Here is a 69,521-nt window from a genome sequence, read left to right as displayed (position 1 = left end):
GGGAGAGGAACCTTGTAAGAGACAGCTTGGTGTTGTGAGACCTGAACCCTTGCGAGAACAAGGCGCAGGGAGTTCGGCAGGCGGCGTGGCAGCGTGCTTGCCTGTCACCTCTGCACTGCGAGGTGCAGGGATCGGCGCTTGAGCCCAACCAACCCCCCTACATAATGAAACTGTGTCTGAAAATAAATAAGCAAAACTTTTAAAGGTACAGATGGGCTGAGGGTATCCGCTCAGAGGGTCTGCCTACGACACGCAAAGCCCTGGGTTCAGTCCCCAGCACGGTAGGTGTCTAGGGGGGTCTCAGGAGTTCAAGGCCATCTTGAGCTTGAGGCCAGACCGGGTTGAATTGATTGCTCAAGGGTTAACAACAGCATTCACCGCTCTTCTAGAGGACCTGAGTCTGGTTCCCGGTACCTGTGTCTGGCATTGCACAACCTGTAATCCAGCCACAGAAGTTCTATTGCCCTCTTCTGGCTTCCTCAGGCGTCTGCACACATGTAGCATACAATCACACAGCACATAGCCGGGCAGTGGTGGCGCACGCCTTTAATCCCAGCACTCGGGAGGCAGAGGCAGGCGGATCTCTGTGAGTTCGAGGCCAGCCTGGTCTACAGAGCCAGTGCCAGGACAGGCTCCAAAGCTACACAGAGAAACCCTGTCTCGGAAAAAAATTTTTTTTAAATCACACAACGCACACAGAATATTTTCTTTTAATGTGCAAGCCCAGGGCAGAGCTCAGAAAGCAGCCCCATTAAGGTCTAGATCAAGGAAAGAGCTTGCGAAGGGGTCTGAGAACAGCAGAGGGGAAGAGTCTCCTGGAGGCCAAGAAGGAGCATGTTTCATGATGCCCGGGAGGAAGAATTTGGAGAGATTTCCTCCTGACTCTAATCAAGCCTCAAGCTTTCCTTCCCACCACAGGATCGTGGGAACTAGAGGAAGGTGTGAAATGACACCATATCATATCCAAAATACGGGAAATTCTTTGGGACAAATGTCTCTGTTCCTTCAGTACACGGCACTTTAAAAGACGGGCCTGGGAAGACGGTCTCAGTGTCAAAGCCTTGCAAACCTGGTGCCGTGGAACCGTCTTTGTACACTCTAAATATGTGTTGCTCTCCTTGTCAATAAAAAGCTGATTGACTGATTGCTAGGCAGGATTTGAGGGGCAAAGGGAATGCTGGGTGTCGGAAGAAGCAACATGGGAAGTTCATAGATGAGGTAAACGAGCCTCCAGGCAGCGCACAGATTAATAGAAATGAGTTAATCTAAGTTGTAAGAGCTGGCTAGAGAGAAGAAGCCTAAGCTATCAGCCAAGCCTTTATAATTAATAATAAGCCTCTGTCTGGTTACTTGGGAGTGGCTGCCAAGACACAGAGAAACTCCACCTACAGCCTGGGACCTGAGTTTGGATTCCTAGCACCCAGGTGATGGGGGGGGGATCCTTCTGTGTATATGTTGATAAACAAAGCACGCTCGTTACACCCAGGTAAAAAGCCAGCCTGGTGTCGTGGACATGTTCTCGTCACTGAGAACGAGAGGATCCCTGCAGACTGCCGGCCGGCCCACCTCGCCAGTCAGTGAGCTCCAGATTTAGTGAGAGACCCTGTCTCAAAACAGTGTGTGCAAAGCAACGGAGGAAGACACTGAAAATCAGCCTCTGGCCTCCACATGTGCGTTCACACATACATACAGATGTCATGCATGCACCACAGGGTGGGGGGAGATGAAAAAGAGAGAAAAGCAGCTGGTTGTATATTAAATGCCATTTGTGAAAAAGAATCATACTCTTGCCCTATGTTGAACACACCATTTTTTGGGGGGGGTGGGGTGGGGTGGTATGGAGGATTGAACCCAGGGCCTCATGCATATAAGGCAAGTACTCTATGCTGAGCTACAGCCAAGCCCTATTTTTATATCTTATATATTTCTGACAAGAGTCACTCTGTAGCCCAGGCAGGCCTTAAGCTTGCGACCCTCCTGCCTCAAGCTCCCCCCCCCAGTAGCTGGGATAACAAGCTTGCCCCCACCAGGCCTGACCAGATCAATGCTTTTGAGAGAACCAGAGAAAATGAAACACAACAAATGTTGGAGATGAGAAAATTTTGTTAACTGTCATAAGGTAATTATATTAAAGTTTTTCATATAGCCTAAGCACTTGTGAGTCAAATGATAGCGTGTACCAATATGCTATCCCCCGTACAAACCGGGGGAGAAGTTGTGGGACAACAGAGGAATGAATAACGGAACAACATCAGAGCTGAGAGCAGGGTGTGACAATACACACCTACACACCTATAATCCCAGCATTTTCGAGGTTGAGGCAGAGGAATTTGGTGACCAGCCTGGGTTGCATAGTGAGACCCCCAGAACCCTCTGAAGTTGCATAATGGACATATGAAAAGTTTGGTGTGTTGTTTATCTGTTTTGCGTATTCTCAAAAGGTTCATAATAAAAAAAACCTGAAATAGAAACAAGGGCTGGAGAGATGGTTCAGAGGTTAAGAGCACTGGCTGCTCTTCCAGAGGTCCTGAGTTCAATTCCCAGCAACCACATGGCAGCTCACAACCATCTCATAATGAGATCTGGTGCCCTCTGCTGGCATGCAGACATACATGGAGGCAGGATGTTGTGTTCATAATAAATAAATAAATCTAAAAAAAAAAAAAAGAAACAAGTGGTCCAGCTGTGTAGATACTGCTGAAGGTGGCATGGGGTAGCAGTGGCCTGCTTCCAATACCCTAAGGCCCTTGGCGCTTGGAAAAAGGGAAGTTTCGGAAGAGGGCACGGAATGGCAAGAACCCATCTGGGTGGGGCTAAGAAAAGAAAGGAAGGGGATAGAATCTACCTAGGGCAAAAGACATGAGAGCTAGAGATGAGGGGTTGGAAAGTCATGTCATTGTTATGTTTCCCCCCTCCCCGCCCTTTTTCAGATGGGAGGGGCGAGTTGCAGAAATTGCTGGAGGAGCCTGAAGAGGGCGCCATGGAAAGAATTGGTTCTCCCAAGTATGGAGATGCTCAGCCTGCCAGAGAAGTGTGTGAGTTGTGATTTTTTTCAGGAAGGGCTCCCGGGAACCCACTGCCCAAGGTACAAAAAAAAAGATTCAGAGGGTACAAAAAGGCCTCCTAAGACTTAAACCCCTCATCTAAGCCTGACCGAGCTCTGAAGATTTATCTGCCTTAGCCTTGTGAGTGGCACAGAAGGCTGGCCAGCTCTCCCCACCTCCAAGCCTTCCTGGGGTGATGGAGTTCCTGTGAATAGAGGGGCCAAGGCAAGGGTCACACTATGTTCATACATACTCAGACTATGTCAGCACACACACACACACACACACACACACACACACCAGGTCCCCAATCCTCACAACGTCTACCTCCCTAGTGTCCTTGGCACACAGTCTGAAGGTTATGCCCTGTGACTTTTGTGTGACCAGACCCTACAGGTGGTCCCAATAGACGGGTTGGTTTAATGAAGACGGACGCCATTATCTCCGGTTCCCCGGCATTTACCCCAGATCCCTCACAGGTTCTCCACTCCACCTGGCCCCGCTGGGCCTGTCAGGTTATCCTGTCCTCTCTACTGCCCTTCATGGCGCCATAACCGCATCTCCCATCCCGCCCCAGCCCTGAGGGAGCTGCCTGTCACCACCCACCCACCCCCCTTCCCTGACAGCAGCCACCTTCTCCCAAGAAGCCCAGAAAGGAAACAAGATTTAGGGCGAGGTCAAGAATGAGGACAGTGACAGGAGGAGGTATCCTCGAAGGCCTGGTGAGAGCTTGTGGCACCATCCACCACCCCTCCCGCCCCGCCCTGCCCCCCCCCATCGGAAAGAAGTCACCGATGCCCTTTTCTGCCCTTTCCCGGCTGGGGAAGACAGTGCGTTTGCTCTTCCTGGGACAGGCGCTGGGGAGACGCACTCACTTCTTGCCCAGCTGCCGGGCCACATCACAGCGCTGGAAGCCCTCGAGGTGGTAGAGGCGGCGGGCCAGTCGGCGAGCGGCCTCACTGACCCCCTGGCACCCATTGGCCAGTGGATCTGGGCCACCAGGCTCCAGCCCCTCGGAGCTGCTCAGCTCTGAGTCCGAGTCCGACAGGCCATCCTTGAGGCTGGTGTCACTGCAGATAGGAAGGGGGGGAATCAGAAGTCCTGTGGCTGGGAGGGATCCCAGGTCTCTGAAAACCCATGGTTGGGGGGGTTGGGAGGGTAAGAGGTCTCAGTGCAGCAGAAAAGCATCGAGGCAGACTCCCAGAGTGACTCAAGTGGAATCAGATGTGGCTGTGCCCCCAGCATAGCAACATGACCCGCTCTGAGCTATTAGAACGGAAGAACAGAGCGCACCCTTGAGACTGGGCGGGCTGTCTGCATGCAGAGGACAGACACGGTGACCTTGTGAGGGCTGTGGGCGGTGGACACTGTCACCCCAGAATGCTTTGCCTCCTCTGGGTCTCAGTCCCCCCCTTATCTGCTCAGTGGCTTCCCAGCTCCCAAGCTAGGCCCCCTCCTCACCTGGCAGAGTTCAGCAACTTGTCTGTGTCCTCCTCATCCTCATCGTCCCCTCCTGAGCCCCCAGGTCCGTCTTCATGGAAGCCGTTGGGCACCGACGTGACAGACAAGTGGCTCAGGACGTTCTCTGAGCGGCTGCTGGAGATGGACCGCCGCAGGGGGCTGCCCAGCTCCCCATCACCACCACCAGCTGCCCCCAGGTCCCCTTCGGGCCCTACGTCCCCAATGCCCAGTCCAGCCCCAGGCTCAGGGCTGTCTCGAGCCCGCTGCTGGATGAGAGGCGTGAGGGGGGCCTCGAAACTGACGCAGCTGTCGCTCTCATCAGTGAGACTCAGCACATCTAGGGAGTCCAGGCTGCTGTACTGGGTGCCCCGCAACAGCTCCGACTCCAGGATCTTCTCAAAAGTGGCACTGAAGCCATCCCGCACATCTGGCTCCCCAGGGCAATCCAGCCTATAGAACGCAAGAGTATAGTCACCATCCATCCTAGATGTCTCCCCATACCAAGGCTAGCTACCATACGTGTTCCAGGAGCTGAACACACACACACACGAACACACACACACACACACACACACACACACGTCCGGTGCATACTCACACACCTCTGTGCGTATACTAATTAACGTACAGACTGGACACACACAAACACACATGCACAAGCCCTCGTGCATATTCACACACACTCCCTGTACAAATGCCAATGTGCAGGCTAGACACACATACATGAGTGCAAACACACATATACATACACATGTGCCCCCCATGCATACTCACACACCCCTGTGCGTGTACCGTGTAAAAGACTGGAGGTACACATACGTACCCTCACGCATATTTACACACCCCTGTGCACTTGCCCAGACAGGCCTACAGCTACGCTCTACAAAGACTATGTTCTTCCCATCCCCTCCTCCCTGTCCAGTGGTACCCCAAGTCCAGTAGTCTCTCCAACTCCTGCTGACAGACTGTTAACTCCATTAACTAGGACAGGCACAAGGTTTCTGGTACAAGCTTATCCAAAATCCCAGGAAACCTCCCTGGGAGGGACAAGCACATAAAGCCTGCATACCTGGGGCCATCTTGAGGTAGGAGAAGGGACCAGAGAGCCTGCCTTCCACATTGAGATGTTTGAGTGGACTTGAAGCTCCACTGTCAGCTGGAGAGACAGGACAGCCCCTCGCAGAAACTGCTCATTATGGCTTGTGGGGGCCAAGCACCGGGGGGCGGCGGGAGGAGACAGCAAGCCTGCTTGCCTCTGAAACACCCGTGGAGTCTTTTCAAAACACTCAGAAGCCGAAAATGGGGACAGGAAATCCCAGACTCCCAGAGAGAGACTAAGGGGCTAGCCCCAGGCACTATCACAGAGTTAGAAATGTGAGTACCTGGCCCGGGTACCTACTTACCCCAGCTGGGGGTCCTCAGCATCTGGACAGAGACTCCTGGAGACCTCCTCCTCCTCCTCCTCCTCTGCGAGTAAACTAGCCCTCCAGGGCCTGGATTCTATAGAATCTTCCAGAATGCTCCCATCTTGTCCCAGGGCCAGGCCATTGGTGAGAGAGAGGCTAAGGCCAGGCAGGGCCACATCTGGGTCTCCCGTGGGCTCCATGGCGCCCTCTAGGGTGTCTCTCTCCTCACGGCCTGGACCGATGATGTGGATGCCTGGGTCTTCACCGGCTTCCATTTCATTCTGGACCCCAGGCTCCCCTTCAGGTTCCAGGCTGGGGTCCTGGATAGCACCTCCTTCCTCGCGCGGTCCACATGGGAACTTTTCTTCATCCATGACAGCCACTGCTTCCTGACCCAGCCAGCCCTAGGGCTCCAAAGGAAAAAAAAAAACCTGACAGAAGATGGAGACAGAGCTGGGGCAGAAGTCAGAGTGTCCAAAGTCCTGTGAAGCCAGTGCTGGGGCAGCCCGTCAGGGGCTAGGGGGCTGGCCATGGTGATGTCCTTAGTAACGTTCAGCTGGGGAACGAGCTCAGGTTGTGACATCCTCACTTCCATGGCCGTGTCACACACACACACACACACACACACACACACACACACACACACACACACACACGGCACAGCTCTCCTCTAGCCCGTGGCTGGGCCCGTGCACCCAAGCCCCTGCTTTCTCTATTACTTCTTAGAGTCTCTGTTGTGTCCTTCAGAATTCACCAAAGTCCCTTAAGGAAGACCCAGGCAGTGAGGAGCTGGGCAAGTGCTCCCCCGCCCCCTCTAGTACTGCCAGTGAGAGGAGACAAAGCTCCTCCAGGTTGGTCTCGGCCGGTCATGAGCCTCTCCCTCTCCCCATGTCCCAATTTGTGACTAGTGGAGGAAGCTGACCCAGGGGTTGCCTTTATTGGGGAGGGGGCACTAAGGGAAGTCACGGCGATGACCAGAATAAGTACAGCCTGATGCTGACAGAAAGCGTCCCAGCGAGGCCAGAACAGAGCCCTGAGACAGCCGTCAGCCACAGGGGGCCCCCCCAACCATGCGCCGCTGTCCAGGGTGCTGGGCGGGTGCAGCCCAGCACGGAGGCCCCTTCAGCACCAGCGTCTGGTGATGGCAGAAGAAAGGAAAAAAGGTCCAGGACTCCCTTCTTGGTGAGAACTTGAGGAAGATGTCTGAGAAGCTCTCGGCCCAACCTCCAGAGGCTTCCTGTCCAACGTCACCCTGGCTAGGAAGGCAGAAGCCGCATACTCATACTCGCCAGCCAATTCTCTCCTCTCTGCCCCAGCCCCCTGTAGTCTAGGCTATGCTCCCACGTGACCTAATCCAGAGACACAAGCCAGTCGTGTCCCAGCACCCTGGAAAGCTGCAGAGGCCGGGACCTTTCCTCTGTCTCTGGTTTGGGTTGCTCCCTCGCTCCACTATGTGGGCCCCAACACCCTGTTTTCTTCTGGAGAGGCTTATCTGGGTTCAGGAAGAGACTGGAGGAGGAGAGGGAGAGTCCAGCTCCCTGGGCTGCAGCAAAAGAAGCTGCGGTGTGAAGATAAGGATGTGAATCCGGAGTCTGCCTACTCCTGAGTCTCACCTGGGGACTCAGCCCGCTGGGCCTGCCTCAGGCCACCAGCTCGGGCCTGCAGGAAACAGAGGTCAATTCCAGGAAGACTTTTGCACCTATGTGAGCCCAGAGAGGAAAGTGAGTTCTGCTCTCTGGGGACTCCCTGGGCCTCTGAGGGGAGTTCAGCTACTATAGACCAACTAAAACCATGTAACCCTGGGTTTTCAAATACTACTGAGGGGGAGAGAGAGAGAGAGAGAGAGAGAGAGAGAGAGAGAGAGAGAGAGAGAGAGAGAGAGAGAGAGAGAGAGAGAGAGATCTGTTGCCTAAGCCCAACTCATTGTCACCACCTAGAGTTTGGATGTTTTGTGAGTTCTCTGAGACAGGGTCTCTCTATATAAACTACCTAGAACAACTGCACTAAATTTCAGATTTTTACACACACACACACACAAACACACACACACGCAGGCACACACACACCTTCAACAGAAGCTCTAAGCTATCTGACCTGATGCTACGACACCAGGGACCCTCGGGGCTTAGTGCTGAGTAAGGGAGTCCTGGTCTGCCCTACATCCCTGCTGCCCTTGTTGCTATTTCTATTGGCTCCCTCCGGTGGCACACGCAGAGGAGGGGAGGAGGTCACCTCCTCAACTGAGATTCCAGGGGAACACAGGAAGGAAGAGAGGGTGTGAGGGCTTGCGGCCCGCTGTCTGAGTTCTAGTCCTTTACGACCTCTCTCCAACCCTGGGCAGCAGGGCGTTGACTCTGGGCTTGAGCCCTCTATCCTGCCAGATACCTCAAGCTCCTGCGCCCAGCCGCAGAGTTGGGTCTGGCAGGCCGGGGAGACCCTCTGGTTAAGGTTCTGCCTGATCTCCCTGAAGCCGCTTGAGGGTGTGAGTGGCGCCATCTGATATCCGAGCCACAGAAGACCAAAGCTAGGACCGTGGACAAATCAAGGACTTCCTGTGTGACCTCTCTAGTGCTCTGTAAGTTCTAGAAACTGATCCGGACTGTCCACCTACCATGCCTTGCCACGGCCCCTTGTAGGATGGAGTTTCTGCCAGGTACTGGGCACTGGCCCCTGCCCTCAGTTCCAAGGCTGAACAGACAAGGGGCAGCATTGAGCTCCACTCCAGGCGAGGGGCCCAAAGTCCTTGCCTGGGCTGAGGGCCAGAGTACTCGCGCCTTGGGAGGGACACAAGGAGGGGATATAAAAGGTGTGAAACGGTGTTCCAGGTCCTCATTCTGAACCGTGATGTGACCAGGAGACTTACTCTTGCCTCTCTTGCCTGTGTGAAGCCAGAGCGGGTAAGTGACCCTAAGGTCATGTGTGGATGCTGAGGGGGTGGTTACCCAAGGAGCAGCAAACTCCCCACCCCACCTCCGGTGAGCAGCAGCTGATCTCGACTCTCCGGTGCAAGAGAGACTGAGGCACACATGGGGAAAGGCTTTGTCTGAAATCCCCCTGCTCGAGATCAGGGGCGGGAGCAGTCTCCCTCGGCAGCTAGAAAGACTAGAGGCGCAGGCAGGCTGAACCCTCCCATGGAATCAAGGCCCCAAAGCCTCAACCAAAGGAGTCAGCCCGAAGGAGTGACTTTCCCTGCTTCCAGCCCTGCTGGCCAGAGCAGAGGAGTAGAGCTGGGCCACCAAGCATCTGTCTCAGGGAGACACTTGCAAATGACAAGCTGGCAGCACTCAAGACCCCCTCTTGTGACCCCGCCTCCCAGCCTGATCCAAGTCCCTCTCCAGGAGCCTTTCACTACCCCCAGCCCTTGGGATGACCTTGGGCTCAGTGGCCTCCTTTGAGCGCCAGTTAAGACCGGAGACCATAATGACAGCAGAAGCCGGCTGGGCGGCAAGTGGCTGAAGAACCACACATGTTCTGGATCTCAACGGCTCCTCGGATAACCCTGTCCCCTTCCCCATTTCCCCGATGGCAGCTGGGAATACTGTAAAAATAAATAATGCCACGTGCCTCCCTCCTCCTTCCTAACCCTACAGCAAATTCCTGTCTCCCTTAAATGAAAATCCAGGCTCCCCAGCACGGCCTAAAAAGGCCTGCCTGGACTCACTCTGCTGTCTCCTCCCCAGCCACACTGGCCTCTTTCTGCTCCCCCAAGCTCACTCCCACCCCAGGGCCTTTGCACTGGCTGTACCCTTGACCTAGAATGTTACTTCCCTGGGCCATTCAGTGACTGCCTTTCCTGCCACTCAAGGCTCGACTCCAGAGCTCTTCCACCCACCCAACAGAGGCCCTGTCTGACCACCCAGTCACACTCCTCTGAGCTTTAGAGTGCCAAGGAAAAATGGAAACTCTCCTTTATTAACCAGTTAAGTGTTTGGTCTATGTCTGAGTGCATATGTAAGTGCATGTCTGTGTATGTACATGTATGTGTAGAAGCCAGAGGTCACCATGGGTATCTGCCTCAATTGTTCTCCGTCTAATTTTTTTTGAGGCAGAGTCTCTCACTGAACCTGAAGTGCACCAATTTGGCAGGAATCACTGACCAGTGAGCCCAAGGGTCTCCCTGTCTCTGCCTCCCTGGCACTGGGGGTAGTGGAACATACCACTGCACCCAGCTTTTATTTTTTATTTTTTGGTGGGGGTAATTTCGCTTTGTGGTTGTTGTATGGTTTTCATTTGGGTTTTTTGAGACGTGGTTTCTCTGCATAGACCTGACTGTCCTGGAACTCACTCTGCAGACCAGACTGTCCTCAAACTCAGAATTCTGCCTGCCTCTGCCGCCTCCCAAGTGCTGTGGTTAAAGGTGTGCACCATGACCACCAGGCTGCACCCAGCTTTTTATATCAATGCTGGGGATCCAAGCTGGGGTCCTCAGCCTTGCTCATCAAGCACTTGACTGACAGCCATCTCTGCAACTACCCAAACCCCCTATCTGTCTATTTCCTGACCACCTTCCTGACACTAGGATGTAAACTCAGTCAGGGCAGGAACCTGTCGTGGACACAGCTGTCAAGAGCCCATGCCATGCCAGGTATGTAGGGACGCTTTATAAATATTTGCTGGCTGAGTCATTTGGATAATTATCATCTCCATTTGGACAGAGGGCTAGGCAACACTGAGGGACATGCTCCCAGAGCAAGGCTGTTGCAGGGCTGGACAATTCTATAGCCTTTTCCATGCTGGGGTTCAAGCCAGGTGCTGTGGGAAACACCAGCACAGGGCCAGAGGTGTTTCCAGCAGGCACACACCCCAGGTTGGCTTGCTCTGTGAGACCCCTGTGTGCTTAGCTGTGCATAGCATGCATTTGTGGGCTCATGCATGTGTGCATACATACTCAGGCCCACACAACCACACAGAGGGAAGGAGACAGTTCCTCTGGGTGTCACGGTGGAGTGAAAAACCTTCAAGCCTAAGGACAAAGTCAAGGGCAGCTAGACGTGCGTTTGGACACCCACGGCAGAAATCTTTCCATCCACCTCTAGAGAATTTGGAGACAGGAGAAGGGACAACCCAGAACTTCAGACTGGAGTGATAATGGGGAAGACAGGCACCTTCACCAACTGTAGCTACACAGACGGCTTGGTGGAGAGTGGGTAGGCCATCTGGTAGAAACCGGGCATAAGGCAGAGCCATGATGGGTGCCGGGATGCTGAGAACCACCAAGGACAGGTGGAGTCTAGGCCTCGGGGGTGTTGAGCTCAGGCCGGGAATGCGGAAGGTCTGAGGATGTCACATAGAGATGTTGAGGCCATCGCTGTCCCAAGGATCAGAGCTGGAAGCCAAGACGGTCTGGATTTGCCTCCAGTGTGCTGGTGAGCTCTGGTAGATGAACCATTGGCCTCACCTCCCCACATGCATCAGCTTCCGAGCATTTCCAAGCTGAGGGTCTTGCTCGGCGCCTGATGGGGGTTGGAAGCCCTCCCCAGATGGACTCTCACGTGTGCAAGACACTCAGTCTGTTTGTCTGTCGCAGATGCTCCAGGGCATGATCGGATGGTTAGCTGCGGTACTTACACAACAGTCTGTTTGGGGAGGTTAACAGACTCCTAGAGCCCACACACAGACCACCCAGAGTTCTCCCCTTCACATTTGCCTGCTGCCCTAGCTGTTGGGAGCATGGTAGATCTCTGTGCAGCCCTGTAAGTGTGCAGGGTCTGGGCAAGCTTGGACCCCCAACTTATCCAGTCTCCCAGAACCTTCTACCTGCCCACAGAGCTCCACCAGGGTTCCCTGGCAAAGAAAGAGGGAATTCTCTCAACTGTAGACCTACTATCTGCCCCTGGGACCCACCCTGAGCCCTCCCATTGGCCCCACTGCCCTCCCCCTCACAAATCCTACTGTGCTAACGAGCTTTCTAGCTCATAAAATTGCTAGCACACGACTGGGTTCTTACAGACACACACACACACACACACATACAAGGACAGCAAGAATGACAATCGGTGTGAAATGCTGCCTGGAATACAGCAAATGCTGAGAACAGACACTGGCCAGCTCTGCTCCTCGCCAGCCTGGGGCCCAAACTGGCCCGGACCCGAGCACTTCCAGGGCTCCACAAGGATCTACCATGCCCCCTGACAGCACGAACAGCAGGCAACTACGAGCGGGGACTTCTGGGGGGTATCCCTAGACCACACATCCCATTCTCCTTGGCTCTGCCTCTGCCAGCCACAAGATCCAAAGGTCAGGCTCTTCCTGTCATCCAAAAGGTCCAGGAGCCTTTCCAAGTCGGGTCACCCAAGGACTTCAATATCCCACTCTCTGGGGCAGGAGGAACCCAGGAAAATATGGGGAACATGACTACCCAGAAACCTTGGGGACATCTCTGCTCCCCCACCAGACATGTGACCTCAGGAAGGTCTCTCATCTTCCTAAGCCTCCACAAAATAAAGCAAGCTAGCAGCCCCTGTAAAACCACATTTCATAGGGCATTGAAGGAAATGGGGTGGGTGCTGCACCCCCCACTTGTCTACTCCCTTCCAGAAGCTTCTCAGGTCTGCAGAGGAACCAGCTGGCTGCCCATGCCCCCAGGTAGGGTGCTCGCATGAGCATCACTTAGCACAGGCCATTTAGCCTTGGAGACCGTTGTCCTTGGCAACTGTCAGAGCAGGTTCCAAGGCAGGGGCTTCAGAGGCCCAGCATAAGGGAGGACACAATGAATGAGTCCTGTGGGACCAGTGGGGTGAACAGAGAAGGAACCCCCTACCCTCAGGCAAACACTTGAGACAGCCACACTGCTGGGTGTCGGTGTGCACGCCTTTAATCCCGGAACTTGGGAGGCAGAGGCAGGTGGATCTCAGTGAGTTTGAAGCCTGCAGCCCGGTCTACAAATGAGTTCCAGGACAGCCAGGATTGTTACACAGAGAAACCCTGTCTCCAGAAACCAAAGCCAATACCAAAACCAAAAGGCAGCCACACCAACACCCCCACCTCAAGGCCAGGCTCGTAACTTCCTCCATTCCAAGGCACATGAGCCACGCAAGGGATTAAGAGCCAAAAATCTGTGTTCTGAGTGACTGTCCCCTTTTGGGTGGTAAAGCTTGAAGCTGTTAGCAAGCCCTGCCCATTCTGTCTGCTAGGTCAGCCTCCTGTGGGCTATGGAGGTCCAGGAGGCCTCTTAGTAGTCTCATTTGAACAGGAAGAGGCCCCAGGGATGAGTGCACATTTGCATGCGTCTGTGTGTGCCACTGGGACTTTCAGGGCCACTCCACAAAGGTCATTCTCTTGACACCCCCCAGCTTTCTCTCCCTACAACCCCCAGACAATTGGCAGCCTCATTTGCTTAACATTTGCATGCATCCGCATGCCTCTTCGGAGAAACCTTAACATTAATGAGATCCACAGCGTCTTGCCTTCAAATCCCAAGCCATGTAGAACAGGGAACTCCACCCCACAGCTGGCCTCCCTGCTGGGTAAGACCTTCACCACCTAGAATCACAAAGAACCAGGCTGCCCAGGTTCTGGGAGTCCACTGCCATCTGACCACTGCTCTGCCTCCCTCCAGCTTCGGAAGGTACGCGGACTCACCCTGCTTCTAGTCGCCCAAACCTAACCCCCGGCCTATGCACTTGCAGGGGACGCAGAGGAAGCCTGTCCCATTGGGGGTAGCACCATGCCTGGGCATCTCTTTCCATCTCCTTCAGCAGCCAAGAAGATGACGTTCTGACCCTGAGCAGTCGGAAGGATGGCGGTGCCACCCCTGAAGTGGAGGAATGGATGGGACAGGTCTAGGAGAAAGACGGGAGTCCCACGTTGGAGAAAATTGAGTCAGGGGCATCCAGTTGGCATCAACGTTTGAAGTGCAGAGCAACCCACTTGGAGCTTCCAGGGGAACGGTAAGGCTGGCAGCACACGGAGGAGAGGGATGGATGGGATGGGCATGTGGCCGGCAAGGCACAGATGGCACTAAAGGCTGCAGCGGTAAGTGAACTCAGGGCGAGTGCTGGCCAGGCAGGGACTGAGTCCTGGAGAGCTCCCATTTCAAGCCAGCAACCAAAGTTGAGGGACAGCACACAAAACGGGACGCAAACAGGAGAGTGAGTGACCTAGGAGCCAAGAAAGTGGCACTCTCAAGGAAGGAGACAGGGCGTAGGGCGTTACAGAGGCAGGGACGACGGGAAGCTGGCTGCTGTACCAACGTGGGGGTCACTGGTGACCTTGAGAAATGCAGTCAGGGGACGCAGAGGGGAGCTCGCGACTGAGTAGTCAGAACGTGTGAGTAGAGGATGCGGGAGTCTGGACAGGCTTTGCTAGAAAGAGGAGTGATGCAGAGGCCCTGGCTGGAGGGGAACAAAAGAAGAGTCTGGAAAGAAGTAACCGCAGGGCGCTTCCTGATGAAATGGCTTACAGAGAAGGGAACCATATGGCTCAGGAGGAGACACTTGCTGAACAGTGTCTTCAAGCAGGCGAGAGAAGCCTTGTACCCAGGCCGGGGGGTAACCTTAGGCAGGAGGAGGGCAGGGCAGAGGTGCAGAAACAGGAGGATGGGTGAGCTTGGTCCAGGCGACCAAGAGAGCAGAGACTACTGCTTTCTCCAAGGCTTTGGCTGAAAGGGATGTGGGCAAGTAGAATCCAAGTGTGCTGGACAGTCTACACCAACCTGGCACGAGCTACAGTTATCTGAAGAGGCAGCCTCAACTGAGAAAAATCCGTCCGTAAGATCTAGATGTAGAGGCTAGGTGTTGGTGGCACACACCTTTAATCCCAGCACTCGGGAGGCAGAGGCAGGCAGATCTCTGTGAGTTTGAGGCCAGCCTGGTCTACAGAGCAAGCTCCAGGACAGCCTCCAAAACAACTCTGTCTCGGAAAAAGAAATCCAGCTGTAGGACATTTTCTTAATTATGGGTGGTGCCATCCCTGGGTTCTATAAGAAAGCAGGCTGAGCAAGCCATGAGGAGCAAGCCAGTAAGCAGCACTCCTCCACGGCCTCTGCATCAGCTCCTGCCTCCAGGTTCCTGCCCTGTTTGAGTTCCTGTCCTGACTTCCTTCGGTGACAAACAGTGGACGTGTAAGCCAAATAAAGTCTTTCCTCCCCAACTTTCTTTTCAGTCACGGTGTTTCATCACAGCAATAGAAACCGTAACCGACACACCGGGTGAGGGTCAACGAGGAAATCTTGAACAGAACAGGGGGCAGTGGGCTCTGGACCGTGACCTGAGTGCTGGCCAGCTGCAGAGTCAGCTGAAGTTGTGGGTTGGACCTACTGGGAGAGCCGTGGGGGCAGGCTGGGTTCTCCTCAGACTGGAGGGAACCAAACACTGGGTTCTACTAGGGAGAGCGCTCATGGAGTCTGATAGAGCGGCATGAGGTGAGGAACTGGACTCTGGGAAGGAAAGAGTCTCCTGATCCCAGCAGGGACACACTGGCCCCTTGCCCGCTCAAGAGCCCCGGCTGGTGCCTGGAAGCTCACCAGCCACTCCTGCTGCAGGCCGTGTGTGGGCTTCCTTTGCCCTCCCTACAGACAGCTTCAGCAACTTGAGAAGTGGTGTCTTCCACCCGCTTCCTCCCCACACCCAGACCCCACCCACCGTCACCCTTCCCAAGCCACAGGCGGCAGCTCCCTGGCCACCCTCTGCTTCTGATGCTGACCCTCTGCTGCTGGGCTCTCCTCACATCCCTTCCCCAGACCCCTGTCCCAGTGGCTCAACCAGCCACACAACCCACGAGAAGAGCTACACGGAAGCGCATCGCAGTTTCCAAGCATCTTGTACTGGGCCACGTCACAACTTCCTAAATGAGCGTTCACCCAACACGCTACCCAACCGACCCTATTCCTCCTCAGAGAACCTTCCAGTGCGCCCAACACGACCCCCTCACTCACCTCTGTAAAATCCCTCAGGGGTTCCCAATACCCCGGGGGAACAGCCAACTTCAGTCCTTATGATGCACAGGCTGTGTTCTGCATCCTTCTTGCCGCACACACCCCCCACACACACACCCCCCACACACCCCACACACACACACCCCACACACCCTTCACTCCTTTCTCGGGCCTCCTTTCTTCCCTCCTGAGCAGCATCTGCCTCCATCAAGAGGCGGTACACTCTGAGAGCGGCCCAGTCAGAACGGGGTTTGAGCTGTTTTGATGGTACAAAGCTGCACGCCCCTGATGCAGGGATACCCCAGTGGATGAAGCTGTGGGTGTAGGCAAAAGCACAAAGAAAGGATGGAAGCCAATGGACCTTCAGCCCAGTGGCCTCAGGTAACACTGTCTATTGTAAGGTCTGCCCTCTGAGGACGGGACATCGCTTATGGGATATGTCCACAAAGGTTTAATTTGAACCTGATCAGGAACAAGCAAGAAGACAAGGCAGACCATGGAAGATTCTACACAATTCCAAAGAGAGTATAAGGGGAAAAAAAACTTTCTAAGTCAGGTGATTAGCTGAGCATAGTGGAGCTTGCTTGTAATCCCAGCAGATTAAATGTGGAATCACCGGGTGATGGTTTAAAGGCAGTGGTGGCCCACGCCTTTAACCCCAGCACTCAAGAAGCAGAAGTAGGTGGATCTCTGCGAGTCTGAGGCCAGATTGGACTATAGAGCTAGTGAGCTAGTTCCAGAATAGCCAAGGGTACACAGAGAAACCCTGTCTCAAAAAAAAAATGTAGCATCAAGGGGATCAGGAGTTCAAGGCCATCCTTGTGCTACACAATGAGTTTGAGACCAGCATGGGCAGCTTAAGACCCTCCCCATTTCAAAAATGGAAGGGAGAAAAAGTGAGATTAATCAAGAACTAAAACATAACTAAGTATAGTGTACCAAAACTAAATATAGTGTATGTTCCTTGACCAAAAAAAAAATTATAGTCAGATATAGTGTTACACCTTTAATACCAGCACTCATAAGACAGAAGCAAGCAGATCTCTGCGAATTCGAAGCCAGTCTGGTCTACGTAGCAAGATCCAGGACAGCCAGGGCTACACAGAGAGACCCTGTCTCAAAAACCAAATCAAACAAACAAGAAAGAACCATAACAGATACTTACAAAAGATGTTACTAGAGCCACTAGAGAACCTGAATGCAGGCTAAGTGTAAGGGCAAACTAAATCATTACTAAATTTTCAGGTACGATAATAGTGCAACTGTTCTGCAGGGGAAAATAACCCTGACTCGGGGAAACCTGTGTTGAAATAGTTTAAGGGGATGTGTTATAAAGCCTTCAACTTTCAAAAGAGGGGGAGAAAGGGAGGAAGAAGCAGGGCCAGATGTTGGCCCTAGCAAATCTGGGTCTCTGGGCGAAGGGGGTGCAGGTGTATGTGGAGTGACAAGATGGAGAGAGGCAGGAGGGTGAAAGTGTCTGGGAAAGAGGCCCCAGAGAGCACTGCCACAAACTGGGCTTCTCCTGCTTTCCGCAACCCACAAGCCTTGAAGCAAGCTGGGCCGTGGGCTTGCCTTAACCTGAATATACTAGTCACCCAAACATTCGGGCACGACTCGGGAGGACTCACAACCGACAGTGAGCCCGACTCAACTGCGGGTCAAGCTCAGTAAAGAACAGGGCTCCCGGGGCACGACCAGATCCCAGAGAGACCAGCAGGACATACCACAGCCAGGGCAGGATCGCCCCATCATGTCTAGGCAGGAAGCCGGGTGTAGCCCTGAACCCACCCCACCCCCAAACATCCCTTGAGGGGTGACAGTCTGAGTATATCCTCCCATAGAAGGAGCCAGGCTAAATATGGAACCCCAGACACAAGACGCTTCTCAAAACAGATTTTCCTGGAAAAGACCATCTGGCAGAGCAGGTCCACAGCATCATCTGCTGAGAGAGGTAGCTTCAGTCTGAAGGCTGCCCAGAGAAAAATGCCTTCACCTCACCTCCCTGGGAGACCCCAGCGCAGTGCTTCAGTCCCCCCAAAGGTCACTCCATGAAGATGGGGAGGTGCTCGGGCCCACCGCTACCCTGAGCTGTAGTTCCAGAGCAGAAGAGAAGGTGGCTGGGACATACCTCTGGGGACAACGGGTCTGAGCCTCAGAAAGTCCTGCGCAGGTGTGAGTCCCACATCCACAAGATGCTTGAAGAAGACAACTGCTCCCTGGGCCCAGAGGCCTCCTCATCAGAATGGGGCGATAGTGGGCGTCTCCCTCCAAAAACCCACAGGTGTCTGGGGAAGCGGGGCAGTGTGACATTGCCAGGCCTCACGGGGAGCAGGAAGTCATCCCAGCTAGCTACTCTCTCTCCCTTGAGGAATGACCCTAGATCTGCTTGGGACATGTGTCCCCTCCCTGGTGATGAGCAGACGGGGCAAGCCCTCTTAGTCTGGAGCAAGGCGCTGCAGAGCTCCAGGGACAACCCGCCTGAGCATTGAGACCTCAACCCTGCAGGAGGCACCGGCTGAAGAGGCCTTCCAAGAACACCTGTCATGCCTCTGCCTTCAGCTGGGCCACACCTTTACCTACTCACCCCAATGTGTGGGAACCCCCTGAGGGCTCTGGCGATGCCTAAGGGCCTGCTCCTTCTGCCAGGATCAAACACTGTAGAAGCCCTACTCAAAACCCACTGCCTAGCACGGTGCAGCAGGAGAAAGGGCTTTGGGGGGAGGGACGACGACAATGTTCTCCTCCAGACCCCTGAGTGGACAAGGAGAGTGGCTGGCCCATTGTCTTGATTCATAGATCCCAGGCCACAGAACTTCTAGCTTCCTTAGGAGGAAGGCATCTGTCTGGGAATGGAAATGACCCCCCATGCTCCATGCCTCGTCTGGAGGGCACTAGAAAAACCCTAATATTACCCCCAGGCCCACTCTCCTACACCAGCAAACCCAGGGCAGGCTGCTTGGTCTCAGTCACCTCTGCCAGGCTTGTCCTGATCTGACAGGAGGAGTCTTGAGCCCTCTTGCATTTATAACTGTTGCATCTGCCCCCCAGATCTCTTTCTGGTCCCGGCAAGACGGACCTAAGACAAAGGGGTAGACAGTGGGGCAGTGGGCCCAAGGTCTTGTGTAGAAACAATGCCTGGTTCTTATTTCAGAGAGTCCCAGATCCTCCAGGGACTGGAGTCTAGAAGAGAGCCAGATGGATAGGGTGGTCCCCACATCTGGATTCCCTGCCCCACCCGGACCCAGCACCCGGTTCCAAGGACCCCCTGCTCTCAACGCTGCTGGGTAACCGGTCTGTGAGGCCTGCCTGGCCTTGCCTACCGCCTGCCACGCCCCCAAGCGAACCCCTGCTCTTGCAGAGATGGAGAGGCCTGGGCTCCAGGCCTGCCTGTCAAAGTTGGGAAACTGGAAAGAGAAATAAATCCTCAAAGATGTTCCGTTGTGGAGGTAGCTGTGGCAGGCCCCAGCACACAACACCCCAAGCACGGACCACCAAGCTGACACTGGCACCCCACCAATGCACACACTGACACTGATTATTACAAAAGGGGGAGGGGACCGGGAGGCAGAGCCCGGGAGACAATTGGGCCGGCGGCCCCGTCCTCCCTGCAGGCGGGAACCGGGGGTCTCTTGGCGGCACCCCTACTCCCTGGCCCAGTCCTGACCATCTTGGGCTTCCTCTCACTGCCCCATCTCCATGACAACAGCATCCTTTGGATGCTCCGGCCACCACGGAATTGATCTCGAAATGTAGCTTTGTTAGCAGACCCTAGCGGGCAAACAGGGCGGAGGGCGGCTCCCACCACCCAGCCTGCCTTCCTCTCCCCACCCTGGACCCCTTTGCTAGCGTCTAGCTGGCCTCCTGAGGAGAGGGGCGGGGTCCCGGAGCGCGCAGGCCTTGGGGACACAGTTGGCCCGCAGCCCCACTCACCTCTCGGGTCCCAGCCACTGGGGCCCCCTTCTCACGGCGGGGCCATGCGGAAGCCACCCCCGGACCCGCGCGGGTCCCTGCTGCCCGCCTGTTGGAGCTCCCAGCGTCCGCTTCTGTCCCCTCAGGTGTTGGAGCCTCGGCTGTAGAGAGGCTGGGCAGAGAAGGAGGGGACCGACCGCAGGGGGGGAGGGAACAGAGCAGCGAAGCAGGGAGGGAGGGAAGGAGGGAGGGAGGAGCGGGAAGGACGGGAAGGGCGGGTGGGGGGTGGAGGGGCTGCCGGCGCGCGCAGCCCGGAGAGGACGGTGGCCACCGGGAGGGCTCACCCGCGGCGCCGGGCCACGAGCGCGCGACCTTTGTGCGGGGCGCCCACCCCACAGGACGCCACCGCCACCACCCCCCCATCCCGTACCGCCCGCGCTGGACCCTTTAAGAAAGTGGGGGAGGGGGACTTCCACGAGGGCTCCGCCCCCCCTCCTCGCCCGGCCCAGCCTGTGTCCTCGAACCTCCGGTGAACCCAACCACGGGCCCCCAACTGTCCCAGTCCCTTGATTGGAGGCACGGGCCTTGCCCCCACTCCAGAATCCCCGTGCTCATCCTGGGAACTCTTCACCCTGGAGTCTAGCGAGCAAAAGTAGAGAGAGTCACAGAGGGAGATAGGCACCCGGAGGTACAGACAGACCTGGGAATTGAGGCAGAAAGGGGGAGAAGAGGGGGTCCTGCTGCAGATGGAAGTAATGATACGGCCACCTAGGCAAGGGGTGATGAGAGAGCACTAGGATTCATGGATCCCAGGCCACACAACTTCTGGCTTCCTTAGGAGGAAGGCGGCTGTCTGGGAATGGAGGTGACCCCACCCCCCCCCCGCCATGCTCCATGCCTCGTCTGGAGGGCGCTAGGAAAACCCTACTGTTACCCCCAGGCAAACCCAGGGCTTGGTCTTGGTCCTCATCCACCCCAGGACTGTCCGGAGGAGTTTGACCAGACTGTGCCTGGACTCCACACTAAGGGCTTCTTGGCTGTAAACCTCCTGTAAAGCAAGATCTACCTCTCAGAGTGACATAGGGTATTCCAAACCCTAGGGGAGGGGCTGGAGAAGGGAAGGGTGAGAAGGCCCAGGCCTTGGGGGACGGGGACACAGGGACTACCTAACACAGGAGGTCACTTTGCAACTCTCTCTACTTCCGTTTCCAGGTTCTGGTCACCAAACCCACATTCCCCTCCCTCAGGCTTTCCCTGTGTCCTATTTGACTCAAAAAACGATCCTACCACCCAATTCACATGTTAAAAAAATGCTGATGCTCCAAGAGCGGACCTCATTTGCCCCAGGTTTCAGGGGGAATCTAAGGAGCCAGGTGGGCAGCTGAGAGATGGCTTTGAACACAGCTCTCAGACACCCTCTGCAGGCAGGAACCTCAGGTCTTCTCCAGAAGCAGGGACCTGACTCGGCCACTGTCCTGCTGTTTTGAGGAGGTGGCCGCGGCTGGGGCTCAGGAGGAGGTAAGAGGCACCAGCCATTCCTTACTGCACACACACACACACACACACACACACACACACACACACACACACAGGTCACAGCCGGACCGCCTCTCTGGGCTCCCACTCCGTCTCTCCCCATTCCGATGGTGCTAGTCAAGACTGATGGGGCTGGGTAGGGACAAAAGGAGCTGATTGGCTGGGTGCTTGTCCCCGCAGAGCCTGGCACATGGGTACCTTCAGTGGCCACGGCTCTCCTACTGGCAGGGACCAGCTGGCTGGGGCTGGAGATGTGGCTCAGTGGTTAGAGGGCCTTGCCCAGCATCCGAGCATGCCTGAGGCTCTTGTGGAAGAGACTCTTTCACAGAGACCTGTAAGATCAGGGTTAGCTTGCCACAAGTGTCCCCAGTACCCACAGACAGGGCAGGGAGGAATGGCAGGGAGGGAGAGGAGCACGCTGTCCCCCACCTTCCCACGGCCAGGTCCTCCCAGGCCTCCAGCCACGGAGCTGGTTCCCTGGCTCCTCTCCACGGGACGTGGGAGCTCCTTGAACGTTGTCCCTGACAGCCGTCTCCTCTCTCTCTCTCCCTCCCTCTCTCTCTCTCTCTCTCTCTCTCTCTCTCTCTCTCTCTCTCTCTCTCTCTCTCTCTCTCTCTCTCTCTCTCTCAAAAAGACTGTCTATTAGTTACTTCTTCCAAATACCTGACTAAAGCAGCTTGGGGGAAGGGAGGGCTGGTTTGGGCCCTCGAAGTCGATAGGGGAGGACATGCTGCCAGGGGCTTGAGAGTGCTGCCAGGGGCTTGAGGGCTCCGCAGGCCTCAGGAAGGGGAAAGGTGAATGTGGGTGCATTGCTCTCTACCCCTTCCTCCTTCCCAGTTCAGGGTGGCAGCCCGTGGGATGGCATCTTCCACACTTAAGGCGGGCCCTCCACCCCCGCAAACCCAGTCTAGAAATTCCCTCACCAACATACCCAGGGATTTGTCTCCTAGGAGAGTCCAGATCCTGTCCAGATGGATGGCCATCGATATTAACTGACTCCAAGCCAGCTCTTGGCTCCTTCGGCCCTCACGCAATCCACGATGTCTCTCATGAGAACCACCGCTCATGAGACTCGATCACCACCGGTGAGAGTCACCAGCACAGCTCCCAAGTGCAGGCCGGGTGTTGCCCGAGGATACCTGAGCTTGCAGACACCTCAAGGAGCTGGGATTCACCCGCTGTCTTCCCACCATGCTGCTAACCAGGCACAAGGCTACAGATGCCAAGGAAAGACAACATTTCTTGCAGCCCTCGCATGTAGACGCGGTAGGCATGCCTTCTTAACCAGGCCCCCCGCCCGAATCATATTTAAAGACACTAGAGTCTGACTGTAGCCTGGGCCTTGTGGCATTGCCAAGCCCACGTCCAGTGTGCAGACTTCATTCTCTGTAGTGTTTGACACTGCCCTCTGCCTTGGGACTCCGTGCTTTCCTTCCCGGGACTTCCCTAGTCACGCCGCCTAGCCCTCGGCTTTCTCTGGCTCTGTGCTTGGCCCTCCCCATTCTCTACTCCCGGATGATACGACGCGCTTCAAAACCACGCTGAATGCAACGAGAGGCAGCATGTGACTCCCAGGTCAGGCCTAGATGCCGTTGCTGGCTGAGGTTCCTGACTTAACTCAGCCCAGGGGAGTCCCCAGCCCTCTCCATGTTCGTCCACCCATCCAGGTCAAACCAAAGCCATCTTTCACCTTCCTGTGCACGACATCCAATCCCCAGGACAGTCTGGGCCATTCCCACCTATGTCCCAAGCCGACCACTTTGGCCAGGCCCCCGGCCACCACACTAGTTCATCCACCTTCTCTTCCCTGACTGCTGCTGTGGCCCTCATAACTGGTTCCACTCCACGCCCCCCTCAAGCGTTCAAGCACAGCCGCTATGGGAGGGTGGTTATGGGATGGAAGGGCCCCACACTCCTGCTCAAATCCAAGCATCATCTCTGCGGCTCAACCCCACCATCACATGACCTCCAGAGCCCTCCACGCCTCCTTTCCCAGCCTCTTGACCTCTCCTCCCCGGCCACACCCATCCTCTCTTGTCCCAGACGCATTTGACCTCAGGGCCCTTGTATGGGATGTGCCCCCCCCCCGTTACTAAAACACTCCTCCCCCAGAGATCTGCACAGCCCCAGATCTCCTTTCAGCCCCCCATTCCCCCCCACTGCCCCTTCCTCACCACCACCTTCCACCCCCCACTCCTCCCCCACCCACCCCACCCCATCCCCGCTTTCCCTCCGTCCACAACACGGTGTGCACACATTCCGTTCACTAACTCATTCTGGCCGGTCTGTCTCTCCCAGCCGCCGCCTCCTAGACCCCTAGGCTCCATGACAGTTTGAACTGTGTTCTTCTCCTACTTGTATATCCCGGGGAGCTGCTGGATTGGCACCTGACGCCTCACAGGCATTCCGAGGAACGCAGCCGCAGACGAAGATCATCTGGGAATACTAAAGAGGGGTTTTTGGAACAAAACCAGGCATGCAAAAACAAAAAAAAAGGTGTGTGTGTGTGTGTGTGTGTGTGTGTGTGTGTGTGTGTGTGTGTGCGATGGCCCCTGACCTTTGGGTGGGAGCTACTTCAGCAGCTTTGGGGTAACCCTCTCCGGAGATTTCCCTAGACCTGGGAGACACCCCCTCCAGGCTCCAGGGGCTTCCCAGTCACAACTTGCACCTCCATGCTGTTTTGGACAGCTGCTCCTTGGAGCTAGGTCCCTTCTCTCTCTCTCTCCTGAGTCCCCAGATCTACCATGAGCCAAGAACGTACACAACAGAAACCAAACAGTGCTGAACCAAAGAATGAATACTGAGGCCAGGGAGGGACCAGTCCCGTGCATGGGCCAGACAGCGGAGCCCGCAGGTCAGAGGCCTGGGGAGGGAGACACAGAGTCTGGGCTGAGTCCTTGGAACCTCAGAATGTCACCTGGGGATGAGAATACTACCTAAACCATGTGTGGGGAAGAGGAGAGACCCTTCCCTCCAGACAGGCCGTGTCTGGGTGGACAGGCAGCGAGAGGTTGGGGAACGAAATGGGGCGACTAGGGAGGTTGCAGAGCTTCCGTATTTACCCCTCCCCTCCCATAGCAAGCAGTTGCTGCCAGCCCAGAGCCAGGACAGTGGACAAAGCCCTATCGGGGAGGGCCAGGGACTTGCAGTGCCTAGAGCCAGCAGGCCGCGGTCCCAGGGCACAGCGGTGCGTGGCCCAGAACTCCATCTGAGAGCCTTTGTGGGCCTCTGGGAGCCTGCCCAAGAGAGTGCGGGAACTGGCGACGGTGGGATGGGGTGGGAACCCCCTGTTTCCTGGGGGCCATCCAGGGATGAGTAATAAGGGGTTCGAGGAGCAATACCCGGTCCCAGAGCTGCTGGGACTTAGAGTGACCAGAGCCACTCATTCCTGAGTTCAGGGGAAAAGGGTTCCGCTAAGTCAGGCAACGTCTGGCTTAAGGCTGAACCCCCCTATCCCCCCACCTCCAGCTCACTCAAGTAGGACAAGCTGAGGGACACATGACAAGTCGGATCCTGCCCAGGCTGGCTAGGTCCAGACCCGGAGGTTCCCGAGAGAGAGCTAGTTGGCCCTGGAGTGAGTGGGCAGGAGAGGATGGCTCCCTGCTGCCCTCTGCTGGTAGCATCTTGATTTACAGCGCAGCACGTCACTAGGCAGGCTCCTCCAGCCGGCAGCCCGGCATTCTTGAACTAGGAGAGCAGATAGCTGCGCCCAACCTGCAGCCACAGCTGTCTATCGCCAGGTCCCAATTGCTGCTCCTTCGAGAAGTCCTTTATCTAGTTCAACCTGAGTGTTTCCTCAGCTTCGTCCAGGATGTCTCCAAAGATGTCTCTCTTTCACAATACAGATGGAAACGGAAACTCCTAAGTCGTGATGGCTGAAGCCACCTTTTCCGTCTGCCAGCGACCGCCGAGAACAGAGGGAAGTGCAGGCACTTCTCCCCAAGTCCTGATGCATCAGGGAAAGTGTGAATGTCAGTGCCCAGATCTGTCCTGATCAATCCTCCTTGCGCCCAGGAAAAAAGGATTCTTTTGGGGTTGGGCTGCCACCTGCTGGTGCACACAGAAACTGCAACTGCGCCACCAAGCAGAAGCCCTACCCCAGAGAGCACATAAGATAACAAATGTTAACTTTTATTTTGTCCTTGCACAGGGCTCCTGCCAAATTATTTTGAGAGACGAGAATGCAAAGCAGGCTTCCATTTAACCCAGGCTAGCTTCCAACCCGACACTATCCTTAAAGTCTAAGTGCTGAGATTATAGGCATGTGCCACCATGGCCCAGCACTCCTGTCAAGTCATCCAAACTGGTCAACCCATTCCACTTTCTCCGAATGAGGTGAACATTATTCACGTCACCCCCACCTTTAAGGACACTGTTGCTTACTGACAGTTCTGTTTCATTTGGTTTTCTATTGGGGGCTCTAGGTAACATCTCATGATACATGCTAACTGGTAGTGCCACAACCTTGATCGTATTGCTGACCGTTAAGTGACTTGCACAGCCTCTCTTCCCGGACACTAGCACCTGAGCTGAAGTTGGGGATCTCCCAGTCTGACCCGCTTACCATGCTGACGTAAGTGCTGACATCCAGGATGTATCTGGCGTGATGCTTAGTTAAGCCCGCAAAAATGCTGAGCTCTCTGGTGGTTGGCCGCCACACCTTTAATCCCAGCACTAGAGAGGATTATAAGGCAGGAGCTAAGAGTGCAGTCTGAGTTTTGGTGGGGAGCATTGCAATCTGCAGTCACGCTGAGAACAGGATCACCCTCCTCTCCTTTGGTTTTAGCCTTGGCAGAAGTAAGAACTCTTTAGTGGCGTGGATGCTTTGCTCTTCTGATCTTCAGTTTGAACCCCAATATCTGTCTCTAGGTTTGTGTTATCCATGCTACACAAATGACCATTGTCTTAGTTAGGGTTTTTGTTGTTGTTGTTGTTGGATTTTGTTATTGGTGTTGTGTTTTTATTTTTATGGTTCATTGGGGGTTTACAAGACAAGGTTTCTCTGTATAACAGTCCTGCCTGTCCTGAACTGTCCTGGACAGTCCTGGCTGTCCTGTTTTGGTATACCACGCCAGCCTCGAACTCACTGAGAGCCACCTGCCTCTGCCTCCCAAGTGCTGGGATTAAAGGTGTGTGCCACCACCTCCTGGCATGAGTTAGGGTTTTTATTACCATGAAGAGACACCAGGACCACAGCTATTCTCATAAATGAAAACACTTAATTGGGGTAGCTCACTTACAGTTTCAAAGGTTCAGTACATTATCATTATGGTGGGGACCATAGTGGTGTCCAGGTAGACATGGTGCCGGAGTAATAGCTGAAAGTCCCACATCTTGCGGGCAACAGGAAGTTGACTGAGATACTGGGCAGTATCTTGGGCATACGAAACCTCAAAGCCCACCGCCACAGTGACACACTTCCTCTAACAAGACCACACCAACTCCAGCAAATTCTCACCTCTTAATGTTTCCTCCACTCCCTATGAGATTATGGGGGTCAATTACATTCAAACTTCCACAGCCATCAAACTGCCATATTAGACATTGAACTCAAACTCATTTTTAGATTAAAGAATCCTAAACTATCATATAGTCTCCATTCCATTATCTGTTTAATAAACATATATTGATCCCAATTGTAGATGCCCCATATCAGGACACAAGGCAGACATTAACCTTCACCCTTCTTGAGGCTGAGGATTTACTAATTCACGGGGGATGTTCTTCTGTAGGCTGTGAATATATGTTTCTCTTGTTGGTTGATGAATAAAGCTATTTTGGGCAATGGACAGACAGGATGCAGCCAGGCAGGAAGTATAGGCGGGGCTTCCAGACTAGGAGAATGCTGGGAAGAGGAATGTGGAGAGTGAGTCTTGATCCCTTGTAGCTGCCAAGGGATCAAGAAGTCTGGGCATCACTGGTGCCCAGACCACATGGAGATGGAGATACACAGATTGATAGAAATGGGTTAATAATTAAGAGAGAGTCGGCCAATAAGAAACCTGAGCCATGGACCAAACAGTGTATAATTAATATAAGCCTTTGTGTGTTTATTTGGGAATAAATGGCAGTTGGTCAGGATAGGACAGAAACTTCTGTCCACAGTTAGTAGCTCAGTTGGTAGTAGAGTTGGGTCCAGAACTCCAACACTGCATAAGACCAAGCATCCCAGCACTCTGGAGGTGCAGGCAACAGGATCAGAAGTTAAGGTCATTCCCAGCCACACAGACAGTTAGAGACAGCCTGTACTACTCGAGATCCTGAAGAAAAGGGACAGGGATGGGCACAAAGAAACAAAGGTCGTGCTGCACACCTTTAATCCCAGCACTGGGGAGGCAGAGGCAGGCGGATCTCTGAGCTCAAGGCCAGAGTGGTCTACAGAGTGAGTTCCAGGACAGCCAGGGCTGTTACACAGAGAAACCCTGTCTCGAAAAAAGAAAAGAAGGAAAAGTAACTCCCTTTAGGTCCAACCTTGGTGATAGGTGCCTTTATCCAATCTGTGATGGACACTTGGGAGGCAGAGACAGGCAGGTCTCTGTGGGTTCGAGGCCAGCCTAGTTTGCATAGTGAGTTCCACGTCAGCCAGGTTTACCAAGTGACACCCTGCCTCAATAAATTAATGAATAAATAAATAATCAATTACTTCCGGCTCTCTTCCCAATAGGAGGCGGAGAGGGAAGAAGCAATAGACATGATAGGCTATGGATAACTATAATATTGTCAACAGTGGTAACAGGGAGGAAGAGAGGAAATCAGAAGGCCTGGGGTATGGCTCAGTGGAAGGATGGGGGATAAGGACGGCCAAGGATGGGGAATGGGGATAGCCTGCAAGGTAAGGGGGGGGTGACTCTAGGGGCTGGACTCAGGTGAGAGGAGCTAAGGCATGGTGGACACTCCATCACCAGGGCCCAAGGGAGGCAGCCATGGGCACAGACCTTCCCCAGGTGTACCCTGGGGGATCTCTCAGGCCATCAAACTAGACCACAGGCAGAAGTGGGAGCATCCCAGAATGAAAGACCCTGTGCGAAATAAAGCGCAAGTCGAGCCAAGACACATTCTGTCCAAGCCAGCATGTGAGGAGGGATCAGACTGGGAGCTCCCCACCCTAGTTCAGGTGCCAGTACCCAGCTAAAGCATGCAGGAAGCAGAGTCTGCACAAGTCGCTTAACTGCACGGTGCCACTGAGTAGGGGCAAAAGTTGGGGCTAGCTACCACTTAACAGGATGCTATTGGGTCCTGGCGGCAGGGACACACGTCTTTAGTCCCAGCACTTGGGAGACAGGCTGCAGGTGGATTTCTGCAAGTTCGAGGCCAGCCTGGTCTACAGAGCGAGTTCCAGGACGGCCAGGGCTACACAGTGAAAACATGTCTTAAAAAAAGAAAAAGTGTTATTGGGATACTCTGAAGTTGTCTCTTAATACAAAATAGGAGAGAGAGGTAAAAGACTCGCTTCAAACTCAAAGAGATCCACTTGCTTCTGCCTCCCCAGGGCTGGGATGAAAGGAGTGCACCCTTGGGGCTGGAGAGATGGCTCAGAGGTTAAGAGCACTGACTGCTCTTCCAGAGGACCTGAGTTCGATTCCCAGCAACCACATGTTGGCTCACAACCATCTATAATTGAATCTGGTGCCCTCTTCTGGCATGTAGGCAGAACACTGTATATGTAATAAATAAATAAATCTTAAAAAGAAAAAGAAAAGGAGCTGGGCAGTGGTGGCGCACGCCTTTAATCCCAGCACTCGGGAGGCAGAGGCAGGCGGATCTCTGTGAGTTCGAGTCCAGGCTGGACCGACAGCCTCGAAAACAATACAGAGAAACCCTGTCTCGTAAAAACCAAAAAAAAAAAAAAAAAAAAAAAAGGAATGCACCCCACAATGGCTCTGCAGTTCTTTCTTGAGTACTGCCGCCTCTGTTGGTGGGTGTTCCCGTTGCTCCCCGTCGTGGCTGTGGTCGGTGGGGTCTCCCCTTCTTGGCTGTTCCAGGCGATGCGGTCACGGGGCTTATTAATTAGGACTTCATAACTTCTCTTACCAGGCTTTCCTCAGCCTTCCCCACCCACAGCTCCCCTCGTGGCTAAATCCAGTCCTGCTTTGTCTTGAATACCTGCTGAGACTTAGCTATCTGCTTCCCCATGACTTTGTTTCCTCTTTTTGTGCATAGGACCCCTGCGGTGTTTTGAAAGAAAATGTCCCCACACACACAAAAGGGAGTGGCACCATTAGGAGGTGTGGCCTTGTTAGAGGAAGTGCAGTCACTGCGGGGGCGGGCTTTGCGGGCTCTTCCCAAGCTTCCCTCAGTGTGACAGTCAGTCGACTTCCTGTCCTCTGCAAGATGTGGCGCTCTCAGCTCCGGCACCACATCTGCCTGCACGCCCCATGATCATAATGGACTGAACCTCTAGAACTGTAAGCGAGCCATCCCAATTAAATGTTTTCTTTATAAGAGTGAGTTCCAGGCCGGGCGTTAGTGGCGCAAGCCTTTAATCCCAGCACTTGGGAGGCAGGGGTAGGAGGATCTCAGTGAGTTTGAGGCCAGCCTGGTCTAAAGAGCGAGTTCCAGGACAGGCTCCAAAGCCACAGAGAAACCCTGTCTCAAAAAAACAAACAAACAAACAAAAAACCAAAGTGAGTTCTGGAACAGAGGAGGAGCAGCAAAGAAAGAAATCTGGCCCCTGCTGCACAGGGGTGGACTTGCATCATGTTCAGTGAGAAGTAAACCCAAGGATAAACCTGCATGATACTGTTCACAGACCTAGTCTCTGCAGTACACAAGGTCATGGAGGCAGATGTTGGGTTGGTGCCACCAGGGAGGGGCCCAAGTGAAGATCAAAGAGCTGGGGTTTTGTTTAGAAAGAAAAAGCAGCCCAATCGGTGGTGGTGCACACTGTTAATCCTGCACTCAGGAGGCAGAGGCAGGCAGACCTCTGAGTCTGAGGTCAACCTGGTCTACAAAGTGAGTCCCAGAACAGCCAGGGCTACACAGAGAAACCCTGTCTCTAAATAAATAAATAAATAAAATCTTAAAAATAAAAGTTCTGGCTGGGTGGTGGTGGCTCACACCTTTAATCCCAGTGTTTGGGAGACAGAGACAGACAGATCTCTGTGAGTTCAAGGCCAGCCTGGTCACAAACCAGAGTGAGTTCCAGAGCAACCAGGGTTACACAGAGAAACCCTGTCTCAAAAATAACAACAAACATTTATTATCATACTCCAGGCTGGAAACTGGACCGATACCTAGAGGCTATGAAGGCCCCAGTGGACTCGGGCATCTTAACCCCGCCCTCTGTCCCCTTGGTTTTAGGGACCCCTCTGTGGGTAAGTCAGCAACAACTCTGACGAGACACACCATCTTCATGGAGATCTTTAGATGTCTGCTGGTGGATGCTGTGCTGAAACCACAGACAGAGCCTACAACTGTCTTGCAGCTCTCGGGGGACATGTGACAAAGATTACACACACTAGAGCAAAGCTGTAGGAACATGCCACCACGCTCAGGCATCTTACCTGTGTTTTGCTTTGTTCCATCTTGTTTTTGAGGCAGGGTTGTACCATGTACCCCAGGCTAACCTGTCAATCACTACCCCCCCCCCCCCAGTGCTGGGATCACAAAAGGGGGTCAGTGGCACTCGGCATCATGCTTGTCTTCTTTTATGTCAGTTCTGGGACTCAAACAACCACTTTTCTAACAGCTCTCTTCCAAGCCAACCCAAGCTTCCTGGGTTCTAATCCTTGCTCTGCCATTTCCCGGTTAACTTGGGCAAGTTACTTAACCTCTCTGTGCTTCAGTTTCCTTTCCTCAGAAGTGGAAGTGGTATCAGCTCCTTAGCCAGGGTCATTCTGAAGTGGGACTGCAATAGTTCAGAGGCTGGTATATGCAATGAGTTTTGGCCATGCTGCTCTGCTGGCCGTCGGGACAATGGAGGGTTAGCTCTATGCCCGCAAGATGGGATTGAATGAAGACCAACAGAAAAGTTGACATCCGGGTTCCCGCAAAGTGATTATACAACTTTGGGGTCAAGGAGAGCCAGTTGGGAATCTGCCCACGAGAAGCAGCCTGAGGGTCTTTTCAATTGCCAGGGCAGCTGCAGACAAACCAGTTACTGTGACCTTCTGGTCACACAGGGTTATCCACTAAGGGTGGCACTGGGAATTGGTGGGGATGACCCCAGCCTTGAGCTGGGAGTGGCATGTGGGGGCTGCCCTTTGTTGGTGAGAGTATGAACTGTACAACCAGGGCCAGGGAGATGATTCAGCAGTTACAAGGGCCTGCCACCCCACGATGCAGGCCTGACAGCTAAGTCTGATTCCAAGAGCCCACATAAAGGTGGAAGGAAAGAGCCGATTCTATAACCTTGTCCTCTGATGTCCAGATACTCACCGTGGCAGGTACCCCCACACAAAACACCATGCACCCATTCACAATAGTAATAAATAAAACTTGAAAATGAGGTGCATGCCTTTAACCCCAGCACTCGGGAGGCAGAGGCAGGCGGATCTCTGTGAGTTGGAAACCAGCATGGTCTACAAGAGTGAGTTCCAGGACAGCCTCCAAGCCACAGACAAACCCTGTCTCAAAAAACAAACAAAAAAAACAAAAAAAAAAAAAACAAAGAAAAAGGAAAGAAAGAAAAGAAAATGAGTAAGATAAAATGTGCAAATACAGCTAGGTGGTATCAGTGCAAGCCTTTAATCCCAGCACTCTGGAGACAGACAAAGGAAGGTGGATCTGAGTCTGAGGCCAGCCTGGTCTATAGAGTGAGTTCCAGGACAGCCAGAGCAACATAGTGAAAACAAGTCTCTCTCTCAAAAAAAGCTGGGCTATAAGGGCTGGAGAGATGGATCCACAGCTAAGAGTGATTCCTGCTCTTCCAGAGGCACCCACGTTAGGCGGCTCAAACCACCCATAACTCAACTCCAGGGAATCAGCCACCTTCTCCTGACTTCTATAGGCACCTGAAAGCAAATGTCACACACACACACACACACACACACACACACACACACACACACACACACACTTAAATAAGTCTCTTTTTGGGTTTTTTTGGGGGTTTTTTTTCTTTTTTTTTTTTCTTTTTTTTTAGTTTTACAAGACAGGGTTTCCCCGTGGCTTTGGAGGCTGTCCTGGAACTCACTACGGAGACCAGGCTGGCCTCGAACTCGCGGAGATCTGCCTGCCTCTGCCTCCCGAGTGCTGGGATTAAAGGCGTGCGCCACCAACGCCCGGAATCTCTTTTTGTTTTTAAGTCAAAAAGTGAGATGGCTTAGGAGATAAAGGCACTTGCTGTCAAGCCTGAGGACCTGAGTTCAATCCCCAGGACCTCCATGGTAGAAAACGGGCTTCCTGAAGTTGTCCTTTGACCTCCATGCACTGTGACATACATCTACATGTGCATACACAACAAATAAATGGAATAAAATGTAAAGTAATAAGTAAACCTTAAAAAAAACAAAATAAAATGCTGGGGCTCGGTGGCAGCGTACACAGCACTTAGAAGCAGGAGGATCTGGGTTCGGTGGTCAGCCTATCCTTCGGCAAGTTCCTGGCCAGAGAGCCCCTGTCTCAGAAAAAAACCAAACAAACAAAAAAAAAAAGATAGTACCCCAGGGGTGACAGCTGATGCTGCCCTCTGGCATGGGCACCTGCACCACACACACACACACACACACACTCACACAGATGTGTACATATATACATGCACTCACACACAAAGAAAAAAATGCCAAACATAAAAGCAGGCATGGTGGAGCACGCCTGGGACCTCAGGAGGTAGAAGCTGGAAGGTCAGGAAGTAAATGATCATCCCAGGCTTCCCAGTGATTTAGAGGCGGGCCTTCTCACCTTGTCTCACGCATAACCATGGAGAAAGCAGAGCGTGACAGTGCAAGCCAACACTGTCAGAAGCTGAGGTAGGAGAATGTCTGCGAATTCAAAGCCAGGACTGCAGAGATGGCTCAGCGGTTAAGAGCACCGGCTGCTCTTCCAAAGGTCCTCAGTTCAATTCCCAGCAGCCACGTGGTGGCTCACAACCGCCTGTAATGAGATCTGGTGCCCTCTGCTGGCCTGCAGGCAGAACACTGTATACATAATAAATAAATAAAATCTTAAAAAAGAAACCCTGTCTTGAAAGACAACAACAGGAAAGTAGGATCCAAAAAGAAAAGAGCTAAAGTGGAAAAAAAAATAGGATCATGGGGTCCCCTCTTCCTCAACTAGAGAGTCCAAATGCTTGACACAAGAGCAGAGAGAATGACCAGAGAGCTGCGGGGGCCTCAGGAGGATCGGAACTGAAGCCTCCACTCCCACCATGCTCCAAGGGATCCTGCCCTGGGACCAGCTTTGCCTTGACCCCGGGTTCTAAGGAAAAGAAGAGGGTGGAGGGTGGTTGCGGGTACACAGAGGAGGAGGGGCTACCCTGGAAGATGTCCCCTCATCTCTAACACTGCTACTTGGGAAGGAGTTACAGAAGTTCGTTCTCCCCGTCCCTGGCCTGTCTTCGGAGGCCCATCATGCACCCAAGGTCTCCAGGCCCGAACCCCCACATCTACCGTCTACCCTGAGAGGTCGCCTCCGCCAACCGCGGCTAATCTTGGTCTGGCCTCTCACATGCACGCATTGCTATCGGTTTGGGAAAAGAAGGAAGGCCACGAGGAGCTGCTTGGATGGTGGGATTGGGGACACTTTTCTCCTTTCGTGTATTTGTAGTTTTCCTGCGACGGGCACGTATTTTCTTATGTGTTGGAAAAAGAGTCACTGCAGAAGGGGCCTGTCCTAGCCACAGCACACCTAGGGGACAGCTTGTTCGGGAGACCAGGCCCTGGAAAGATTGCATATGTGCTCCGCGGGGTATACAAGTGAATGGGCCACGCACGTCGTTGGACGACCAAGCTAGTTTAGTCCGTTTCAGCTGCTTTTCCCATTGCTTTGATAAAGGAATAAACCCTTTTCCTTTCTCATGGTAAAGACTGTATTCTAATCAAGGATACACAGTCCATCGTGGCAAGAAGGGGCTAGCGGCGGGAGCCTAAGACAGCCAGTCACATTGCATCTGCAGTTGGGAAACACACCAACAAATGCTCAACCTGCTTTCTCCTCTGCACTCAGGCCAAGATCCCAACCAAAAAAAAAAAAAAAAAAAAAAAAAACAAACGGTGCTGTATCCAGGGAGTATAGGTTTCCCAAGTCAGTTAACCTGATCCAGATCAGATAATCCTTCACAGGCTCACCCGAAGGCTAACCATAGGGATCCCCAAAGTCAATTCAAGACACCCCAAGGCCAAGTTCTCAGCACAAAGGAGATTTATTTCCCCCAGAGGGACAGAGGGCAGAGATAAGGGACACAGACAGGAGATGGGAAAGGGGGCAGGTCTATTTGTCCCAGAGGGACAAAGGAATGCCTCTGGATAGAGGGAGACAGATGTGACACATAGGAAAGCTGGGGTTTATAAAGGTACAAGGGGAAACCCTGTGTTAGGATGAGGTGTTTAACTGAGCATGTTAATTAGGTGAGCCAAAGGGAGCTTTTGATAGCTGTATTTCAGTACTTTTGAAAGCTGGACCTTGGTAGTCGGCCTCAGGAGGAGCGATTGGCCATATAAGGGAATAGACCTTGTGGGGCGAGCTTCAGGAATTTAACAGTTTTTAGAAAGGCAGGGGAGGAAGGAGGGGAAAGGGCAAGTCACAGCTCACGAGAACTGATGTCCCTTCATTAACCAGCTAGATAATCCCTGGATAATCTAGGTAACCCCTCACGGGCTTGCCTGGAGGCTGGTCTCCTAGGTGATCATAGAACCCGGCAGATTGACAACTGAGACCACTACAATCTCCCTGAAAGCGGCCCTGTAACAAAACAAAGCTGTTTTTCAAGGCAAGTAACTTGGGCAGTAAGCCACTGGGAGGCTTAAAGAAAGATTTCTTTTTTGTTTTGTTTTTTGTTTTTTGTTTTCGAGACAGGGTTTCTCTGTATTGTTTTGGAGGCTGTCCTGGAACTCGCTCTTATAGACCAGGCTGGCCTCGAACTCACAGAGATCTGCCTGCCTCTGCCTCCCGAGTGCTGGGATTAAAGGCGTGCGCCACCACCACCCGGCCTGGCTCATGCTTTTAATCCCAGCACGAGGAGGCAGAGGCAGGTGGATCTGAGTCCGATGTCAGCCTGGTCTACAGAGCAAGTTCCAGGACAGCCAGGGCTACATAGAGAAACCTTGTCTCAAAAACAAAAAGCAAAATTAATTAATAATTTTAAAAAGCATGGCATCTTAAGGTGAATTGTAAGCCTCTCTGATCAGACAGAAAGTGACAAGGGCACTCTGACACCATTTGCAATCTTGGTGGCAGAAGGCTTGGACAGGTAGGGCTACGTGGAACAAGCTAGGACTAGGACCTTGGACCCTCTATCTCCCTTTTCTGGAATCATCTAGCCCTCTCTAGATAAAAATGAACAGGGCTTCACTGCTGCCTCACAGCCTTGTCCTGGGCAACACCCCTCTTCTCTATGTTGGACCCTCTGCTGAAACTCTTGTTCCAAGGCTAGCCAAATCGTCAGTCACACTCTTGGGGAGGACAGTTACTCAGGTTTTGGGGGAAGATGGCTCACAGTCCCTGGGACTCAGGCCTGATGCTCAAAGAGATTCAGCAGAGCTGGCAGGGACCAACCAGACAGCCTAGATACAGCTAGGAAGAAACTGGATGTTATTGCCCAGTGTGGTTACCATGGTGATGGATACACCTGAGCTCACCGTAGTTTTAAGGAAGCCTCTGCAAATGGTCTCAAGTCTCAGCTTCTCTTTCCAAGGGCTTCCTGTGGGAAGGCTGGCAGGAGGGGGGACCGCCATGAGAGTGCAAAAATGATGAAGAAACCTGTGTGTTCCACAGATGCATTTCTGGTCTAAGCACTGGAGGGGTGGCTCATGGGTGAAGCCCTTGTCCTGTGGATACGGGCTTCTGAATTCAGATCCCTATGACTCACTTAAAGTAGATTCTGTAGGGCATGAGTAAGGTGTGCCTAATCCCAAAGTTTCAACATCAGCCTCATTTAAATAAGAGGTCCAGGGACTGGAGAGATGGCTCAGAGGTTAAGAGCACTGGCTGCTCTTCCAGAGGTCCTGAGTTCGATTCCCAGCAACCACATGGTGACTCACAACAATCTGTAATGAGATCTGGTGCCCTCTTCTGATCTGCAGAAATATAGGCAGGCAGAACACTGTATACATAGTAAATAAACAAATCTTTAAAATAAATAAATAAATAAGAGGTCCAGGGCCAACCTGGGCTACAGGAGACCCTGCCGCCCTCCAAAAAAAATGGGTCAAGCAGGGTGGTAGTGGCACAAAAGCCTTTAATCCCAGCACTTGGGAGGCAGAGGCAGGCCAGTCTCTGAGTTTGAGGCCAGCCTGGTCTACAGAGAAAGTTCTAGGACAGCTAGGGCTGGCTACACAGAGAGAGACCTTGTCTCAAAAAAAAAATTAAAAACTGGGTCAGGATGTACCGCTGTGGTAGACAGCTTGCTTAGCATGTGCAAAACTCTGAGCTTAATCTCCAACACCCCACCAAAAAAATATTTTTGAATTTAAATTAAGACAGCTAGGAAGCTGTCTCCTTGCTGACCAGTTTTCATAGAGCCAGAGATGAGGCACAGGCTGCTGTGGGGATGTGGGGGAGGGTACATCAATGATGTCACTCAGTGTTCTACCCAGTCTGCTACAAGACAGACTTTCCACACAAGATGAACCCATTGGTTTAATAGTGGCATGGATGTCATAAGGTAATCAGCTGCCCACTGGTGTAATAGTGGCATGGATGCTTTCAGATTAGATTTGATGTTTGCCCCACAGGAGGGAGTTCATGCCGGGTGCTATAAACTTAGTGAAAAGCCAGTGACTAATGTTAGAGGCCCCAGACTGTAATCCGTTATTGTCATTTTGCTAAAATGATCATGTTGCCAGCCAGGTGGTAGTGGTGGTGGTGGTGATGATGATGGCAGCACACTCTTTATGCCTTTAATCCCAGCACTGGGGAGGCAGAGGCAGGCAGGTCTCTGAGTTCAAGACTAGTCTGGTCTACAGAGCGAATTCCAAGACAACCAGAGCTGTTACACAGAGAAACTCTGTCTCAAAAAACAAAAATGGATGGATAGATGGATGATGGATAGGTAGATAATGATAGATAGATGGATGGATGAATAGATATGCTCATGTTGTCAAAACCTGTTTTCTAAAAATTAATTTATTAACACATATATATGGTTATTGGCCTGTGTATGTCTGTGTACCACAGCACCACATGTGTTCTGGTTCCCAAGGAGGCCAGAAAAGGGTATCTGATTCCCTGAGACTGCATTACACATGGCTGGGAGCTACCGTGTGGGTGCTGGAAATTGAACTAGGTTCCTCTGGAAGAGCAGAGCAGAGCAGGGCAGGGCAGGGCTAGTGCTCTTAACCACTGTGCATCTCTCCAGCCTGAACACCTCCAACAGCATCTAGGGTGTGTGAAATAAGACTACATGAGAATCATGTTGAGTTTATATTTGAAAAGCAGATTCCCAGAGTTTAGGAGGAGGCTCGCTGAGTGAAGGGCTTGCTGTGCAAGCATTAGGACCTGAATTTGGATCCCCAGCAGCCATATAAAAAAAGGAAAACATGAACATCTGTAATTCTAGTGCTGGGGACATGGAGACATGGATCCCTAGGGCCCACTGGCCAGCCTGCCTAGTCAAATGGCTGAACTCCAGGGTGAGTGAAAAAACCTGTCTCAAAAAGTGAAATAGAAGGTGTTCTGACAAACTCAGGATAAGGAATTCTTGATCAGCCTCAGCTATCAGGACAGGACAAGTTCAAGGTCAGGTAGGGATACAGGAGACCCTCTCAAAAAGGGGGGAGGGATAGATGGTAATTAAGGAAGACACTGTAAGGAAAAAGGGCCAGCTAAAGAAACACACACTGGCCAGGCGGTGGTGGCACACGCCTTTAATCCCAGCACTCGGGAGGCAGAGGCAGACGGATCTCTGTGAGTTTGAGACCAGCCTGGTCTACAGAGTGAGTTCCAGGACAGCCTCCAAAACAATACAGGGAAACCCTGTCTTGAAAAACCAAAGGAAAAAAAAAAAAGAAACACACACTGAGCAGAGCCAAAGAAACACACTTTGGCTCTGGAATCAGAGTCAGTGAAAGAAATACACCCTGACCCTAAAATTAGAGCCAAAAGACTAAAAAGGACCAATGAAAGAAACACACTTTGGCCCTGAAACCAGAGCCAAATCTGACCCTAAACCTGTACAGAAAACCAGCTAATCCCTGAGCAGATCTAGCCATTCTGAGGTCAGGGATTGAAGTCTGACCAATCCCCACCCTGGAAATCCCCCTGGAAAAACTCCACCCCCTAAGAATCCCTATATAACCCTGTGTCTGTTCAGCTTGTGATTGTCAGGCTGCCTGGCTGTCAGCTGCCACCCTGGCAGAGGGCAGCCACTCTCCTGGAGTCTTCCCTCCCAATAAATCTCCTGACTGAGGTTTGGGTGAGACCTTCTTTCACTGGAGCAGAGATGACCCTGGGTAGAGCTGAGCTGAGCAGGGTTGTAACACTTTTCACTACCAGGGAAACATTCTAGCGAAGCAGGATTGTTACACTCTGGTCTCCAGGGGACTAGAGCAGAACTGTAACAATTTCACCCGAAATGTAACAACTTCGCCTGGGAAAACCCTCTCCAGCTGGAGCAGAGCTGATACAATGGGAAGCCTCTCCCTGAAGCAGGGCTGTAAGCTGCTATGCTTACTGTACTGTGGTATTCTTGGTTCCAGATTGCCAGAATACCTTTCCATCTGAGCTGTAACACTTAGTATTCTGAGGCTCCCGAGTGCCAGAATCCCTGTCTGTCCCATCTGAGTCGTCAAAATGCTTACAGACACCTCACACAGAAATGCACACACACACAATGCAGATCCCCTGAAGAGTAGGACTGCTCCTGTGAGTATCTGTGGGAAGAGCTGTTCCAACAAAGGGAACAATCAAGTACCACGGTCCTGTGGCAGGAAAGTATGGGAATGGGGCCAGAGCCTAGGAAAGCAGCAAGTTCCCTGGGGATGAGGAGGCTATGTTTCTGTCTAAAGCACTGAAAGTCCCATGTTGTGGTAAATGCAGCTGAGTTTCAATTAAGATAAACCTGCTGTGGACTAAAGAAACAGCTGTGCAGGTTAGTACACTGAGTGCTCTTCCACTGGGTTTCAACAGCACTGCAAGGCTAGCAAATGGTGCTGGGGAAATTTAGATACTGTTGAGCCAACTTCTAAGTGTTTATGCTTGTACTTGTAGATCTGGGCTATTTTCAGCCTTGCAAAGCTTCCTTCTGCAGATAATGGAGAGAAGGAACCTGTCAAACTGTGAATACTTGGTCATAATGTGACAGACCAGGCTAGTCTCCTAGATCCACTTGCCTCTGCCTCCCAAGTGCTAGGATCAAAGGTGTGTGCCACCACCTGCCCTGCTACAAAATGGATAATTTTTGTTTGAGACAGTGTCTCCCTATGTAACCTGGGATATCCTGGAACTCACTACATACCCAGGCTGGTCTTGAACTCAAAGAGCTCCTACTGCCTCTGTCTCCAAGTGCTGGAAGTTTTTCAACATGAAAATAAATGTTAGAGATATGGAAAAACTGGAATCATTCCTTGCTATCGGTGAGGAGTTAAATGGTGCAGCCACCATGAAAAGTAGAGTGATGGTCTGTGTATGTGGCTCAGACGGTGGAATGCTTGCATGAAAGGCTTGACATCCTGGCTTTGATCCCAGCACAACACACAACCAGAAAAGTGCTGCATGGTTGTAAGCCTAGCACTCCAGAGATGGGGCAGGAAGATTAGAAGTTCAAGGTCATCCTTGGCTGTATAGGAAGTTTGAGGCCAGCCTTGACGATATGAGACCCTACCTACCCAAACTTAAGATGAATTTCACATTAGGAGTATTTTATCAGTGTTGAAAACAACACATTCTGAATGTGTATCATAAAGTTAGCCTGGCAGCTAGGCATGGTGGTGCATGTCTCTAATCCTAGCACTTGGGAGGCTGAAGCAGAAGGATCATGGCTTTGAAGTCTACTTGAGCTTCACAGTGAGACCTGTCCCAGGACAACAGCAACAAAGAGAACAAAATAGTTTACTTGTTCAGCCCTATCTACAATGTGACCTCCATGAGAGCAGGGCCAGGTCAGTCTGAAGTTCCCACCCTACCGAGCCAGTCACTGGAAGCATGGGGAACAAGACAGATGAGGGCCCAGCCACCTGAATCTCACAGTCTGGGCCAAGTAAGTAAGAATATTGTGCATGGTCTGGAGAGATGGCTCAGCGGTTAAGAGCTCTGGCTGTTCTTCCAGAGGTCCTGAGTTCAATTCCCAGGCACCACATGGAGGCTCACAACCATCTGTAATGAGATCTGGTGCCCTTTTCTGGTGTGCAGGCTTACACGAAGGCAGAACATTGTATACAAAATATATAAATAAATCTTTAAAAAATGAATATTGTGCATAACATCTGCACAAGATGGAGCCAGCCTGTCAACATCCCAGCATGAGTGGTGCCTGGTCATGAGGCCCCACCCCTGGATGAGGAACTATCGCCAGTCAAATGCTGTAGGGGTAGGAGGAACTTATTTTTCTACATATTTGAGTCTGTCCAACAGTGAGGGGGGCATCTTTAAAGATTTATTTATTACATATACACCAGATTGAATTGTAGATGGTTGTCAGCCACCATGTGGTTGCTGGGAATTGAACTCAAGACCTCTGGAAGAACATTCAGTGCTCTTAACCTCTGAGCCATCTCTCCAGGCCTATGAGGGGGGCATCTTAGCCACCCCCTGTGCTATACTCAAAGACCCCATCTGAGTGGCTTTTCTCTAGGGCCTAGCTGCCCTGTTTCCCACTCCCTAAAGTTCAAGGACCTAACTGCTGTATACTGGTGACCACCAAGGGCTCCTTCCCCTTCGTCTTACTGTCCCCAGAAGCAAGCCAAGATGGAAACACACATCTCTGCTCCACCTGCCTGGGGATGGGCTCAGGGACAGAAGAGAGCAACCCACCTTAGCTTAGCCATTTCTGAGGTTCCAATCAGGCCCTGCTCTCAAGGAGAGAGAGGCAAACAGAAATCCCCTGGGAAGCAGCCTGATGGCCCATGATGCCCCCAGCATCAGAGGCAGCATCATCTTTGGGCCTGACGAGGCTGGTTTTCCCTCGCTGTCCTGTCCTGCCCAGCCTGTGGTCCAGCTGTAAAAGAGCAACCCCTGGAGAGGCTGAGGAAGATGGGCACATGGGAGGTGGTTCCGCCCCTGTCCTGGCCTCGGGACTGAGGTTCCCTGCACCCACATCACAGCTCCCTACCCTAAAGTAGAGATGGGAGGGGTCCTCCCCCACCAGTTCCAGAGAAGGACCTAGCACTAGATGAAGATACAGAGCTCGTTTGGGAGGAGGGGGGGAAAGCAGCAGGTGGACTCAGGATGTGGTTCCCAATGTTAACTACAGGGCTCGCCTAGAACACACAAGGTCCTGGGTTCCATCCTCAATGCACCACAAAAACCCATGAATGCAAAAACAGTCTGCAATCCCAGCACTAGGGAGGTTCAGACAGCAAGATCCAGAGTTAAAAAAAATCATCTTCCGAACCTGGCAAGATGGCTTTGTGGGTAAAGGCACTTAGCACCCTATAGTGCAAGCCTGATGACCCAGATAAAAGTGGAGAGAACTGACCTCCACATGGTGCATACACACACACACACACACACACACACACCACATACCAAATAGTCTTTTTTTAAGATTTATTTATTTATTATGTAAACCATGTTCTGTCTGCCTATTTCCATGAATGCCAGAAGAGGGCATCAGATCTCATTACAAAGGGTTGTGAGCCACCATGTGGTTGCTGAGAATTGAACTCAGGACCTCTGGGAGAACAGTCAAAGCCCTTAACCTCTGAGCCATCTCTCCAGCCCTAGATAGTCTCTTTTAAAAATTTCAAGTGCTGGGCAGTGGTGGCACTCACCTTTTACTCCAGCACTCAGGAGGCAGAGGCAGGCAGATCTCTAAGTTTGAGACCAGCCTGGTCTACAGAGCAAGTTCCATGACAGCCTGGGCTGTTACACAGAGAAACCCTGTCTTGAAAAACAATCAAAAACAAAACCAAACAAAATTTCAAGAGGGCTGGGCTGCAGATCAGTGGTAGGGCACTTGCCCAGCATGTGTGTGCCCTAGGTTGTTTCCAGCTCTACAAAACATAAGATCAATAGCTCAGTGGATAGGGAGTTTGCCTCACATGCACAAAGCCCTGAGTTTGACTCCCGGCACTACATAAATGAGGAGTGGTTGTGGCTCACACCTGTAATTCCAATGCTCATGAGGTAGAGGCAGAAAGGACGGAAGCTCAAGGTCATCCCCAGCCTCATAGCAAGTTCAAGGCCAGTCTGAGATATGTGCAACCCTGCCTCAAAATAAAGTGATATAAAATAAAAAAGATGCAACAGCAGATCCCTTATTAACAGGACCTGTGTGACCCCCACATCCACGAAGCTCCCAGCTTCATCATCACCCCAAGTAAGGATTCTGACTGCCCCCAAATTGGGTCACAAGCCCTCTCCTTACCACAATGTCTTGAATCCAAATGTACTGTCTGGTTGGCTCATGAGCCCAACCCGGTCCAGGGAGGAGGTAGGGAATGGCAGCCAGACCACAAAGACATATCAACAAAGGGCTGGGAACACGCTGGATAAAGACATAGGCCTCTCTCGCACGAGTGAGGTTTGGGGCAGGGGAGGGCAAGCCATGTGACCGAGTCATCTTTCCAGAAACAGGGTGGCATCTGAATTGCTAGCTGGGGGCTCTGGGTGTTGTGATCTGGCATCCCCTGTAAAGGCGCTGAGGAGACCCAAGCCCCATTGGAGGAGCCCTGAACATCCTCCGCATGGCTTTATCCCACTGTAGAGAGAAGCCTTTTTCTTGCCAGCCGCTTTGGTTTTTCCCCACCAGTCACCTGGGCTCTGCTGCGTTGTAGTCCCCAAATAACACACAAGACGCTGTATTAATTATGAAGCTGTTGGCCTTGCTTGTTTCTTACTGGCTAGCTCTGACTTAAGTATTTAACCCATCTAAGTATTTCTCTTACCAGACGGACATCTTACTTCTCTGGCGGGCTACATCTTGACTCCCTGTGTTTCTCCTCCCCAGAGTCCTCCTGGACTCCTAGTCCCACCTATCTTGCTTCCCTATTGGCCAACAGTGCTTTATTGACATATACACAGGACTTCCCCATCATCCCACTCTGGCCTTGCCACCTGCCTGGAACCTTCTCCGGGGCCGCCTTGCTCTCGGGAGAAAACGCACAGCTTACAGGCCCAGTCTCCTCACCTTCCACCCCACTGATGCCATAACCACGCTTCCTCCTCCCCCTTCCCCCCTTATCTTTTTGAAACCACCCTTCCCTTTGTCCCACCTTACTCCCGTCCTGCCGAATGTCTATTTGTCCTCTTGCATCCCGCACCTCCCCCAGGAAGCTTTCCCTCACCTTCTAGGATGGGCCCAACCTCTGCTGCGGGCTGTCACAGGCCTCGGGATTCTCTGGGATCATGGGACCGGCTCCTTCAGACTCAAGCCTCACCCAACACACAGTACACTGTCAGCAAAGGCTGCTGAGTGTATGTGTAGGGTCGCAGGCAGTGGGCACTCTGGACTCTGTGAGAGCTTCCGCTGCAGATCAGGTGGTCTGGAAAACAGAGACTAAGAAGAGCAAGGCTGTGTGTGGCCTGTTCCGGGCCCAAGCTTCATTCCACTTTCCTAACTTCACCGCCATAGAGTCCCAAAAGAAAGGATGAACTCATAGCCTCATATTTCCTTCTACCTCCCCTGCCAACACACACACACACACACACACACACACACACACACAAACACTGACCTGCACACCCCAGCCAAGGTGATCATCCCTGTGCCCTTTTAACCAGTCCAGTCCAGTCCAGATGCCCTCTTTCCTTGACTAGTCCCAGAGAGAACTTGCTCCCAGATGGAGCCTGTCCCATCCTTCCTTCCTTCCTCCCCTGTCTCTCAGCCTCCCTACTTCCTTCCTTCCTGCTCTTGCAGGGAAAGGTCCCAAGCTCTTAGGCAGGGCCCTCAGATCTAGCTGCCTGCACTTGGACACACGCTTTCTCTGCCAGCCAGCTCCCATGCTTTGCCCTACTGAGATGAAGGATCTGATCCAGGCCTCGGGTACCAGGAGAACACATAGCAGCAGAAAGCAAGGGTCCTCTTGCCCCTCCCTTCACCCTCAACCCTAGTAGACTAGAGGGCCTCTAGAGCTTACCCTGAAGACCTGGTAGGGCCTTGCCACCCTGCCTGGCAGCCGGCCATTGCTGAAAGCCTCTACAGTCTACCTGGTATAATCATGCCTCTCTCCTCTCTCACACATGCACAGAGAACATAGGTTTATTAAATAGAAGTAAGGAAAGCTCCCAAAAGTAGGTTGGGGTTTTTGTTTTTTGGGGTTTTTCATTTTGTTTTGTTTTTGGAGACAGAGTTTCTCTGTATTATTTTTGGAGGCTGTCCTGGAACTCGATCTGTAGACCAGGCTGGCCTCGAACTCAGAGATCCGCCTGCCTCTGCCTCCCAAGTGCTGGGATTAAAGGCCTGGGACACCAATGCCCAGCTGTAGGTCGGGTTTTGAGGGAGCAATACCACCTCTTGTATCTTTTTTTTTTTTTTGTATTGTTTTGGAGGCTGTCCTGGAACTAGCTCTGTAGACCAGGCTGGCCTCGAACTCAAAGAGATCCGTCCGCCTCTGCCTCCTAAGTGCTGGAATTAAAGGCATGCGCCACCAACGCCCGGCTCCTCTTGTATCTTAAATGCTTGCAAGACTAACTGCTACCACTGCTTTTATCATCCCCAAACTCCTCCTTCTGCCCCTCCTCCTTCCCTCTTCTTTCCTCCCTTTCCTCCTCCTCTTCTGATTTAACCTTTACAATGACCCTGGAGAGTAGGGGAATTTTTGTCCTCACTTAATTCATTTTATTGTATTAATTTTATTGTTGAGATAAGGTCTCAAATGACCCAGGATAGCCTTGAATTCATTACACAGCCAAGCAGGATCTTGAGCCTCTAAACACCCTGCCAAGATTTTGTGGCACTGAGAACCCAAAGCCCCGTGCACCCCAGTCTGCCAAAGGAGCTACTCACTCAGGAGGCAGAGGCCAGTGTATGATCTCTGTGATTTCAAGGCCAGCCTGGTCTACAAAGTGAATTCCTGATCTTCCAGGGCTACACAGTGAGACCCTGTCTCAAAAACAAAACAGGAAGGAAGGAAGGAAGGAAGGAAGGAAGGAAGGAAGGAAGGAAGAAAGGAAGGAGCACTTGGTGCTCTTCCAGAGGACCAGAGTTCAGTTAGTTCCAGAACCCACATCAGGTGCTCAAAACCAACTGTAATTATAGTTGCAGGGGATTGGGTGCCTTCTTCTGCCTCTGCAGTCACCTGCACACACACACACACACACACACACACACACACACACACACCTTTAAAAAACATAAATGAGGGCAAGGCAGTGGTGGCACATGCCTTTGATCCTAGCACTCAGGAGGCAGAGGCAGCTGGATCCCTGTGAGTTCGAGACCAGCCTGGTCTACAGAGTGAGTTCCAGGACAGCCTCCAAAGCCACAGAGAAACCCTGTCTGGAAAAAAAGAAAGGAAGGAGAGGAAGGGAGGGAGGGAGGGAGGAAGGAGTTTGCTCAAGCTCAAGCTCAAACCCCTACCAGACCAGTGTCACTGCCTCCCCGTGTCTCTTACTGATCCTAGAGCACTTCACAGGCTTGAATGTCTGTCTCCCAATCATGCAAAACATATTGGGGAGATGTTTCAAGAAACTCTATCCCAGCACTTAGGAGGCAGAGTCAGGTGGATCTCAGTGAGCTCTAGGCCAGCCTGGTCTACAAAGCGAGTTCCAGGACTGCCAGGACTGTTACACAAAGAAACCCCGTCTCAAAAAAAATTTTAAAAAAACCTCAATCACTATCTGTCAATGATGCCATGCCAGAAATAGACACAAGATCACAGCCCAATCTTAGTGAATCACCCGAACACAGCAGTCTGCAGAAACCTAGCCTGGTCCCTCCTGCTGGAGCTCTGTCCACATGCAAACAGGAGTCCATTTCTCTCGTTCACAGATGGGAGGAAATCTCATTTTGTGAGAGAAAGGGAGGATGACCTAACCCTTCAAAGACTGCTGAAGTTTGGAAAATAGGCAGGTGAAGAGGTAGCAACTCTGGGGAGCATCTCTGCTTCTCTGCCACCAGAGGGCGCGCGCTCCCTCTCAGAGCCCAAACCACCACGGCGTCTTCTGCGGGCCCGCAAAGGATGCCGCGTGGAGGATGCACCAACTTCGGGAAGAACCTCCCTGGGATGCAGCTCTACCCTGGGCATGGATTTTCAGTCTCGGTACAATAACACTTTGCCCCTTGGCTTTCCACTCTGGCCGCACCCCCACGCTGTGGCCTCCGGGCTGCCGTTTCGTGCGCCCCCTCCTGGTTATTGAGAGCACTACGGCCTGGCCGTTTGGAGGCTTCGGAGGGTGGACGTGAGGACAGAGGATGTTCAAAAGAAAATTTAGCTGTTATGGGCCAGGAAATACCTAATGGGGATATTCTGAACAGAGAGAGGTTGGAGTGGTCATCGCTAAGTGCTCTGACGTGAGTCCAGCAGGAAGGGTATGGGAACTGCATTGACCGTTCAGGTTATTGGACGCTTCATAGGAGAACGCTGAAGGACCAATCAGATAGGTACTGGGAGCACAATTAAGGGGCACTAATCCTAAAAAGGAAGGAGAGCACCGAGTAGTTACCTGATGGTGCTGTGGATCCCTGGGTGACCATTTGAAAGCAAGCCGTCGACCCTAGGGGCATATTGAGCACACCTCGTAAAGATGGAGATACATAGCATAGGAGCTGGGGGTGCAAACCCACAGCAGGAAGCAATAAGTGGGTTTAGGGACATTGCTAAGAGGGTGAAGAGGATCATAACATGCACCGGGGACATGGGCAGCCTCTGTGCGTGGTGGAAACCGCGCTTGACACTGGGTGGCTTGGGCCATCTCTGAACTTGTTCAGGATGGTACTTCCCCACCGTGTTTCAGTGGCCCTCTCCAGCCTGAGTCATTGTGCCATCAGGATTTAGACCAAATTTATCCCTCAAGAGGCTCCGGCCCTGACCAAAACCTGTCCATGATTTCCCAGTTTGCTTGGATTGGTGGGGGGGCAGGGGACCCGCTGCATTTGGCCAGAGGACAGAGTCTCCTTTTTCTGCTTTCCCCAGACACAGAGGGAAGTAAAGGCAGGTCAGCCTTTCATTCCCAGAAAAATACGGAGCCCCCTCCTCAGCCCCTCCTACCAGGCTTTGGCCTTCTGGCCCAGCTTGCTGGCTGCTGGGCCGGGAGGGGCTGCCAGGCTCGGCCTCCTGCCCACTGCGGGGCGCCGGGGGAGGGCGGCGTGAGGCTCGAGATGCCGCGTTGCCATGGAGACGCTGCCGCATCCTGACTGCTCCTGGCAACGGGGTCCCGCAGCCAGGCAGGCGCTCGGCGGGGACCCTAGGGAGCGGGCGCGCCAGGCTGCCCACGGCGCCGCCAGACCCCCGGGACACGAATCCGGCTCCCCCCCCACATACACACACAAACACCCCTCACTACCGCTCCCAGGGGCACACACATGTACATGAGCGCCCCAGCTGCAACAGCCCAGGCGGAACTGCAGCCCAAGCCCTCCCTGCAGCCCCCACTCATTAATTCAGCAAACATTTGCCGACCGTCTCAGTGCCAGGCGCGAGCTGGCCACTGCGGCTGCAGCGACGAGTCACACCGGGACGCCGCACCGCCCCCGCCCCCATCTCAGCCCGCAGGGGTAGGCAGACACAGAAACGCTGCGATCAATAAATACTGTGACCCCCCAACAGCAGCCACCGTCGACTGTGTGCTAAACCTATCTCAGACAAGGGTCCAGCAGGGGTTTTGGATTGGGTTGGATTTTTTGGGTTTTTTTGTTTTGTTTTTTGTTTTTTGGTTTTTTTTTTTGTTTTGGTTTTTTTTTGCTTTTCCTTTTCTTGTGACCGTTGAGAATCCCTGCCCCCCTCCCTTCTTTTTTTAACAGATGAGGAAACCAAGGCCCAGGAGGGCATGTTTATTCTCCCGAGGCCACACAGCATGAAACAGAGCAGGCCTTCTAATCTGAACCTTACCCACTTCCGGCTGTGTCTCCAAGAGCGTAACCAAAAAGGACCCGTCTCAGTCGGTGAGACATCAGGGACACAGATCTAGCCCTGGGTCTTAGAGAAAATGCAAACCTACCAGGCGGAGCAAGAGACAAGCTGTCTAGGCTGAAAGAGCAACTCTTTGCAAAAGCGATAGAGAGTTTCAGCTAATAGGCTGCAGGGTTAGGGAGAGCGAGGACGGGGAATGTGGTTAGACAGCCAAGTCTGGCAGGGCGGTGGTGGCAGAAGCAAGCGGAGTTCGAGGCCAGCCTGATCTACAGAGTGAGCTCCAGGACAGCCGGGGCTACACAGAGAAACACTTGTTTCGTAGGGGCGGGGGGGGGGGAGCGGGAGCGGAGGCCGAGAACGCAAGCCTGAAGAGCTGGGCGGTGTAGCTCAGTGGGTTAGGGCGTTGACCTTGCGCGCATACAAGGCTTCAAGATTCGATCTCCATGCCGCGGGGGCCTGGAGTGGGGTGGGGTTGGCATCTGTTAAACCCACGCCAAGGGAGCTAGACTCCATTCCTAGCGGAGCTGGGAGAGTGTGAGCACGGGAGGGCATGCGCCGGCTGTTGCTCTGGCAACCACCTGGAAGGGTCAAAGCAGGAAGAGGACTGAGACTAGAGAGCACGCTGTGGCCGAGTCTCCCCGGCCAATTTCAATGAGAAAGGAAGGAGGTAATATGTCCTCCTTACTCTCCCCAGCAAACACCATTCTGTCTGACTCAGGAACTTAGAGACTGCGCCCCAGAGCTTCAAGTATAAGTAAGGCTCAGGGAATGCCAGGTCTCAGAGAAGGTAAGGAAAAACACACAGAAACATCCTTTAGGAGGACGTGAGGAAGTACCCGGGCTAGACCCCTATAAGGACTTCCAAAGAGAATCCGTCTAGAGAGAATCAGAGACAGGGAGAGTGTGTCTCATCCCAGCAAGAACAGAGCTCCTGCAGCCCTCTCTCTGAAGAGACACAGCACCCAGGCCCCCAGCCTCCCTCCTCCCGAGGTTAGCCTAATTTTTTCCCTTCCTTGGATTCAGGTCATTGCTCCCTGTCCTCTCTCTCCCAGGCGCCTCGGAATGTGACTAATTCCCTCCCTTCATTTACGGGTCCTGTTACCTGGGAGGTATTTATAGCCTGGCAGCCTGTCTCCCTCTCCAGCGACTCAGCCGCTCTCCCCCAGGCCATCTCTTCCCCTGGCTCGGCCATCTTTGCCTCCCTTTCTCAAGCCCTCCCTCCCTGCAATCCTCCTGCAGGGGCTGGCTTGGGAGGGACCAGGACCTTTTGGAACCCTGGGAGACAATCTCTCAGTGATGAGACCCCTCCATTCTTGAGCACCCCTGACACCCTGGGGCTGGAGAAGGGGGACTATTGCTGGCCTCTCTGCAACCTCAACACGCAGTCCGATACTTAAACTAATAACAGGTAACAACCATCGGGTGTTTACTACCAGCTGTTATTACTACCCTCGGTTTGCAGTTGGAAAACTGAGCCCGGAAAGGGCCACATGACCTTGTCCAGAGCTTAGAGCTGTGCAACTCTCCAGGACCCACCCTCCCTAAACCCTGCCTGGTGTGTGTGTGGGGTGAACTAGCCGGAAAACAGGCGAGGTGGGGGCGAGGCCCGACCAGGGTGCCCGACCAAAACCCAAGCCACACATTCCCCTGGCCACCTGCCACTTTTTCATCTGCCCTCAGACTGTCAGGAAACAGCATAAGAAAAGAGGCCACTGGGTTCCCAGACACTGCCTGTCACACCATGGCCCTGCTCCCAGGCAAGAGTCACTGAGGAGCAGAGATAGAGGCATGGACCTGTAATCAAGGACAGAGAAGGGGGTTCTATGTCCATGGGTCCTGGGAAACTACAGCAGGAAAGAAGGAAATTAGACCCCGTGGGGGACTTACGGGCAGTTCCCATGTCATAGCTGCACCACTGGCCCCCAAGACCCCTTCACACGCACACCAGGAAGCCCGAGCCCAAGAGGTAGACATACCAGCTCGACTAGGCCCAGAGTCTCTGACTATAAATTCAGCAATGTTGGTAAAATAGATTACTAGGAGGCCAAAAATAGAGCAGACGGTTAAGTGCAGATGTCAGCTTTGTGACTGGCAAAGGCCTTCACCTGAGACTCGATTTTCCCACCTGCAAATGGGCAGACATCACATCTCACTCCCAAGAGGGTTGAAGGGCAGGCAAAAGCTAGCACCTGCGCAGCACTTGGGAGGCAGAGGCAGGAGGATCTCTGTGAGTTCGAGGCCAGCCTGCTCTACAGAGCGAGTTCCAGGACAGCCTCCAAAACAATACAGAGAAACCCTGTCTTGAAAAACCAAAAAATAAAAATAAAAATAAAATAAAACTAGCACCTGGCATGTGAGGGGTTGCATAACTGGGGACTCTGGGGATTTCTCACTATGCCAGATTTATGTTGTGCTAGAGATCAAACCCAAGGCTTTGTGCTAAAAGCACTCTACCAACTGAGCTACATCCCGTCCTTTTATTTTTTATTTTTTGTCTTTTTTAAAAATGTGGAGAGGAGGATTCAAGATAGAGTTTTTCTGTGTACCCATGGGTGTCCTGGAAATTGCTCTGTAGACCAGGCACCAGGCCCCCCTAGAACTCAGAGATCTGGCTGCCTCTGTCGTTGGCATGGTGGAATTTAAGGTGTGCACCACCACACCCTACTCATTTTCTTTTTGAGATTTTAATTTTATTGTGTGTGTGTGTGTGTGTGTGTGTGTGTGTGTGTGTGTGTGTTTGCCTCTGCACCACATGCATGCAGTACCAGAAAGGGCCAAAAGGGGGAGATCTATCCTCCTAGAGTTACAAATGGTTGTCAGTCCACCTGCGGGTACTAGGAATTGGACGTGGGTTCCCTGGAAGAGCAGCCAGTGCTCTTCACCATCTATCTCTCCAGGCCCTGTCTTGCTTTCTGAGACAGGTTTCACTAGGCAGCCCAGACTGTCCTCAAACTGTAGGAGAGCCTCCTTCCTTAGCTGGGATTACAGGTGTGCCCCACCACCCCCACACAGCGGGGTTTCCTATCCTATCTTCTCTAAGAGCCGAGCGCAGGCCCCTGCTGTGGGGAATGAGCACCCACTGCCTTCATCATCATTTCCACATTCCCACTGTGCTCTCTGTGGCTATAGCGCCATTTCGCACACCCAGCCAAGCTTTGTGCTCGCTTGAGGGAGCCACCCCTGCTCGGTGCCGCGGGGTCCAATTAGGAGCCCTATCGGGAGGCCGCGTCGGATCCGACACCCTATTCTGTACCCGCTTGAGCTACCTCTACCTCTCACCATGAGGCGTCAGGAGGCAGCCAGCAGCAAAATTCCCAAGTCATTCTGATGTCTGAACCTGGCAGAGTCAGGTCCTGCTGCAGCTGAACCAGCCATCTTTTTCCAGGGCAACGGCACAGAGCACTTCCGGGTTACACCAGCCTGGCTGTCACAGCAGCACCAGCAGACACACTGGGGAGGGTCCCTGCAGGTAGGCCGGCCCCTGGGGTGACTAAAAGGGGTGAATGCAGGCCTCCCCTTCCGCCCCTGGGGGAAAAAGGAAATCCAGGTCATTACAGGTACAGGATATAAACTTGGAGAGGTCCCATCAGTTGGCAGAGGTCTCCCAACACTCAGGAGGCCCGTACAGGCAATGCCTGCTTAGATGCCCATAGATCCTGTTTTTTCGTTTGTTTGGTTGGTTGGTTGGTTGGTTGGTTTTACGAGACAGGGTTTCTCTGTATTGTTTTGGAGGCTGTCGGTCCAGCCTGGCCTCGAACTCACAGAGATCCGCATGCCTCTACCTCCCGAGTGCTGGGATTAAAGGCGTGCGCCACCACCACCCGGCAGATCCTGGTTCTTACCCTGATAGCACAGGCAGAACCAGGCTTAAGTAGTGAGTATGGAAGCAGTCAGCCACTCTGTCCACTGCTGACTGGCTGAGAGCAGTCAGGAGGCACCGTCAATGGGTCCCGGAGCAGGACTGGGTATCACCAGCCTTAAATCTTCTGTGTGACCCGGGGCAAGGTCTAGCCTCTTTCTGAGCCTCAGTTTACCCAGACTTCCTAATGGAAACCCTGCTCTCCACCCTCTCCCTATCAGATCTGTGTAGGGCCTCTGTGGGCTACCAACAGAAGAGAGACAGGGTCTGTGCCCACACCAACCATGCTCTCCCCACCCATGGGCACACAGGGTCCTCGTTGAAGAAACACGGTGTATACAAATAATTAAACGGAAGAATTGGAGTGATTAGGGCAGATGATTATTGTCAAATTATGATTTATCTTGTAGTGGAATTAGTATTCCCCCAAAGGGCCCGGCGTGGCGCTGCGCCCGCCACGGCCCGTGATTAATCGCCGTCTCCAGAAGGTCACCTCCAGCCACTGCAGATTAACTCAGTGGGGAAACTTCTTTCCGTAATTCAAGCTGTTGTTCCCACAACCTGTCATCCGCCTTGGAAAAGGACGATTTCGTCAGGGAGCCCGGGGCGGGGGCTGGCCCGCTCCCCAGCCCCTCCCGGCTGCAGACATGATATATGGTGCGTCCCGACACGGGTGACCGCGAGGGGGGGAGCGGCGTCAGCCGTGGGGTAGGCAGCGGGAGGCAGGAGTGGGGGAGAGGTGGGGGGAGCTCCGGCAAGCACAAGTAGGCTGTGAGGGGAGAGCGCGCGGGCGGTGGCAATTAGGAAGAAAATTGGATTTTTCAGCGTCCAGAGGCAGCTGCGATCTGCGGTGTGCAATGCAGTCAGCAACCACCCCCCCCACCTCCATCCTTCCAAACACACAGGCACCCAGCTCCAGCAGGCAGACTCCCGAGGAGGAGGGAATGGAGAATTGGGGGCACCGGACCTCTTCTATAAAGACTGGCGACACAGAGCCAGTCCTGAGCAGGGCAGAGAATTGCCTGTCCTCCCTCCCCTCTGCGGACTGTGCCACCTGGAGCATGAAATCCGAGCAGAGCAGGCGCAGGCTGGACTGAGGAGGCCCTGCGTGGGCAGACCTGGCAAGCTTGAGGCTGGGCGTTGCAGAGCCCCCCAGCGGTCAGAAGGGATCTTTGGAGGGGGAACATCTCACCTGGGCACCAAAATCAAGCCTGCATCCCAACCAGAGACGCTGACAAAGCCTAGGCCCATGTCACCTGGGGCTCCTGGGACACCTAGGTTAGGCAGCCTAACTCAACATGGCCATTGCCCTCTCTCTTCTGCATAAAGAATGGAGATCCAATCCCCCTCTCCTCCTCCTCCCCAACTCCAGCCTCTACCCACCCTTGGCTCCCTGAGTAGAGGGAGATAACCAGAAATCCTACCCCTAGCCGGGCGTTGGTGGCGCACGCCTTTAATCCCAGCACTCGGGAGGCAGAGGCAGGCGGATCTCTGTGAGTTCGAGGCCAGCCTGGTCTACAGAGTGAGTTCCGGGACAGCCTCCAAAACAATACAGAGAAACCCTGTCTCGAAAAACCAAAAAAAAAAAAAAAAAAAAGAAAGAAAGAAATCCTACCCCTCCCCCTGGAGGTGAGGCTGAAGCAGGGTGATTTCCTGCTGCCCTGGGGCTCACCAGCCCTGGCTTCCCAGCACCCTCAGGATTACCTCCAATATCCTCAGGGCATTGTCCTCTGGAGGGGGTATCCAGCCGCCCTGCCCCTGCTTTTCCTCCCCACCTCTAGAAACACTAGCCCTCCGGTATTCTTTAGGCCTCCGGGCTTCTAACAAGCACTCTAAAACGTACTTTCTATCCCCAGCCGGGCGAAGTTCTATTCTCTTTCCAGCTCATTTAACCCCACAGGAGAGAAGGCGGCGATCTGAGCACTTGGATCACCCTTACAGCAGCAGCCATGCTCTCTCCAGGCCTCGCCTACCACGCCCCCAGCGTTCCAGGTGAGCCTACATCTTCCTCCTCGGTCCCTGGAAAACCCACTCAGCCTGGGGAGAGTGGCTCTGCTCCCCCTGGAGCCGTTTGGTCTCCATTCCCCAATCCTCCACCACAGTGCACTTGCCAGAGCTCTGAACTGAAGGCAGGGCAGGGAGACAGGACAGAGGTAGGACCCCCTTGCTGGCAGCCCCATCCTCCAAGCCTAGAGGCCGCTCAGATAAGAACAGAAAGCATGCATTGTGTACACTGTGGTTTGCTCAGAACATTCTAGGGCCCGAGACATTTAGAACTGTAAAGACCCAGCATTATTTGAGAAGGAAAAAAGAAAAAAAATCTATTTTCAAGGGTGGCGGTGGGGGAAACAACACTCTGAAAAAGAAAAAATCGTTGGGACCCAAAGCTAGCATTTTCTTGGAGGGAAAAAGGGGGCCTTCTCTGTCCTTTCTGGGAGCCGCCTCTGCCGGCGCGTCTGATAAGGCTGCCCTCAGAGTCTGGGTGACAGTGACAAACACTCCCATCCAGACTCTTTAGATTGCACGTAGCATTCAAGACACCCTTTGCTGCATTCGTGCAGTTTTCTGGGGGCCAGCTGAAACTCCCTCTCTCCCCCTCCCAATTTTACAGATGGGGCAGCACACCATGGGGCTGGTGACAACATCTAGAAACAGTAGAGATGGCCGGAGAGCCAGAGGAGGGGGAGTCCAGGCTTACTCCCCACTAAGCCTAATCTGTGAAGGGACAGGATCTCCACACAAGCAGCTCTGAAACCTTCACACCTCCCCCTATCCCCAAAACCCAGAAGGGTGTGGAAATGCCTTGGTTCCTTCCAGTCCTGTTCAGGCCCCAGGGCAAGCCAACCTTGTTTTCTCATCTGCAGTGGGCTGTGAAACCTCAATGTGTGTGTGTGTGTGTGTGTGTGTGTGTGTGTGTGTGTGTGTGTGTGTGTGTGAGACACCCACACTCCACCGTGGAGCCACACCCCTACCGTGTTCTGTTTGCTTATTTGAGATAGGGTCTCCTGTAGCCCAGGCTGGCCTCCCACACCTGAGCATCAGCCATTGATGGGATATGATTATAGGCATGGGCCACCATTCCTGCTGTGGGGCTGGGTTTTTTGTTACCCCACCTCCCCACCCCCAGACAGGTTGTCTCTGTGTAACAGCCCTGGCTGTCCTGGAACTCTCTTTGTAGGCCAGGCTGTCCTCGAACTCAGTGATCCACTGTGATCCACTTGCCTCTGTTTCCTAAATGGCAAATGCTGAGATAAAACCCTGCCCGAGGCGCGCGTGGGGGAGATGGGGCGTGGTTTTGGTTTTTCGAGACAGGGTTTTTCTGTGTAGCCTGGCTGTCCTGGAGCTCACAATGAAGACCAGGCTGGTCTAGAACTCAGAGATTCTCCTCCCTCTATCTCCTGAGTGCTGGGATTAAAGGCATGCACACCCACCGCCCTTGTGGGGCTGCTTTTTTTTGTTGTTGTTGGTTTGTTTTTTGTTTGTTTTTAATCGTGTGCATGACGCGGCTAACTTCTGAGGTTCCCGGATCTCATAGCTTCACTCTCTCCCAGAGGAAACTGAGTCAAGGCATAGCTTCCACCAGGCAGGGGACCTCACCAGATGAACTATCCTGAAAACCTCACCCCTCTTCCAGAACCCTTCATTGGTTCCTGCCAGTCCAACACAGCCCAAACACGTAACCAGCCAGTTCTTCCCAGTTTCTGAACTACAGTCTGCTGGCTCCTGCCTCCCTGCCTTTTGACCAAGCTGACACCTTGGCTTAGAATGCTATTTCTGGGCTACCTCCACGTTGGTAATCACACTCTTGCACCGGTAATGCCCTCCGGGTCATTCTCTCCAGCCATCCGTCCCTCCCCCCCCAAGACCACGCCGCCGTCCAGCCATCCCACGCGGCTCTCTGAGCCCCCTCCCGGGGGTGGAGCGGGTCGCAAGGCTGGTGCCGGGAGCTGGGAAACACTGCTCGACAAACCCCCCCCGTCCCCCTCCCCGCCGCACTCCCGCCAGCGCCCGCCGCGGCCCGGCTTTGATCCCGCGGCCTCCGAGCCGCAAACCTGATTGGCATCGAATTACGGCGCGCGGCGGAGGGAGATAATGGCGGGAGGCGCGGCAGACATGAAAGAGGGGGGGCGCAGCGGCAGTCCGGGCCGTTGTTAATGACCCAATAAAAAGCAAGATGGGGGGAGAGAGAGCCCGCCCTCCATCTCCGCCCCCAGGACCGCGGCCGGTGCACACAAAGCCGTCGCCGACTCGGAAATTACCGCGGCGGCTCAGCGTAGCGCAGCGTGACCGGAGGAGTGGGGGGCGGCTCACCTGGAGGCGCGGGAGCCTGCGGCAGACCCCGCACATGCAGCCCGCGCCTTGCAATTGGTTTTGCCTTATGGGTGTTTTTGCATTTATTATGAGTCCTACACACACATACACCACCACCATACAATATTTTGTCGTTGTCCCTTTTGATATGAGATCTCTTGCATCATCCCAAGGTTGGCTTCGAACTCAGTGTACAACTGAGGTTGGCTTTGAACATGTTCCTCTAAAGTCCACCTCCCAAATTCTGGGATTACAGGCATTCACCACCTTGCCTGCTTTGTTTTGTTTTGTTATTTTGTTTCAATAGGAAGCTAAACCAGGTGGTGGTGGCACACACCTTTAATCCCAGCACTCCGGAGGCTGAGACAGACAAATCTTCTGAGTTCGAGGCCAGCCTGGTCTACAGAGCGAGTTCCAGGACAGTCAGGGCTACGCAGAGAAAACCCTGTCTCAAAAATAAAAACCTGACCTGAACAAGGGGGAGCTCTTGGACATCAGACTGATGGCTGAGAGGCCAGCATGGGACTGATCCAGACCCCCTGAATGTGGGTGTCAGTGAGGAGGCCTCCGCAATCTATGGGGCCTTGGGTAGTAGATCAGTACTTCTCCCTGGCGTACAAATGGACTTTGGGTGCCCATCCCACATTGAGGGATGCTGTCTCAGCCTGGACACATGGGGGAGGGCCTAGGCCCTGCCCTGGATGAAATGACAGATTCTGGACACCCCCATGGAGGGCCTCACCCTCCCTGGGAAGTGGAGTGGGGATTGGGTGGGGAAGGCGGGGGGGGGGGGATGGGATTGACATGTGAAGCAAGCTTGTTTCTAATTTAAATTTTAAAAAAATTTTTAAAAAGGAAACTAAATATTTTTTTCCTCGTTACTGAGGGATTTTGGTTGGTTTTGTTTTGTTGTTTTTTTTTTTGCCCCCTTAAATGTTTTTGCCCAACCAATTGCAGGCTGTCAGTCATATACCATGTCTTTAGTCACACATTCAGTATTACATATATATGTACATCACATACACAGTCACAGATACAGAGGCCACATGTGTCACACACCTAAAGGCACCTCCAAAGTGGACACGACCCCATCCAAGCATAGATGCCTATACGAAGACACACTCCCAGAAGCAGGGCAGAGACTCACGTGTCACACAGGCCATGCAGGGAGGCAGACATTGACCCCACGGGTGAGCACAAACCTATACACAGGAACAAGCACAGATGTGCACTGTACCCACTTACAAACACCCCGGCCTAGGGTTCACAAACTACCGTTCTCTCCCGGTCTCCAAGATTCTCAATACACCCTCAAGGTCACCCATTTCACAGCTTCACACACTGCAGAGATGAAAGGGTGTCCCTGGGCCACAGAGCCCAGAAAAGTCTTGCTGATCCCGAATTTGGCAATGAAAAGGGCTGCCTTTAATCCAGGAGACTGGGCAGATGGCTCAAGAAGTCAGAATAGCGGTTTTAATCATCTGTAAAAAATGGGGATCCATTCCTTCTCCATAGGGATTGTCTGAGGCTCATCAGGAGGTGGGGGGACACTGATGACATCACATGGACTCCATCAGGCTCAGTTCCGACCCCTACACACACACACACACACACACACACACACACACACACACAACATGTATATGCATAAACACACTCACGGTCATACACACATTTCTCTTAGCTCCCAGCCTCTTTACTGATGGAGAGGTCCCTCACTAATGTACCCTGAAATCCTTGTGCTATGGTCTAACTCCTGTTCTGAGAAGAGAGTCAGGCCTGGCTTCAAAAATGCAGATCCCTGAGCAGGCAGAATGGGGCCCTGTTGTGGAATCAGAAGATCAGAGGTCCGCTTGGTCTACGTAGAGAGTTCCAGGACAGCCAAGGCTACATAGTAAGATCCTGTCTGTATAAACAAATGAGGAAACTTTTATTTATTTGCATCTGCCTGCATGCGTGAAAATGTCTGCGAATACATATGGGTGTGTGGGTACCCAAAGAGGCCAGAAGAGGGCGTTGGGTCCCCTAGAGCTGGAGTAACAGGCTGAGCCACCCCAAGCATGTGGGCTAAGAACCAAACTCTGGTCCTCTGCAAGAGCAACAAGCACACTTCACAGCTAACTACCTCTCCAGTCCCTCAGCTCCACTTCAGTTTTCATTCCATTGTATGAGGATGGGCGTTTTGCAGTACATGGATGTGTGTGTCCCTCTTGTGTGCTGGGCCCTCGGAGGCCAGACGAGGGTGTCAGATACCCTGGGACTCAAGCTACAAGACAGTTGTGAGCTGCCCTGTGGGTGCTGAGAATTGAACACCATTCCTCTAGAAGAACAACCAGTGTTCTTTCTTAACCGCTGAAACATCTCTCCAGTCTTTCCTCCCCCCCATTTTTTGAGACAGTTTCACTTAGCTCAGGTGGTCCTAAAATTTGATATGTAATCATGCATGACCTTGAACTTCTCTGGTCCTGTGGCCTGTACTCTAGTCTCCCTCACCCCTTTTCTTGCCAATGTCACACTGTGCAGCACATCAAGTTGGCATCTAACTCGAGACCCTCCCTTACCTCAGGCTTTAGAATACTGAGATTACAAGCAAGAAGTACACTGTGCCTAGCTGCCAGCACCATCTTGAACCAGGTGTTTGCCCTTGGGCAAGGATGCGGCCTCTCTGGGCATCCGTTACCTTCACTGGCAAGTGGGTTAAACAGCAGCGGCGCCCCAACACAAGAGGCCACACTGGAAGGGATGAAATGTCTCTCTGCTGAGCTATGGAGCTGTGGCTAATAATGTCTGCCCATGTTGGAATCAGAGGTGAAATATCAGGTGGTGTACACACACACACACACACACTCACTCACACACACACATACACACACACACACACGAGAGAGAGAGAGAGAGAGAGAGAGAGAGAGAGAGAGAGAGAGAGAGAGAGAGAGAGAGAACACATCAGTCTCCCTGCAATTCTTCAGGTGGAAAAGGACACTTTATGAGCCAAAACTTAGGACCTAATTAATTCAGTTAATCACAGGCCCAGTCACACTAGCCGTGAGGACAGCTGAGAGAGGAGGTCACAATCTGCTCTCGGTTCTTAAAAAGGATGGGAGGCAGGAAATGAGGTTCTTAGTGGCTTTCCCCTCTAAACTCAGGCTTCCCTATCCCCTGTTAACCAAAGCCTACACTCCAATCCCAGCTCCCTGGTGAAGCCCCTTCTCATGTCTAAATCCAATTTCTCTGCAGCGGCTGAGGCAGCACAGGGATTCTGCAGTCAGAGTCCTGTTTATTCCTAGCCAGGCAGGTTAGAAAAGCTGTGATTGGTCTTCAAATGGCCAGGTTCTGTGACACTGGGTTTGATGGTGGCAGTGGGGTGGGCGGATTGAGCCATAACTTTCGGGGGAAGTCGGGAATGAAGGAAGGGCCTGGTGGAAAAAAAAAAAGGCTCCCTCCAAAGGGACTTATATATGTGACCCTGTTAGTGGGGAGTGGCATGGCCTAAGACTCTCACTAGGGCTATAGAGGGAGGGGTTTAGCCACACTGCTGAGTTATAAATCACCCTGGACTCAATTAGAGCCTGTGAAAGGTTGTGCACACCCAGCAGAAAGCGATGCTTGGCGGGCAGCCAGTTCCCTGAGGGGGGCAGGGGCAGTGCTAGTGTGTGCCTGTGTGTGTGTGCACGATTGTGTGTGTGTGTGTGCCTACTGTGCAAATACTCTTGTGTGTCGTCATCTGTGTTGACGTGTGTATGTACTGGCTCGCATCTGTCTCTTGAATACATGTGTGGAGTGGTGTATATGCCTGTGGGTTCCTGCATGTCCTGTGTGATTGTTGTGGGCTAGGTTTTTATTGCACCCCTTTGTACCTATCTGTGGTGTGTGTGTGTGTGTGTGTGTGTGTGTGTGTGTGTGTGTGTGTGTGTGTGTGTGTGTGTGTGTAGCTATAGGACAGTTGCCTGTCTTTGTGCCTGTGTGCACATGAATATGAACATGTAGGTAGCCATTTCTTCCACTTCATCTCTGTGCATGACTCCTGCCTGTGATCCCCCCAAATGTATTTGTGTTTGAGCCTGCATCTGTGCCAGGTAGTAAGTTGATTTGGGGTGTTTGTTTTTGTTTGTTTGAGACAGGGTGTCTCTCTACAGCCCTGGCTGTCCTGGAACTCACTATATATGGAATTCTTGGAGATCCACCTGCTTCTGCCTCCAGAGTCCTGGAATTAAAGGTGTGCACCATCACCCCCTGGCTAGTAAATTAATCTGAATGTATGGGACGGAGAGAATTGCTGTTCTTGGGAGAGAGGAGCTCTGAATTTAGGGGGAGGCAGAAATGGAAAGAGACACAAATAGATGAAATTCGGAGCAGACAAAGAAAAAGTAAGAGCCGGTGAAAGCTAACAGGAAATGACTATGACAGATAGAGGAACTGCTCCTTCCAAACTGGTGGGAGAGGGGGAACATTGGGGCAGTTTATAGAGCCCCTGAAAGTGATTACCTCCATCCTCTGGGTAGGAGGCTGGACACCAGCCTTGCCTTGGCGGGGCATGGTCAGGAAACATCCTTGGGGTTCATCCCTCCATCCCTCATCACGATGGGGATGAGCCACCACTGGTACAATCCAGTCTCATCCCCTTTTGCAGATATGGAAACTGAGATTCACTGACTTGTTCCCAGTTAGTAACTAGTAGGGACAGATTCTGAACCTGGGTCTGTCCAATTCCAAAGATCTTATCAGGTTGCTGTGTTCACCCAGCACAGAGTAGGTGTCAATGAAATGTTTAATTTGGCAACAGCAGAAACTGGAGACCTGTGAGCTACTCCGTGGAAAATGGCAGCCCCTGCTCCCCTCCCAGAATAGAGGTGCTGCCCAGGGCCCCAGAGAAGCTTCAGGGTGAGGTTTTCCCTGAGTCCAGGCTGGACCCTACCTGGATGTCACCCAACTAAGAGACACATTAATTTTTCTCTGTATCTAGATTATGTCCCTATTGATCCACATCTACCCAAGTCCTAGACAAAAGATTTTCAGATCTTCCTGTTTGTCAAGTGATTGGAGTTCTCAGCAGGATTCCCCCATGGACAACAGCTGGGTAGGCACTATTAATTAGGAGCGAGTTAGTGGGTCCCTGGCTCAGTTCCCCCTTGTGATGGCATTTTTTTGAGGAGTGTGGGGGTGGTGGATATGAACTACTTAATCCTTGCAAGGCCTCAAGAAGCCAACTTTGAGCTACAAGGATGGCTCGGCCATTAAGAGCACTTAATGTTCTTGAAGGAGATCCGAGTTTGGTTCACAGCGCCCACATCAGATGGCTCATAACACATGTAACTCAAGCTCCAGAGGACCAAATCTCTAGTCTGGCCTCAGCAGGTACACGCACACATACGTGCATACTCATGCATGCATTCATTTACATAATGAAAAATAGAGCTGGAGAGGTGGTTCAGTGGTCACAAGCACTTGCTGCTCTTGGAGGGGACCTAGGTTCAGTTTCCAGAATCCAGAGGGCAGTTTACAACTGGCTATAAATCCAGTATAAAGGGATTAGACACTATCTGGCCTCCAGGGGCACTAGGCACTCCAATGGCTTACATACACCCAGCAGGAAAAAATATTCATTCACATAAATATGAATAAAACATTTTTGATTGCTTTTAGACTCGTTTCTCTGTTTCCAGACTGGCCTCAAACTCAGATATCTGCCTGCCTCTACCTCCCAAGTGCTGGGAACAAAGGCATTCACTACAATGCCTGACTCAATAAAATCTTAAAAATAAGACGGGCGTTTGTGGCACATGCCTTTAATCCCCAGCACTCAGGAGGCAGAGGCAGGTGGATCTCTGTGATTTCGAAGCCAGTCTGGTCTACAGAGTGAGTTCCAGGACAGTCTCCAAAACAATACAGAGAAACTCTGTCTCGAAAAACAAAACAAAAATAATAATCTTAAAAACAGATAAATAAAATGAATCTCAGAAAGGAAATCAAGAGAAAGACTGTAGAAATGGCTCAGCAGTTATGAGCACTTTTAAGAAGTTTTCTTAAAGGGGCCCTAAGTCCAGTTCCACATTGGGTGGCTCACAACAGCCAGTAACTCCAGTGCTAGGGAATCTGACTCCCCCTTCTGGCCTCCAAGAGTACCCACATGCATGTGAACATGCACACACAGAGAGACACATATATCAATAAAAAAGAAAAAGACTTTTTAAATTTTTTTATTCATTTTTTATTTCATGTGCATTGGTGTCTTGCCTGCCTACATATATGTGTGAGAGTGTCAGGTCCCCTGGAATTGGAGTTACAGACAGTTGTGAGCTGCCATGTGGGTGCTGGGAATTGAACCCCAGTCCTCTGGAAGAGCAGTCAATACTTTTTTGTTGTTGTTGTTGTTTTGTTTTTCAAGACAGGGTTTCTCTGTATTGTTTTGGAGCCTGTCCTGGAACTCGCTCTGTAGACCAGGATGGCCTCAAACTCACAGAGAACAGCCTGCCTCTGCCTCCCGAGTGCTGGGATTAAAGGCATGTGCCACTAACGCCTGACTGCAGTCAGTACTCTTAACTGCTGAGCCATCTCTCCAGCACCCAAGAAAAAAGGTTCTTAATGTCATTTTTTTAAACAAAGAACAAGGAGCTGGAGAGATGACTCATGGGTTAAGAACAATGACTATTCTCCCAGAGGACCAGGGTTCAACTCCCAGCACCCACATGACAGCTAACTACCATCTGTAACTTCAAGATCTGACACCCTCACACAGACACACATGCAGGTAAAACACCAACGCACATAAAATAAAAAAATGGATAAATTACAAAGAACAAAAAGCATAGCCTCAGCTGTGGCTCTTTGCCCCAGATTCAAAAATCTGTCCTCCATCCAGGATGAAAGGCAAACCCAGCAAGAGCTACAGCCTTCATCTCTCCTGCTCCAGACACTTAGGACAATCGGGGTCCTTCTTCCTCTTCGGAGGCTCTTCCAGAGCCACCGTCCCTTCAGTGGCCATGGGGACACTGGGTCTCCAGGGCAGCCTCCAGAAGGAAACCCTGCTGTGGGCCCATCTTCACCCTACTCTCTGTGGGCCCCACATCTGGAACCATTTCAAGCAGGAGAGGCAGAGGAGCTGCCCTTCCTTTGATGCTGGGGTATGGGAAAGGGTCGTGCCCCTGGGGGGTGTGGTGAGAGGTCACAATGCGTGGATGGCATCCCTCCTGAGGCTAGGGAAGGAGGTGTGGGAGGGGCAGGCTGGGACGGGGCTGGGGGTAGGGCCAATGGAGACACAGGCAAACGCAGAAGGATGAAGATGGCCAGCACTGTTCCCCTGAAGACAGACATCTAGGCTTCCTCTTGCTAAGCCTCAGTGCCCCATTACCTAAATAGGAAAGATCCATGGAGAAGGTCTTGCAGGAGGGGGCTGGGTCTTTTTGTTTTTGTTTTTTTGGTGGGTTGTTGATGTTGTTTTCAAGACAGGGTTTCTCTGTATAACCCTAATGCTGGCTGTCCTGGAACTCGCTCTGTGTAGACTAGGCTGGCCTCAAACTAAGAGATCTCCCAAGCGCTGGGATTAAAGATATGGGCCACCAGCCGGGCGTTGGTGGCGCACGCCTTTAATCCCAGCACTCGGGAGGCAGAGGCAGGCGGATCGCTGTGAGTTCGAGGCCAGCCTGGTCTACAAAGTGAGTTCCAGGACAGCCAGGAGGCTTCCAAAACAATGCAGAGAAACCCTGTCTCGAAAAACCAAAAAAAAAAAAAAAAAAAGATATGGGCCACCACAGCCGAACTTTGTTTTATCAAGAAATTGTCTTGCTGTGTTTCCGTGCAATCCAGGCTGGCTTGGAACTGACTATGTAGTCCAGGATGGGTTCAAACTCATGACAATCCTATCGAGGACTCTTGAGTGCTAGGATCAGGCAGAATATGGCAGTTCAGTACTTGGGAATCCAGCACTTGGGAAGGGGAGGCAGGAGAATCAGGAAGGATCAGGCTGCCCTTGGCAATACAATCAATTTTTAAAAAAAGGACATTAAGATGTTCAGTGGTGTGCCAGGTGTACACCTCTAATCTCTGTGACTTTGAGGCCAGCCTGGTCTACAGAGTGAGTTCCAGGACAGCCAGAGTCAAACACTGAGAAACCCTGTCTGGAAAAAAAAATAATTCAATGGTAAAAGCACTTGTGGCCAGTCTTGACAACAAGAGTGCAGTCTTCAGAACGTAATGTAAGGAGAGAGCTCACTCCTACATGTTGTTCCCTAACCTCCATACATGCACCATGCATGGTACATGCACGCATGCACATAAGTAAATAAAAATTTAAGATGACATTTCCACACGGGGGCCAGCCAACATCCCAGTAAAGCTCAGGTCGGAACAGCAGCTGCTGCTGCTGTCATTACTATCACCTTAAAAATTCTATCACATTAAAAATAACTGTTTCAAGTCCAGGAGGTGGTGGCATAGTCAGCACTCGGGGGGGGCAGACCGACACAGGCAGATCTCTGAGTTCGAGTCTAGCCTGGTCTACAGAGCCATTTCCAGAACAGCCGCCACAGGGCTACACAAAGAAACCCTGTCTCAAACAAACAAAAACAAACAAGCAAGCAAAAAAACAAAACAAAAAAAATGTTTAAACAGCACCAAAGCTGCCGTTCAGCTGTGGGGTCCAGGTGAACACACCTGCATTCATCGTAAACCGTGGAACCAAACACTGACACAGGCGAGGGCAGGATGGGGAAGGGCTGGACAAGTCGGGAAGAAACTCCCACAGGAAGTAAGGGCGGCGGGGGGGGGGGTGCTGCCTGCCCTTTGGACGTGAGAGAGCCTGACAAAATAGGAGTGTGGGCTGGGGAGAGGGTGTTCCGGGGATCAGACAAGCTTAACTAAGCCCTGGAGACAGAAGGATGCCCCACAGGCCTGGAGAGGGGGTGAGGGGGGAGGGGCGTAAGGGGCAAGGCCGAGCAGGGGAAGGGAAGAAGAGCTCCAGGGGGCCTGACTTAACTGGGGCGGTGAATGCAGCAGAGCCTAACGACTCCTTCTAGAGTCGGACTCTACCCTGAGGACCTCCCTGCCCCGCCTAACACTGCATCCCAGTCCACGCTCCCAGGTACCGCAGGGGCTCCTGGTACCCACTCCTACCTAGCGCGCCCCACCCCACCCCAAGCTCGGAGAAATCAGGTGGCTGTCGCCTCCTCTGTTTATTCCTTGCTCCCCCACCCCACTCCCCCCCGCTTTTTTTTTTTCCAGGAGACGATAATTATTCAGATCAGCCTGGTGATTTACTCGGCAATCAGAGCCGCTCGATGCGGTGGCCGCGGAGCCGAGACAGACGAGCATCGCCAAGGAGGATGAGACCGGGGAGGGGGGGTGACACACTCAGCCACCTCCCTCCGGCTCGCCCGCCCGGCCTTTGTTCTCTTAGAGGTCTGCACCCGCGCTGCTGGCCCACGGTGGAGGCGCCCAGCCGTGCACGGACACAGCAGCGACCTCGGGGGCTGGAGAGCCAAGTGTACAACACACGCGTGCGCCTCGGGGAGGGGCTGTGGGGGCACGTGCTGGATACGCTCGTCTGTGTGTGTAAGGGGAAGGCGACGGAGCACACCAGCGGGAGGGGGGGTACCACTGTCCGGTGTGCAACCGCGATGTGTGCACCTGCTTACCCCACCAGGCCGCCTGGGCACGGGTGTTGCTGCAGGCTTGTTTTATTTTTTTAATAATAATAATAATAAAAAGAAGTGCGATGGACAGGCGACCACGTGCACGTATTCGAGGCACACACAGGGGAGAAGACGGCGGTCGAGGCTCCTGTGGTGCAACCGTCTGAGAAGACCCATAAGACGGACGGGGCGAGCCAAAGGTTCCAGCTCATTCTCTCTGACCGCTTGTGCTCCAGCCGGCAGGGCCCAGGGGTTTGATGAGCTCAGAGCTTGGTCAGCGGTGGGGCCCAGAGGTCACTTGACGGGGGGGTAGGGGGGACGCGGCTGTGTTCCAAGACGGAGGGTGTACACGCGTGTACCAAGGTGCGCGCGCGCGCACGCCGGTGTCCGCAGACCTTCGCCGCCTCCCGTCTGCGGTGACGGTGACCTCATTACCGCCTCCGCAAGGCCCCTTGAAATCCCTGCGCCTCCGCATTTGGCTGCTCCAAAGTGATGGGAACGGCCTGCGCTTCCTGATCAATCGCTTAAAATTCAGGGTCGGCTCGCTCGCGCTAGAGGGCTGCCTGCCAGCCCCGCGCGGTGCGCTCTGCCCGCCTCCCCCCCCACCCCAGCCCCCCGCACTCCCTTGCTTTGGGGTGGTGGTGGGGGGGTTGGGGGGGAGCCGCGATGCCGTCGTATTGGAAAACATCCCCGCGCTGGCTGGCTGGCTGGGGGTGGGGGGGAGCCCGGTGGGGCCAGCGCTGGAAGCCGTTCCACTCGAGCAGATGGCTGTGAAACTTTGGCGGCGAGATAAATTGGGTCTGACGGCGTGAGGCCGGCTCACAGATGGGCGGGATTCTCACGCCGGCCCCCACGTCCGGCCCGACCGCGGGCAGGGGCCGGCGCCGCGCTGAGCGGGGCCCCCCCACCACCACCTTGGGTACCGGTCCTGCCAACGTAGGGCACCCAGGGGGGTGGTCACCCATCCTCCCGGGGGTGGGGGAACCTCCCTGGGCGCCCCTCAATCACCTTCCTTCCGGCCCCAGTGCTCCCAAGGGACGAGCCAGAGGGAGGGGCGCCCCCAGCGCCCGCCCAGTCACCTCCGCCAAGCTGGCAGCTGGGCTTTCCCCCTCCTCTGCCATCCGCAGAGGCCTGAAGCGTGAAGGTTAACAGCTGGGGGGGGGGGAGGCTGCGTCGCCCTCTCTCTCTCTCTCTCTCTCTCTCTCTCTCTCTCTCGCCCCCCCTCTTTGCTGCAGCCCCGCCCACCTGCCAGCCCAGGGGATGTCGTCAACAGGGCTGTGAGGTGTGTGTGTGTGTGTGTGTGTGTGTGTGTGCGCACACGCGCGCGGAGGGGGCGGGGGGGGCGCTGGAAAGAGGGATAGAGAGAGGAAGCCAGACAAAGAAAGCTAAAATGTGCGAGAGGCGAAGAGAGACCAAAAAGCGTAGACCGAGGACCTAGACAGGCAGAGACATAGAGGTGGGGGTGGGGGGGGTTAGACACAGAGAGACACCCCACAGAGAGATAGGATGGAAGAGCCTTGGAGCTAGACAGAAACACAGGATTGGGACTGGGAGGAAGGAGGTTAGCAAGGGGGACTACATACTGGCCAAGGTGCAAGGTGCACCGGCCTCAATGCTCAGACGACCCTGGAGGGTGCGGACGTGCAGGGGGCTGGGGAGCAGGACAGGACCCTGAGGGCTGAGCATGGGGGTGCCACGCTTGTCCGCGGCCGCGCCCTAGATCTTCGCGTCCTTCGCCCCACCCCCGCGCCTCGGTTTCCCCTGGAGTGCGGGGGGGTAGGGAACACTGCACAGCTGTCGCTCTGCTGCAGAGCCCGCCCGGTCGAGCTGCGCCTCGTCCGCGCCATCAGTCCAGCGGGCAGATATCGATCCCTTCCTAGCCAAGCTCGATACCCTCGGCCTGCAGCCCGCTGTGCTACAAAAAAAAAAAAAAAGGGAAGGGCTGGCTCTTCACACAGGAGAGTCTGTGCCAGAATGAACCCGGGAGGACCAGGGTCAGAGCGGAGAACTGGATCCTGCGGGTCCCCGTACAGCCCCACTAGGCAGGCCAGGCAGTCTGAGGCAGGGGCATGACCTGGGTAACCTTAGGCCCAGCCTCCTACGGGACGCGCGAAGCCAAGAAGGGAAAAGAAAAGAAAATCTTCGTGGAGTTGATGAAGTTGAAGTTTTGTAAAGGGCGTAAAGTAGACAGCCAATCAGCGGGCCGTTATTTACATGGACTCTCGGATTGGCTCTCATGGTGCCTCTTTAGAATGTTACTCTGAAAACCTTAAGTCCCACCCATGAGGAGGAAGGAAGGAGGCTCACACACCCCTCCAGATACCATGTAGGGTTCCCCCTGGGAGAATTCCCCCAGACAAGCGCTGAGGGGAGATGGGATGCTGCCCAAAGCCAAAGATATGGATAACTAGTTTGAGATCCGAAGAAACAGAACTGCAGCTTGGTCATATAACCCAGGAGATAGGTTGCACCCAGAACTCTTCCACCTGCCCAAATGGGGGATGAAGGGAGTCAGACACGTTGGGAAGAGGGGCTCGGGTTCTGGCAGTCTAGCAAAAGCCATCGTTAAAGGGACTGACCCAATGAGTAATTCTACGGCTTGCCGCAGGAACACTGCAAGCTTGAGGTTTCAGAGGTAGGCCTGGTTGTCCCCTTTGCTTACCCTCAGGCCAGTCTGACCTGGAGATCATATTTCCCCCACAAGCCAGTGAGGCAGCCGCGTGAATACACGGGAGGGGGGGGGGCGGGGGCGGGGGGAGGGTCAGTGACAGACTGAAGCCTCCCAAGTCTATAACAAGGTGTCTTGACCAGTCAGGCCCCCAGGAGTCTACTATATCCAGAGCAGAGTGCTCTGTACCCTGAGACTCCCTCAGGGAGAGGGAGAAGCTGGGATACTGGCAGCTAAGTATGGACCTTCCCACCCTCCCCTCCCTTTCCACCTATGCTGAGAAGAGGCGGGTGGTGCCTTTCCCAAATATCACCCATTTTTTATGACCCACACCCCTCTGCCAGGGGCCTAGATGACTGAATACTCGGGGTAGGGGCGGGGGGTGAAGAGCTGTCAAGGGTGTGAGAGAGACTTGGGTCTGTAGCTAAAGCTTGTGATGAATTGGGGTGTAGCTGGGTGAACTGACACCCAGCTTCTATCCCCCTATGACAGAGCCTGGAGACCCTCACTTCACCCAGAGCCCGACGGCATACGTGAAGGCTGCCCCTGTGGTCCCTTTGCCTG

The 69,521-nt window shown here is 53.0% G+C and overlaps 2 protein-coding genes and 3 long non-coding RNA genes across 13 annotated transcripts in view; 2 read left to right on the top strand and 3 right to left on the bottom strand.

The window, feature by feature from the left end:
• The window catches only part of Psd2 (pleckstrin and Sec7 domain containing 2), a 45,588-nt gene extending 25,668 nt beyond the window's left edge, over positions 1–19,920 (bottom strand). The window contains exons 1-5 of one of the 5 annotated variants that reach the window (XM_040758110.1): positions 18,756–18,839; positions 17,914–18,070; positions 5,909–6,321; positions 4,506–4,955; positions 3,920–4,114 (exon numbers count right to left, since the gene is read on the bottom strand). In XM_040758110.1, the coding sequence (XP_040614044.1) occupies positions 3,920–4,114; positions 4,506–4,955; positions 5,909–6,285 (1,022 nt within the window). In that variant the 5' untranslated portion in view covers positions 6,286–6,321; positions 17,914–18,070; positions 18,756–18,839. Of the gene's footprint in view, positions 1–3,919; positions 4,115–4,505; positions 4,956–5,908; positions 6,343–17,913; positions 18,071–18,755; positions 18,840–19,715 lie in introns of those variants that run through there. The other 4 variants (XM_040758109.1, XM_040758107.1, XM_040758111.1 and 1 more) reach the window with 4 other exon arrangements.
• Positions 19,921–20,589: 669 nt separating this feature from the next.
• On the bottom strand, positions 20,590–23,883 carry LOC121144271. Its single transcript, XR_005881591.1, has 4 exons — positions 23,502–23,883; positions 22,162–22,443; positions 21,429–21,562; positions 20,590–20,742 (listed from the first exon to the last, which is right to left on the bottom strand). It is a non-coding gene; the product is annotated as an uncharacterized LOC121144271 (long non-coding RNA).
• On the top strand, positions 23,810–25,934 carry LOC121144272. Its single transcript, XR_005881592.1, has 3 exons — positions 23,810–24,084; positions 25,076–25,565; positions 25,655–25,934. It is a non-coding gene; the product is annotated as an uncharacterized LOC121144272 (long non-coding RNA).
• Positions 25,935–43,697: 17,763 nt separating this feature from the next.
• On the bottom strand, positions 43,698–47,720 carry LOC121144342. Its single transcript, XR_005881692.1, has 3 exons — positions 47,633–47,720; positions 47,088–47,138; positions 43,698–43,966 (listed from the first exon to the last, which is right to left on the bottom strand). It is a non-coding gene; the product is annotated as an uncharacterized LOC121144342 (long non-coding RNA).
• A 1,219-nt stretch (positions 47,721–48,939) lies between these two features.
• Positions 48,940–66,377, top strand: LOC106022350. Of its 5 annotated transcripts, none has more exons than XM_040758105.1 (5): positions 48,940–49,160; positions 51,879–51,962; positions 52,898–53,009; positions 54,253–54,344; positions 65,880–66,377. In XM_040758105.1, exons 1-5 carry the CDS (start codon positions 49,145–49,147, stop codon positions 66,344–66,346), a joined length of 771 nt encoding a protein of 256 aa, XP_040614039.1. In that variant the 5' UTR covers positions 48,940–49,144; the 3' UTR covers positions 66,347–66,377. The 5 variants fall into 5 exon arrangements, 2 of the variants coding, with proteins under 2 accessions (XP_040614039.1, XP_040614040.1); XM_040758106.1 differs by lacking the exon at positions 65,880–66,377 and adding an exon at positions 54,964–55,754; XR_001197350.3 differs by lacking the exon at positions 65,880–66,377 and adding an exon at positions 54,964–55,754 and having other exon boundaries at positions 48,943–49,160; positions 52,763–53,009; positions 54,209–54,344.
• Positions 66,378–69,521: the final 3,144 nt, after the last annotated feature.

This window comes from Mesocricetus auratus, unplaced genomic scaffold, assembly GCF_017639785.1.
Source record: "Mesocricetus auratus isolate SY011 unplaced genomic scaffold, BCM_Maur_2.0 Super-Scaffold_100015, whole genome shotgun sequence".
Classification (NCBI taxonomy): domain Eukaryota; kingdom Metazoa; phylum Chordata; class Mammalia; order Rodentia; family Cricetidae; genus Mesocricetus; species Mesocricetus auratus.
Note: the sequence above shows the minus strand (reverse complement) of the source record. Positions and strands in the feature narration are given on the sequence as shown.

What these genes read in the sequence shown, in the direction of transcription:
- LOC106022350 (XM_040758105.1), top strand. An exon ending in ACTGGGGAGGGTCCCTGCAG is followed by an intron (nt 51,963 to 52,897) that starts GTAGGCCGGCCC and finishes CCGTAATTCAAG; the next exon opens with CTGTTGTTCCCACAACCTGT. An exon ending in GGCTGCAGACATGATATATG is followed by an intron (nt 53,010 to 54,252) that starts GTGCGTCCCGAC and finishes TTAACCCCACAG; the next exon opens with GAGAGAAGGCGGCGATCTGA.